General features: G+C 47.7%; 1 protein-coding gene across 1 annotated transcript in view; it reads left to right on the forward strand.

Annotated features, from left to right (window-relative positions):
* The window catches only part of LOC125555997 (18 kDa seed maturation protein-like), a 741-nt gene extending 60 nt beyond the window's left edge, over positions 1-681 (forward strand). The window contains exon 1 of the mRNA XM_048718801.2: positions 1-681. This exon is cut by the window's left edge and continues 60 nt beyond it. Within this exon, the coding sequence (XP_048574758.1) occupies positions 48-488 (441 nt within the window). The 5' untranslated portion in view covers positions 1-47 and the 3' untranslated portion in view covers positions 489-681.
* Positions 682-72,089: the final 71,408 nt, after the last annotated feature.

Here is a 72,089-nt window from a genome sequence, read left to right on the forward strand (position 1 = left end):
GAGACAGATCGTGTTGGTTTCATTTTGCGAGGTAGATAGAGAAAGGGATGCAGGGCGGGAAGAGCTCGAGCGCGGTGGGCGCGGCCAAGGAGGCGGTGGCGAACGTGGGCGCGTCGGCGTGGGCGGGCAAGGAGAAGACCATGGCCGTGGTGCAGGAGACGGTGAACAAGGCCAAGGCGCACGACCCGGCGGCCAAGGCCGAGGCGGAGGCCAGGAAGCAGGAGCGGATCCACGAGGCGGAGGCCGCCAAGCGGGACGCCATGCGCCACAACGCCGCCGCCAAGGAGCACGCCACCGCCGCGTCCTACCACCCCACCACCGGCGCCGGAGTGGACGCCCGCGACGTCGAGGTGGAGGGCGCGGCCGCCCCGCGCGCGGGGAGCAGCGACGACGGCTACCTGCCGGTGTCGGGGGCGGGGCACTGGGTGGGCGAGGGCGGCGGTCACCAGCTGCCCGCGCGCGGCACGCCCGGCGGCCACTCTGCGTGATGACGAATTGACGAGACTCCATCCGATGTGATTTGCGTGTGAACTGGCTGGTTTGGCAAATAGCTGGTATACCTTGTGTGCTTGTTCGAGTGTGACCCCTCCTGTGGTTTTGAGCTCTGAAGAGCTGTGCTTATTTACGTTGTGATCTGTGAAATGAGTTTTATATAATGGAGATGAGGGTGTGATTTCACAAGTTTGTATACGAGCTGTGCGATCCTTCTGGTTCTGAATTCTGATGGACATGCTGTAACTCAGTACTCGTTCACCGGAGTTTCACGGGAGGCCATCTCCAACGGGGAACACGCAAATTTTTTCACGAACACGGACGTGGGAGAACGACATGCAACGCTAGCTGCATACATTCAGACCAACCTCACGAAATTCAATCGAACCAGACGGATTTCATTCAAGTTTAAATATAATTTACATAAAAAGGTTTAACTAAAAACCTAGAAAAAAACTAAATGGCCAACATTCAAACAAACCTCACGAAATTCAAACAAATTGGACAGATTTTATTCAAGTTTAGATATAATCTATATCTATACCTACTATTAAAGAGAATTACTATTAAAGAGAATAGATATTCTTGGTTTGGTACTTGTTGATTTTTGTCTTAGGTACTTGTACGTTGATGACCTTCTATAGGCTAATTAAATGAGGAATTTGAGGTAAAAAAAATAGGATAATTAAAAAAAGGATCTGTATGCTTCAATGATGGAGCTACTAAATTAGAAAAAAAAGAAGAATTTGATTCTCGACAAAAATGGATGAGAACGTCATGGTAATTAATGAAAGAATTATACTTAAATGGAATTAGTGAGAGATTATGCCCAGCAAAGAAAATATGAGCATGGCTGAATTGCATCCTATTTTTTATGTTCATTTTGTAGAAGAATGTTGCGTTGCAGCATGTTCTTCGTAGTGAATCAGGTGATATGGCACATTATGGTTACACAAAATAACAAATTTTTCCGTTGCAACGCACCGACATATGTGCTAGTTTACATTAAAAGGTCAATATTTCAACCGTTTAATTAAAAACCTAGAAAAAAACCTAAACCCTATACCGGGCGACCACCCCGTACGTGGGGCCGCCTCGCCCTGCCGCACCGCTGTCTTCGTCGGTGCCGTCGTCGTCGTGGTCCCTCCAGCGGCGGTACGGCGCCGGAGGGCCGCGACAGCCTTGTCCGACGACTGCTTGCCACTCACGCAGGAGGTGCCGAGCCTCCTGTTGTGCTGTGCGGAATGTCACTGCTGCCATTGTCGACGTGGCCTTCGAAGCCCTTGCGGCAGCCTTGCCGCAACTGCCCTTGGTGGAGCAGTCGCTAAGCGACCCCTCCTCGCCGATCTTGGTGAGCTCGCTGTCAAGGCGGTGGCGACGACGCCTGGCGGTTGTCTCGGCGGTGGTCATGGAGTGGTCGAGCGCCCACGCGGCGGCGAGGTCTGGACCCAGTTCGGCGCCACGTCACTCTTGGCGAATGCAGAGCGACGACTGGCATTGTGCCGGTCATACCGCACCTGCTGCTGAGCCGCGCGCTCCGCCTCAGACACGGCGGCCCTCGAGCCCGAGGGACCGCTAAGGTAGTGAAGGAGACGGCCCCATGCCTTCTTGACCACGGCCGGCAGCTCCTCCTTAACGGCAAGGCGGTGGCAGCGAGAACGACGCGTCAATGCGGCCCTACCGGCTGCATGGCGGGGACACATGCTCCTTCATGCGGCGTCCGATCCGCAGGCCGCGCTGGTGCGGGCCCTAGGCTGGCTCCTCCTTCACCGGTAGGAGCGTGGATGCCAGTTCGGGCTTGACGAGGTGGCGCGGCAGGGACCGTAGCTCCTCCTTCACGTGTGCCGCGATGGCAGCGACAACTGAGGGAGTCCTGGATTACGGGGTCCTCAGGTGTCCGGGTTATGTGATGTGGGCCGGACTGATGGGCCGTGAAGATACAAGACGAAAGACTTTTCCCAGTGTCCGGTTGGGACTCCTTGACGTGGAAGTCGAGCTTGGCGTGTGGATATGAAGATTCCTTTCTCTGTAAACCGACTCTGTACAACCCTAGCCCCCTCTGGTGTCTATATAAACCGAAGGGATTAGTCCGTAGAGGCAATCATAATCAGATAGGCTAGACATCTAGGGTTTAGCCATTACGATCTTGAGGTAGATCAACTCTTGTAACCCCTATACTCATCAAAGTCAATCAAGACGGAAATAGGGTATCACCTCCATTAAGAGGGCCCGAACATGGGTAAACATTGTGTCCCCTGCCTCCTGTTACCCTCAATCCTTAGACGCACAGTTCGGGACCCCTATCCGAGATCTGTCGGTTTTGACACCGACACTGGTGCTTTCATTGAGAGTTCCACTGTGCCATCGTCGAAAGGCTCGATTGCTCCATCAATCATCTACAACAATTCTGCCGTGAAGGAGAATTTTCTCCCCGGCCAGATCTTTGTATTTGGCGGCTTCGCACTGCGTGCCAACTCGGTTGGCCACCTAGAGCAGATCGACAACTACGCCCCTGGTCACCAGATCAGCTTTGAAAATCTGAACTATGTCGCTGATATCCGAGGAGACTTGATTTTCCAAGGGTTCGCGGCCCCAACCACCACTTCGGCCTTAGAACCGGAGCGCATCACCAGGTCCGAAGATGGGAGTCTAGAGCCCGCCGGACTCTCCGCGGCTATAGAGCTCAACACTGGAGAACTGGAGAGAATAGCGTCTCCGGCAGTCATCACAAAGCCAAACTTTTCTTCGGACACTAGCTCCGAACCCTCGAAGTCCGCATCATGCGGGCTCAGCCAGGAAACTTCGGTCCCCGTCCAAACCTCGCTCTTAAACGAGGCTCTGGACTTAAATTGCGCCCAGACCGAACTAGGGGCTGAAAATAGGGAATTTTACTTCCCATCCACCACCCACTTCATAGCCACTATCGAGGATCTAACTGACATGCTCGATTATGCCTCCGAAGACATCGACGGTATTGACGATGATGCCGGAGAGGAGCAGGCCCAAAACCTGCCGTTCATCGGACGCTGGACGACCACTTCCTCATACGACGTGTATATGGTGGACACACCTAAAGAAGGCGACAACAATGATGAGAAGAACCCAGTCGAGGATGAACCTCCTGAGATACCACCGAAGCATTGACGTCAGTGCCGCCGCTCTAAATCGCGTCGCGCAAAGGACAGCAATACCGGCACCGGAGATAATGATACTCCGAAAAACACCGAAGACCAAGAAGACCCCATCGAACCAACATCCGTACAGGATGATCGGGAGGACGGGCAAGTTGACCCTGACGAGCAAGCAGGGAACGAAGACTCGGAGGACATCAACTATTTGCCACTCTCTGAGGATGACGTGAGCCTCGGCGATGAAGATTTTATCGTGCTAGAGGAACCCCTAGAACAAGAGCGCTTTAAGAACCGGTAATAGCCACGGCAAGAAGCCTAAAAAAGAAGCAACAACAGCTTCAAGCTAACCAAGATCTGTTCAATGACAGATGGACTAATGTCCTGGCGGCCGAAGAATACGGGCTCGAACGCCCAACAAAGAGTTACCCGAAGCGTAAGCTACTACCCCAATTCGACGATGAGGCGCTGGAGCCTATACCACCCACTCTTAACGCGGCTGGCAGACCCGACCGACCACCATGTGGCCGGGACAAAACGACAACTCAAGCCGAACACCAGCCCGCACCACCTTGCTGTAAAAGCAGAGAAACAACAACTCGAGGAAACACATATGACCTACGACAGGACCTGGAAAATAGAACATGTCAGACCAGATCAATCTACGGATCACGGGGGCATGCCCCGACGAGAGAGGACGGCTATCAAGCCTGGCGCGACAAGCATAACCACGCTCGGGCCGAAAGCCGCATACGCACGTCATCTGAACTGCGTCCTGGCATGGCCCGATACAGAGGCGTTGCACACCCCCTGTGCTTCACCGATGAGGTAATGGAGCACCAGTTCCCAGAAGGGTTTAAACCCGTAAATATTGAATCATACGACGGCACAACAGATCCCGCAGTATGGATTGAAGATTTTCTTCTCCACATTCACATGGCTCGCGGTGATGATCTACACGCCATCAAATACCTTCCCCTAAAAATTAAGGGGCCAGCTCGGCACTGGCTAAACAACCTACCAGAAAACTCTATTGGTAGCAGGGAAGACTTGGAGGACGCTTTTAGAGATAACTTCCAAGGTACCTATGTTCGCCCCCTAGACACCGACGACCTTAGTCACATAATCCAGCAACCCGGGGAATCAGCCCGGCAGCTCTGGACCAGGTTCTTAATCAAGAAGAACCAGATTGTGGATTGTCCGGACGCCAAAGCCCTTGCGGCCTTCAAGCATAGCGTCCGAGACGAGTGGCTCGCCCGACACCTCGGCCAAGAAAAGCCGAAGTCCATGGCAGCCCTTACCACACTTATGACCCGCTTCTGCGTGGGAGAGGATAGCTGGCTCGCTCATAGAAGCAACAACACCAGTGACCCCGGAACGTCCGAAGCCAGGGACGGCAACGGCAAGCCACGATGCAACAAACACAAGCATCAAAGCACTAACGAAGGATCCCAAGACATGACGGTCAACGCCAGATTCAGCGGCCCCAAACCCGGTCAACGGAAGAAGCCATTCAAGGCAAACAGAGATGGCCCATCTAGTCTAGATAGAATACTGGATCGGCCTTTCTAGATTCATGGCACCCCCGATAAACCTGCCAATCATACCAACAGAAATTGTTGGGTCTTTAAGCAGGCCGACAAACTTAACACTGAACACAAGGGAAAAGGATCACCAAGCGACGACGATGACTAAGAGCCTCGTCAACCGAACACAGGGGGACAGAAGCAATTTCCCCCGAGGTAAAAACAGTGAATATGATATATGTTACACACATCCCTAAGAGAGAGCGCAAACGCGCACTACGGGATGTCTACGCCATAGAGCCGGTCGCCCCAAAATTCAACCCATGGTTGGCTTGTCCGATCACCTTCGATCGAAAGGACCACCCAACCAGTATCCATCACGGAGGTTCGGCAGCTCTGGTCCTCAATCCAATCATCGGCGGATTCCACCTTATGCAAGTCCTCATGGATAGCGGCAGCAGTCTCAGTCTACTTTATCAAGACACTATCCGCAAAATGGGCGTTGATCCGTCAAGAATCAAGCCCACTAGAACTACCTTCAAAGGAGTAGTACCTAGCGTAGAGGCCCGCTATACGGGCTCAATCATGCTGTAAGTCGTCTTCGGCTCGCCGGATAGCTTCCGAAGCGAAGACTTGATCTTCGACATCGTCCCCTTCCGAAGCGGCTATCACACACTGCTCGGACAAACCGCTTTTGCCCGCTTCAATGCGATCCCACACTACACCTATTTGAAGCTCAAGATGCCCGGTCCATGTGGCGTCATTACAATCAATGGAAACATGGAGCGCTCCCTCCATACCGAGGAGCATACCATGGCCATTGCGGCCGAATTACAAAGCGTCCCTATCAAGCCGCACACCTCCTCGACTATTAAGCCACCAGACTTCACCGCGCAAGGCCGGTCAGTTCTGCATGCCGGCAGTCCGGCAACTTCAGGGCTGGATTAGCAGCTTCACCTCCGTTGACCGCCACGTACATCAGCGAAATTCGTGTCGTGCGTGCACAATTTTGCACTCAAAATACCTTGGGCATCGGCGGAGGCAATATACAGACAGGCCTATAACACGGTTCGACCTTATATGACCTTCCCCTTTATTTAATCATCTTTTCTTTTTTACCACAGGTGAATCAAAACCTACTCATTCTTTGGACCCATGAGGACTCTTTCCGAGCCCGGTTTCGTATACATGGCCGAAGACCATTCCTCTAAAGGAATCTTTCTTATTTGGGCGAAAGCGGCACAAACGTGCGGCAGGAAGGTGCAAAGCATTTTGCAGACCACAACTTTACTCAAGAACCTGTATAGAGCATTTCCCTTAGCCCTAGACCCCTGGCATGTAAAATGGCCTTGGTGATTATGGTACCTTCTGTAAGATTACGTTTTGACGTATCAATCAGATTTCAGTGAACCAAAATTCTTATTCGGTATCGTCTTTACTTATAGACCTTATTCCGCCTGTTAAGTTGTCTCATACACACACCTCGGCATAAAATTGCCAGGGGCTCTATAAGGCAACATATGTGTTGCCAAACAAAAGTCCGAACAAATTTACAGCACAATTCAGCGTCCCGAGCTCGGCATTATATGCATCGGCTCCGAATCATGTCTTTGGTCAATAGTTGGGTTGCCCGGCTCCTGTGCTTGCTACCTCACATTCCGTCTGATCGGCTAGGGTAGTAAAGGGAGAACTACTGCGATTGTGTTTCTGGTTCGTCCGGTTAAGCACCTCAGTAGAGAAAGTCGGAAACTGATTGTCATGATGCGATTAGAGCTGGTCAGCCACTCGGCGATTCATTACAATCCTTAGCGATTTTTCCGTATTACACGAAGGACCGTTTCGCGGTCACATATGTAACACATCCGCATCAGGGTAGCCGCATACATACCAGGGGCTACCTAAATAGACCCATTGTCAAACTCCTATAGCTAAGTGAGAGCAATAAAACCAAATAGTCTGATTGCCTAATTCGCCGCACTGAAACCTCCTTTAAGGACCAAGACATTGGGTTAAGTGTAGTCATGTGCAATTCCGAACAATCCAGTAGCATCTACATGGGGGTTGAAGCCGACGACTGGGAACTCTCAGATATAATAAATGGCCGCACATGAGGGTAAAAACTTTTCATCAAGGAATGAATATATTACAAAACACTTAGTTCATAATACAAAACCCTGGACAGTTCGGACTCCTTTATTCGAACACTACGTCCTTAGAGCATTGGCCCTCTATAAGGCGAGCACCTTTTAGCACATCATCAAAATAGCGCTCCGGTGTGCAGTGGGCCTTGCTTTCGGGAGGACCCTTAACTGCCACCTTTTCGGCATTCATTTTCACACAGTGCATCTTCACACGGGCGAAAGCCATACGTGCTCCTTCTATACATGACCACCTCTTGACAGCGTCAATCCGGGGCAGCGCATCGAGGAGATGCCGCACGAGGCCGAAGTAGCTATCCGGAATGACTTCGGCAGGCCACAACCGGACTATGACGTCCTTCATGGCTGTGCTGGACATCTTATGCAGCTCCGCCCATTGTGCCATTTGGTCATTTAGCAGTACGGCATGCTCCTGCCCCACAAACTGCGACCAGAAGAGCTTCTCCATCGCATACCCCTCCCAGGCTTGGAAGAATTGGACGGCGTCTAAGGGAGTCCTGGATTAGGGGGTGTTCGGATAGCCGGACTATACCTTTAGACGGACTCCTGGACTATGAAGATACAAGATTGAAGACTTCGTCCCGTGTCCGGAAGGGACTTTCCTTGGTGTGGAAGGCAAGCTTGGCGATACGGATGTGCAGATCTCCTACCATTGTAACCGACTTTGTGTAACCCTAACCCTCTCCGGTGTCTATATAAACCGGAGGGTTTTAGTCCGTAGGACAACATACACAACAACAATCATACCATAGGCTAGCTTCCAGGGTTTAGCCTCTCCGATCTCGTGGTAGATCTACTCTTGTACTACCCATATCATCAATATTAATCAAGCAGGACGTAGGGTTTTACCTCCATCGAGAGGGCCCGAACCTGGGTAAAACTTCGTGTCCCTTGCCTCCTGTTACCATCCGGCCTAGACGCACAGTTCGGGACCCCCTACCCGAGATCCGCCGGTTTTGACACCGACATTGGTGCTTTCATTGAGAGTTCCTTTGTGTCGTCGCCGTCAGGCTTGATGGCTCCTACGATCATCGATAGTGATGCGGTCCAGGGTGAAACTTGTCTCCTCGGACAGATCTCTGTCTTCGGCGGCTTTGAACTGCGGGCCAATTCACTTGGCCATCTGGAGCAGATCGAAAGCTATGCCCCTGGCCGTCAGCTCAGATTTGGAAGTTTAAACTACACGGCTGAAATCCGCGGGGACTTGATCTTCGATGGATCCGAGCCACTACCGAGCGCGCCGCACTGCAACGACGAGCATGATCTAGCTCTGCCGCCTAACAGTGCCCTAAAGGCCGGACCCGCATCGGCTTCGACCCTTAATTCGGAGCCAATCGCGCCGATCGAGGATGGGTGGTTGGATGCCGCCTCGAGGGCTGCGATCCTAACGGCGATCGAGCCGAACACCAGCCCAGCACTCCACGAGACTCATGATTCCAAGGAGCCGGACTCCTCTCCGTACTCCGAACCATTCACGCCTCTGCCGGTCGAATCCGATCGGGCGCCGATCATGGAGTTTACTGCCGCGGCCATCTTTCAGCACTCGCCCTTTGGCGATATTATAAAATCACTAAAGTCTCTCTCTTTATTAGGAGAGCCCTGGCCGGACTACGGTCAGCGAGATTGGGATGCGGACGATGAAGAAATTCAAAGCCCACCCACCACCCACTTTGTAGCCACTGTCGACGATTTAACCGACATGCTCGACTTCGACTCCGAAGACATTGACGGTATGGACGCCGATGAAGGAGACGATGAAGAACCAGCGCCTATTGGGCCCTGGAACGCCACCTCATCATATGACGTATACATGGTGGACGCACCAAAAGATGACGACGAGGAGCGGAAGGACGCACCGAAGGCTTGTTCCCTCGAAAACCAGTCAAAGTGGCGACGCAAGCACCGCCCCAAATCCCGCCTCGACAGAAATAGCGATCACACAGACCCAGCGCTGGAGCAGGGCGAACCGCTGCCGGACAACGGCGATCCAGATAATCAAACCGAACAAACAAATCCTATCAAGGATAATGGTCTGGACGACATAACGCCGGACAGACACCCGGAGCTGCAGCCTGCCCGTAAAAGGCTTGTTGCCATCGCGAGGAGTCTGAAAAAGCAGAAGAAAAGGCTCAAGGCCGCGCAAGACACACTCCAAATCAGATGGAGTAAAATACTCAACACTGCAGCAAGGTACGGCGACAATCGCCCCTCCAAAAGCTACCACAAGCGGAAGCTGCTACCCGAATTCGATGAGGAGTCCTCAGAACCCCCACAACCAAATATTAAAGTAGCCACCTGGTCAGATAGACGACCCCTCTACCAACACAGAGCGGCATACAACGCCGCTCACAATACAATACGCGACCCATGTGAGGTCTCGCACCCAAAGGATGGCACAACAAGATCCATCTATGGACCACGCAAGCGCGCCCCAGCATACAATGCAACACAACAAACATCCGAACAACGCGGCACACCCAGCTACAGGGGTGCCGCACACCCCCTATGTTTCCCCGATGAGGTGCTGGACCATGAAGTTCCAGAGGGATTCAAGCCCGTAAACATAGAGGCATACGACGGAACAACAGACCCTGGGGTCTGGATTGAGGACTACATCCTTCATATCCATATGGCTCACGGAGACGATCTCCACGCCATCAAGTACTTACCCCTCAAGCTCAAAGGGCCAGCTCGTCACTGGCTCAAAGGCCTCGCCGAAAGCTCCATTGGAAGTTGGGAGGAGCTCGAAGACGCCTTTCGGGCAAATTTTCAAGGGACTTATGTCCGACCTCCGGATGCGGACGATTTGAGTCATATAACTCAACAGCCCGGAGAGTCAGCCCAAAAACTTTGGAACAGGTTTCTTACTAAAAAGAACCAGATTGTCGACTGTCCGGACGCTGAAGCCTTGGCAGCTTTCAAGCATAGCGTCCGTGACGAATGGCTCGCCAGACACCTCGGCCAAAATAAGCCGAGAACGATGGCCGCATTAACAAACCTCATGACCCGCTTTTGCGCGGGTGAGGACAGCTAGCTAGCCAGATGCAGCACCAGCGACCCCAGTACATCTGAAGTTAGAGATGGAAACGGGAAATCACGGCGCAACAGCAATAACAAACGCCGGAATAAAGAAGAGCGCACGAAGGGCACGACAGTAAATGCCGGATTCAAAAGCTCTCGGCCAGGTCAAAAGCTGCCCCCTAAAGGCACCAGGGATGAATTGTCCAGCCTCAACAAAATTCTGGACCAAGTATGTCAGATTCATAGTACCCCTGGTAAACCTGCTAATCATACCCACCGAGAATGTTGGGTCTTCAAGTAGTCCGGCAAGCTCAACGCCGTACACAAGGGGGAGGATACACCAAGTGAAGACGAGGACGAGCCCCCCAAGCAAGACACGGGGGAACAAAAGAAATTTCCACCAGAAGTCAAAACAGTAAACGTGTTACACGTAATCAAGGGAAAAAACAACGCGGCACTCCCAGGAAAATATACCCAAGTGCCTGTCACCACGAAGTCCTGCCACTGGTCATCTCAACCAATCACTTTCGACCATCGCAATTACTCAGCAAGTATCCGACACGCAGGATGGGCTGCCCTGGTATTAGACCTAGTAATTGGCGGATATCACTTCAAAGAGTCTTGATGGACGGCGGCAGTAGCCTAAACCTAATATATCAGGATGCAATCCGCGGGATGGGGTTAGACCCAACACAAATTCGCCATAGCAATACTACCTTTAAAGGAGTAACGCCAGGCCCAGGGGCTCGTTGTACGGGCTCCCTCCTACTACAAGTTATATTCGGCTCCCCCGATAACTTCCGTCGCGAGCATTTAACTTTCCACATCGCTCCGTTTCAAAGTGGCTATCAAGCACTGCTCGGACGCGAAGCTTTCGCTCACTTTAATGCAATACCACACTATCCCTCCCTCACACTCAAGATACCTGGTCCACGTGGCATCATCACAGTGCACGGAAATATCAAGCGATCTCTGCGTGCCGAAGAGAGTGAGGCTGCCTTGGCAGCCGCATACTAAAGGGGCCCGGACCAGCGATCAAGTCCGGCGCCGCTACTTATACCGAATAAATGGTCACACCCCTATTTGTCAATACAAGGGGCTCAACGCGCGCAGACAAGTGGCAGTTTCTTCTCATCTTGAATTATACATGGTTTCTTTAAAAAACTATCTTTTTGCACGACAACTTTTTCACCTAATTTCCTCTCTTTTACAGACGATCATCGTGCTACACCCGTCCAGGATACGGCACAACGGAGACACAGGCGCAGACGTGCAGCAGGGACCCGCTCCAAGAATTCTTTTTAGATTAAGACCCTGCGTAAACCTTTTTTACTGTCTCTTGTTGATACATATCCACCGTTGAGAAGGATGCTGACGTCTTGGCATGTGGCCACGCCAGAACAATGCACGTACCTGGACACAAGGGGCTTCTTACAAAGGTCATTATTTAGGCCCGGTTTATACCACTAAGACCGAATACCTTAGGGAGTGTTCGGCGTCGCGAGTTTGGCCTTATATGCATCAGCTCCGAATCATTGTCTTAGGTCAAATGTTGGGTTTGCCCGGCTCCTGTGTTTTGGTGCCTTACGTTCCGCTTTACCGGCTAAGGTAGCACCAGGAGAACTACTGTGATTGTGCCCTGGTTCATCCGGACGAGCACCTCGGTAGAGAAAGCCGAAAACTGACTGTCATGATATAGCGTGAGACTGGTCAACCACTCGATGACCTGTTGGAATGTTAGAATTCCTCCGCCTTAACGAAGGGCCGTTTTCCGGCCAGGCATGTATGCACCCCGGGATCGGGAAAGTGCGGAGCCACCTGGGGCTATTTAGTAGCCCCACTGTCAAACTCCTATGGCTAAGTGAAAGTGCTAAAGCATTATAGTCCGGTTGCCTCGCTCGCTCCGCTATCACCTCCTTAATAGGACCAAGACGCTGGGTTAAGTGTGAACGCGTGTTTTTGCGAGCACCTCCGCATTATATGCGTGAGGGTTGAAGCCGACGGCTGCAATATTTCAGGTTATACACATGTATACATAAACAGCCGCCCAGGAGGCATCATATTACTTTCAGGAAAAAGTATAAAAATAGTCTTATAAAAATTTATAAAAGCATTTCGCTTACAATGAGATTACATATCACTCAAACATAATATTTTTTGAGCACTGGGTCTCTATCAAACGAGCACCCTCAAGAACTTCTTCAAAGTAGTGCTCAGCAGCCCTTCGACCTATGGCCGAATCCCGCGCTGCAACAGTGGTAGCATCCATCTCCGCCCAGTATGCTTTAACACGGGCAAAGGCCATCCGTGCGCCTTCTATGCACGCCGACCTCTTCATTGCATTAATGCGTGGCACCACGTCAAGGAACTGCTGCACCAAGCTGAAATAGCTGTTCGGTTTTGACCTTTCCGGCCATAGCTGATCCACAATAGACCTCATGGAGAGTCCGGACAACCTATTTAGTTCGGCCCATTCGGCTAATTGGTCAGTCAATGAAAGCGGACGCTCGGGAGAATGGAATTGTCTCCAAAACAGCCGGTCTACTTCACGGTCCGTTTGACCCTGGAAATACTTGGCCGCATCGGCAGCGCTCGCCGCCAAATCCATATATACATCCTCCGAACTCCACAGCCGATCCAGAGGGGCATACCGTGGATCTCCGAACTTCCTCCGCAACATAAAGGATTTCCCAGCTACAATATCCCCGGCTTCCCGCAGCTCCTCCTTCTTTGTCCTCATAGCAGAGCGGAGGTCCTTTCTCGTCGCAGCAGCCTTCTCAAGGTCCGATGCCTTCGCTTGGTTTTCCTTTTCGAGAACCCGGCAACGGTCGACGGCGGCTTTTAATTCTATGGCCATCTTGGCCATCTTGTCTCGGCTCTCGCCATGCGCGGCCTTCTTGGCTTGCAACTCTTCGGCCGCCTTCAAAGCAGCCGCATTACTCAACCTCGCTTGTTCCTTGGCTCGGGCAAGTTCTGCCCGCAAGGCTTCAACAGTGGCAGCTCCATCTGCAGTCACAACATGTTAAAGATACTGGCATCATGCTGCTCTTCCCATGTGGCATTTACCAGATAATGACACTTACCCTGTGCCTCATCAAGCCTTTTGTTAACAAGCTCGATGTCGGCGTCTGTCGCATCCAACTACTGTTCTAAATGGGCAAACTCGCTAGTCCGGCTAGCCACCGGAGCTTCCATCACCTGCACATAGAGGCAGTATGGTTATTACCTGGGAATATGATCCTCTGTTCGTCGTCGTTTCCGACGACAACCAGAGTCTCAGGGGCTACTATCTACACAGGGCACACCTAACATGTGCATGACTATCATACATTCTTTTACATACCTCAAAGCCTGTCAGTAGACTCATAAAAGCTTCATGCAATCCGCTTTCGGCGAACGATATCCTCTCCATCACCGTATTCATCAGCACACGGTGTTCATCTGAGATGGCCGCTCGCCCCACCAACTCCCTCAGAACATCCGGTCGCACACTAGACGGTGCCGGACTCTTTTGTCTGCTCCCTTCGGGAGCCAGACACTAGGAGCTTCGGGGGTCAATGGGATTATCTTCTGGCCTCACCGGACTCGGAGAGGCCCTCCGCGACGACACTTCAGGGTCGCCCGCTTCCGGAGCGGAGGAGTCTGGAGGAGGCGTTTCAGTCTCCATCATCTCTGGAAGAAGATCCCCCGAAGACGAGCTCATTTGAGAGGGGCTAAGGCCCGAACTGCAAAGATATATGCAGTGGTTATTTTCTCAGAAGAAAAAGATGGCATATCTGTACTATTAAAGTATTTCGGGTCACTTACGACTCGCGGGAGAATTGATCCCCCCGCAGACTTTGTGCGGCAACAGCGCCCCCTAAGGTAGGACCCTCTGTGGGAGATTTCTTCTCCCGTTTGGAAGCTTTGGCTTCCGAATCCCCGAGCGCAGTCCTTTTCCTCTTCTAGTCGTATTCTTTCATGGAGACGCTCGCTCCCTCGGTTAGAATGGGCAGCGTTGGGGACCCATGTCCCCCCGTATTATGCTCCACAGTATCTTCCTTCAAGGGCTCCGGGCAAGGTGCGGTCTGGAGCATCTTTTCCAATACCAGATTTTCCAAACCCTTAGGGAGGGGGGCCAAACACCGAATCAACTTCGCCTTTGTTAGCCAGTCCTGCTCAAAAAGCGAACTCTCAAAAATAACTTCGTAACAAAGGAGAGATAGTATGTTCGGCCGGAAGATGCCTTACCTGTTCGGCAGCGCGGTTACTACTCAGGCCCACGTCCTCGGTGATTTCCGGACACTCCACCTGAGGTCCGAAGAACGACTTGTACATCTCCTCGTGCGTCAGGCCGAGAAAATTTTGAATGACACGCGGTCCCTCGGGATTGAACTCCCACAGGCGAAGAGGCGGCGTTTGCAAGGCTGGACTTGACGAACCAACATAACTTGTATTACCGCAACCAAACTGAAATCTCCATTAAAGAGATCTCGAATGCAGCTTTGCAGTATAGGCACGTCCTTGGCTGGACCCCAGCTCAGTCCTCTGCTAATCCATGACATCAGTTGTGGTGGAGGGCCCGATCGGAACACGGGGGCGGCCGCCCACTTGGCACTTCTAGGAGCCGTGATGTAGAACCACTCTTGTTGCCACAATTCAGACACCTCTGGAATGGAACCTTTGGGCCATGAAGCTCCCGACATCTTGCGTATTGAGGCACCTCCACACGCCGCATGTTGCCCCTCGATCATCTTCGGCTTTACTTCAAAGGTCTTGAGGCGTAGGCCAAAGTGAGGGGTAACCCGGAGGAAGGCCTCACACACAACAATAAATGTCGTGATATGAAGAAAGGAGTCCGGAGCTAGATCATGGAAATCTAGCCCGTAATAAAACATCAAGCCCCTGACGAAAGGATCCAGAGCAAGGCCTAGACCTCGGAGGAAGTGGGAGACGAACACGACGCTCTCGTTGGGTTCAGGGGAGGGGACGGCCTGCCCCTGGGGAGGCAGCCGATGCAAAATCTCGGCGGTCAGATATCTGGCCTCCCTCAACTTTTTGATGTCTTCTTCCGTGACGGAGGAAGGCACCCATCGGCCTTGAAGGCTAGATCCGGACATGACTGAAGGTTCGGAGCACCTGACCTGAACTTTGGGCGTTTGAGCTTAAGGCGGGGGAAGGATTCGATTGAGCATGGGAGGGAAAAATAAAAGCCTTGTCCCTTTATAAAGAGGGTGAATATCAAGCGTCCTCTCCGTGTCCGTTTGGACTTGCCTATAATCTAGGAGTCCTAGAAGCGGTTGGGTTACCCACGCCCGTATTGATGAGAATCCCGGAATAAGGGGACACGATCTCTGCTTTAACAAGACGTGCCAAGGAAACCGTCTCGCATGACGCGCTGAGGTGGGATAATGAAACGACTCGGATAAAGGCTTGGCCGTGGTGTGTCACACTACAGAATACGTCAGCAGATTAGATTTGTGTAAATATTATTCTCTCTATGGCAATATGTGGAAACTTATTTTGCAGAGCCGGACACTATCTTTGTGTTCAAACTCTTCTATGAAGTACTTGGAGGAGGAACCCGCCTTGCAATGCCGAAGACAATCTATGCGCCGGACTCGTCGTCATTGAAGCCTGGTTCAGGGGCTACTGAGGGAGTCCTGGATTAGGGGGTGTTCAGATAGCCGAACTATACCTTCAGCCGAACTCCTGGACTATGAAGATACAAGATTGAAGACTTCGTCCCGTGTTTGGAAGGGACTTTCCTTGGCATGGAAGGCAAGCTTGGCGATACGGATGTGCAGATCTCCTACCATTGTAACCGACTTTGTGTAACCCTAACCCTCTCCGGTGTCTATATAAACCGGAGGGTTTTAGTCTGTAGGACAACATACACAACAACAATCATACCATAGGCTAGCTTCTAGGGTTTAGCCTCTCCGATCTCATGGTAGATCTACTCTTGTACTACCCATATCATCAATATTAATCAAGCAGGACGTAGGGTTTTACCTCCATCGAGAGGGCCCGAACCTGGGTAAAACTTCGTGTCCCTTGCCTCCTGTTACCATCCGGCCTAGACGCACAGTTCGGGACCCCCTACCTGAGATCTGCCGGTTTTGACACCAACAGCGTCCACGACACTCTTCGACAGATCCTCGTATGCGTCTGGAGAACTCCACAGTCGATTAAGCAAGGCATAATTCCGTTCCCCAAATTTAGCTTGTAAAATAAAAGGCTTACCAGCCGCTATCTGACCGGCTTGACGGATTTCCTCGCGCGCTGCGCGGGATTCGGACCGCGCCTCCGAAGCATCTTGAAGGGTCTTGGCGAGTTTGGTTCCCTTCGCCTTATTTTCTGTTTCCAAGGACTCGCACTTGGCGGTGGTGTCCTTGATTTTTTGATCCATCTCGGTCACCCGTTCCTCAAAATGGTGCCGAGCGGCCCGTTCGGCCGTCAAGTCCGCAACCTCCTTATCGGCGGCTGCCTTGCTTACCCTTACTTGCTCCTTGGCTTGAGCAAGCTCTCCCCTGAGGGTTTCCACTGTGGCAGCACCATCTATACAAACACGCACATTACAGCTCTTGAATTTTCAGAGAGAACGGACATAAACAGGCACAAACGCAAGATGTATCGTATACCTTGCGCCTGGTCGAGCCGCGTGTTATCAAGTACTAGATCCTCATCGGCTTGCTCCAGTTTCCGTTTGAGTTCGGAAATTTCCGCTGACTGGGCAGTCGCCGCTGACGGAGAGGCCTCTTTTAAATCCAGATAAAATGTAATGTTACCACCTGACAACTGATTATTGATCCTCTTCTCACTTTTCTTTCAAAACACTGAACTGAGTCTCAGGGTCTACTATCTATGTACATGCATATTTCTCATAAAGTGACCAAAAACATTACATTGCGTACCTCAAAGCCTGCTAGCAGGCTGTAGAAGCCTTCATTCAGCCCGCTCTTGGCAGACTGAATCTTCTCAGACACCGTGCCCATCAGGATGCGGTGCTCGTCTAGGACGGATGCACTTTGAAGTGCATCTGCCATTGTATTCGGCGCCTCCGGATTAGCAGAGGTCGCCGCTCCCTCTTCGCCTGCAGGGGGCTGTTCATTAGACCTCGGGGCCGTGTGGGTCTCCGGAGTAGTCTGCTGCTGGGGGCCGGATTGACCGGGCCCCCCATCACCGGTCTTCATGGGGACCTCCCTCCGGCCCTCCGGCAGCCGAGGTATTACCCTATAGCGCCGTTAAATCGCCTCCCATGTCTCTTCAAGGCTCGAGGAGGGCCTATGAGATGGCACCTCGTCGTCATCCGCCCTAGACGGCAGGGGAGCTAATGGAGGCGACCCACTCTCCATCATCTCCGGTGGCAGATCCCCCGAGGACGAAGATAGTGGGGGAAGATTGCGGGCCGGACTAAAAGATAGAACTTAGAGTTATCATCACAGTTCATTGATTGAAAGTGTGAAAAATCCCGGACCACTTACGAGTCGGCTTGGGGCTTAGTCCGGCGCCAGTGCTTCGGGACAACCCCGGCGTCTAACTCTGAGTCATTGGGGAGGGTAATTTTGTCCCTCTTGTATGCTTCGACTTCCAGGTCTTCGGAGGCCGCCCTCTTTTTGCCCTTGCGGGGAGGATCTTCTTCTTCCTCCTCCTCCTCATCGTCGTCATTGCCCTCGTGAGAGGACTGGGCATCAGCGTCTCCGGACACTGCGTCCGAAGTGCCCTTCTCTTTTTTCTTCTTATTCTTGTCCTTCTTTGCCGGCGCGTGGTATGGCGCCGGGACCAGTGATAACCCACAAGTATAGGGGATCGCAACAGTTTTCGAGGGTAGAGTATTCAACCCAAATTTATTGATTCGACACAAGGGGAGCCAAAGAATATTGTCAACTATTAACAGTTGAGTTGTCAATTCAACCACACCTGAAAGACTTAATATCTGCAACAAAGTATTTAGTAGCAAAGTAATATGGAAGTAACGGTAACGGTGGAAAAAGTAATAGTAATAGTTTTGTAGTGATTGTAATAGTGGCAATGGAAAAGTAACTAAACAAAGACCAATATGTGAAAAGCTCATAGGCAATGGATCAGTGATGGATAATTATGTCGGATGCGATTCCTAATGCAACAATTATAACATAGGGTGACACAGAACTAGCTCCAGTTCATCAATGTAATGTAGGCATGTATTCCAAATATAGTCATACATGCTTATGGAAAAGAACTTGCATGCCATCTTTTGTCCTACCCTCCCGTGGTAGCGGGGTCCTATTGGAAACTAAGGGATATTAAGGCCTCCTTTTAACAGAGTACCGGACCAAAGCATTACCACTTAGTGAATACATGAACTCCTCAAACTACGGTCATCGCCAGGAGTGGTCTCGATTATTGTCACTTCGGGGTTACCAGATCATAACGCATAGGATCAAGAACTCACATATATTCATGAAAACATAATAGGTTTAGATCTGAAATCATGGCACTCGGGCCCTAGTGACAAGCATTAAGCATAGCAAAGTCATAGCAACATCAATCTCAGAACATAATGGATACTAGGGATCAAACCCTAACAAAACTAACTCGATTACATGATAAATCTCATCCAACCCATCACCGTCCAGCAAACCTACGATGGAATTACTCACGCACGGCGGTGAGAATCATGAAATTGGTCATGGAGGAAGGTTGATGATGACGATGGCGACGGATTCCCCCCTCCGGAGCCCTGAACGGACTCCAGATCAGCCCTCCCGAGAGAGATTAGGGCTTGGCGGCGGCTCCGTATTGTAAAATGTGATGAATCTTTCTCCTTGATTTTTTATCCTCGAACATGAATATATAGAGTTGGAGTTGAGGTCGGTGGAGCCTCAGGGCGTGCCCCCACCCTCATGGACAGGGTGTGGGCCCCCTGGTGTTGATTCTTTCACCAGTATTTTTTTATAAATTCCAAAAATATTATCCGTGAAGTTTCAGGTCATTCCGAGAACTTTTATTTCTGCACAAAAATAACACCATGGCAATTCTGCTGAAAACAACGTTAGTCCGGGTTAGTTCCATTCAAATCATGCAAGTTAGAGTCCAAAACAAGGTCAAAAGTTTTTGGAAAAGTAGATACGATGGAGACGTATCAACCAACATCCTCATTAGAAGGGGACTGGCTGGGTCTTCGGGGAGCAGAGCCGGACACCGGATCTGCTCTGCCTTCTTAATCCAGACCTATTTGGGGATGGATTACTTAGTACTTCTCCTTTGGGTTGACAAGCCTATTGGTGTTCGGAGTTTTTAGAATTTACCTCGGAGGCCGGATGGTTGCAGTCGAGGTTGGTGTCGTCTGAGGACCTTGGCCACGATTTCTGCTTCTTAAAAAGCAGCTTCCAGACCCCCTTATGCGTTGTGCCGTAGAACCGTTGTAGGGTCCGCGGCCCTTCCGGATTGAACTCCCACATCTTGATGGACCGCCTCTTGCAGGGAAGTGCTCGGCGGTCAGCATCACTTGGATTACATCAGCGAGGGTAATGTCCTTCGCTATCATGCTCTTGACGCGTTTCTGCAGCAGCACCTCAGGGACTGACCCCCGGTCCGGACCCTTGTCGGTCCAGGATGTGAGCCTCAGCGGGGGTCCGAATCTAAAGGTTGGTGCGGCTGCCCACTTGGAGCCGCGGGGTTCTGTAATATAGAAACATTCCTATTGCCATATTTTGACGGTGTCCACAAAGACTCCCTTTGGCCAATTGACTTTGGGGAGCTTGCTCACCATGGAGCCACCACAGTCCGCGTGTTGCCCATTGACTACCTTCGGCTTCACATTAAAAATCTTGAGCCATAAGCCGAAGTGTGGAGGGACACAGAGGAAGGCCTGATACGTCTCCAACGTATCTATAATTTTTTATTGTTCCATGCTATTATATTATCCGTCTAGGATGTTTTATATGCATTTATATGCTATTTTATATGATTTTTGGGACTAACCTATTAACCTAGAGCCCAGTGCCAGTTTCTGTTTTTTTCCTTGTTTTTGAGTTTTACAGAAAAGGAATACCAAACGGAGTCCAATTGACGTGCCAATTTTTGATGATTTTTTATGGACCAAAAGAAGCCCCCGAAGTAAAAGAGTTGGGCCAGAAGAGTCCCGAGCCATCCACGAGGGTGGAGGGCATGCCCCCTGCCTCGTGGATGACTCGGAGACCCCCCTGACTTGTTCCCGACGCCAAAAATTCCTATAAATACATAAACCCTCGAAAAGAAACCTAGATCAGGTGTTCCGCCGCCGCAAGCCTCTGTAGCCACCAAAAACCAATCAGGACCCTGTTCCGGCACCCTGCCGAAGAGGGGAATCATCACCGGTGGCCATCTTCATCATCCCGGCGCTCTCCATGACGAGGAGGGAGTAGTTCACCCTCGGGGCCGAGGGTATGTACCAGTAGCTCTGTGTTTGATCTCTCTCTCTCTCTCTCTCGTGTTCTTGATACAACACGATCTTGATGTATCGCGAGCTTTGCTATTATAGTTGGATCTTATGATGTTTCTCCCCCTCTATCTCCTTGTGATGAATTGAGTTTTCCCTTTGAAGTTAGCTTATCGGATTGAGTCTTTAAGGATTTGAGAACACTTGATGTATGTCTTGCATGTGCTTATCTATGGTGACAATGGGATATTCACGTGATCCACTTGATGTATGTTTTGGTGATCAACTTGCGAGTTCTGTGACCTTGTGAACTTATGCATAGGGGTTGGCACACATTTTCGTCTTGACTCTCTGGTAGAAACTTTGGGGCACTCTTTGAAGTTCTTTGTGTTGGTTTGAATAGATGAATCTGAGATTGTGTGATGCATGTTGTATAATCAAACCCACGGATACTTGAGGTGACATTGGAGTATCTAGGTGACATTAGGGTTTTCGTTGATTTGTGTCTTAAGGTGTTATTTTACTACGAACTCTAGGGCTGTTTGTGACACTTATAGGAATAGCCCAATGGATTGATCGGAAAGAATAACTTTGAGGTGGTTTCATACCCTACAATAATCTCTTTGTTTGTTCTCCGCTATTAGTGACTTTGGAGTGACTCTTTGTTGCATGTTGAGGGATTGTTATATGATCTAATTATGTTATCCTTGTTGAGAGAACTTGCACTAGTGAAAGTATGAACCCTAGGCCTTGTTTCGAAGCATTGCAATACCGTTTGTGCTCACTTTTATCATTAATTACCTTGCTGTTTTTATATTTTTAGATTACAAAAACCTATATCTACCATCCATATTGCACTTCTATCACCATCTCTTCGCCAAACTAGTGCACCTATACAATTTACCATTGTATTGGGTGTGTTGGTGACACAAGAGACTCTTTGCTATTTGGTTGCAGTGTTGTTTGAGAGAGACCATCTTCATCCTACGCCTCCCATGGATTGGTAAACCTTAGGTCATCCACTTGAGGGAAATTTTCTATTGTCCTACAAACCTCTGCACTTGGAGGCCCAACAACGTCTACAAGAAGAAGGCTGTGTAGTATACATCAAGGCCTCACACACGACGATAAACGCCGAGATGTGAAGGAACGGATTTGGGGTCTTGCCGAGCTCCGGAGTGGGGATGACCTGCGTCGGATCGGGAAGCCTGTGCTTGATTTCCGCATTTAGATACCGCACTTCCCGCAGCTCCTTGATGTTCTCCTCCGTGATGGAGGAGGGCACCCACTTGCCTTGAGACCCGGCCATGGTCGGAGGAGTTGCAGAGGGGAGAAAAGCTTGGAACTTGGGAGCTAGAGCTCGGGGATGGAGAGGCAGAGAGAATGAGGCGTGGGGCAGAAAAGTTGGGTTCTATCCACTTATATGGACTGCGAATATCAAGCGTCGCCTCCCTCGAGCCTTAAAACTCGCCTGTTCCCTAGGGGTCATGTGAACCACATAGTTAGGTTGCCAAAATTTGTATTAATGAGAATCTCGCAATAAGGGGACATGATCTCTGCTTTGACAAGACGTGTCAATGGGAGTTGCGTATTGAAACACAGGGCGGGAGGCCCAAAAACGGATCGAAATGATAGTAGAACCAAACGTGACGTTTCGCCGTAGAAAGCTATCGATGGATATATTTCAAGTATTATGCTTTTATGGTTGAGAGGTTAACTTGTACAGAGCCAGTTGTAGATGTCTTGTTCGGAGAACTACTTTGGAGTATTCGGAGGAGGAACCCGCCTTGCGATGCCGAAAACAACTTGTGTGCCGCACTCATCGTCATCGAAAGACTGGTTCAGGGGCTAGTGAGGGAGTCCTGAATTATGGGGTCCTCGGGTGTCCGGGTTATGTGATGTGGGCCGGACTGATGGGCCGTGAAGATACAAGACGGAAGACTTTCCCCCGTGTCTGGATGGGACTCTCCTTGGCATGGAAGGCAAGCTTGGCGTGCGGATATGAAGATTCCTTTCTTTGTAAACCAACTCTGTACAACCCTTGCGCCCTCCGATGTCTATATAAACCGAAGGGTTTAGTCCGTAGAGGCAATCATAATCAGACGGGCTAGACATCTAGGGTTTAGCCATTATGATCTCGAGGTAGATCAACTCTTGTAACACCTATACTCATCAAAGTCAATCAAGCAGGAAGTAGGGTATTACCTCCATTAAGAGGGCCCAAACCTGGGTAAACATTGTGTCCCCTGCCTCCTGTTACCCTCGATCCTTAGACGCACAGTTCGGGACCCCCTACCCGAGATCTCCCGGTTTTGACACCGATAACGACCCCATGTAACGGGTCAACCGCTCTATCATTATCTCGATCCGACGGATGAAATCTTTGTCCGTTAGAGCGGCCTCCTTGAGGAGTCGGGGCGGCTCCTGCGGTGGCTCCTGTGGTTGTGGCACCGGCGCCTGGTCCTCCTCGTCACTGGAGGAGATGACGATATCCTCCTTGGCGGAGGATCCGACCGTCGCGGACATTGACGGGCCCGGAGAGCGTCTCTGACGATGCCAAGAACCGCCGGGGGAGGAACTTTTCACCTATTTCGTGTGCCAGTATGGAGCACCACGACTTTGCATCGCTGGAGCCTGGGTCGAAGAGGGGGATGGAGGGGCTTGGGCACAGAGACAGGGGAGGGAGAAGGCCGATGCTCGAGGAGGGGGTGGTGCATCTTTGTGCATCTCTGGTGCACGGTTTAAATAGCCCCGACGAGGCCCACACAAAGGGGCAGTCTGCTTCAATGCGGCACAACAGCCAGAGTTGGTTCCTCGGGAACCGGCATCCGCATTGAAGCGGCGGCTGTCGAGAGGCCGCATCGGTTAGCATCGCCCTCCCTCCCTCCTGTGACATCACGACATCAATGTTGGTCGATGCGTGGTCTGGGCCAGTATGAATGCGGCACGGTAAGCGACTCGTGCATCGAAAGGAAAGTGCGAGAAGGACGAGTGGGTGGGTTTTTGGTGGGCTGGGTGGTCAGAAACGGGCTTGGGAGCGGTCCGGACTCCCACAAAGCCCCCACGTTTGTCTCCGATTTGTGGGAGAAATCACGTCCAGACCGCTCTGCGGACCGATATATGACTTCTTTGGATGGCATCCATAGTCCGGACAACGCGGTCCAACCGGTTGCTGGAGGTTTGCGGGTTCGCCTTGGAGATGCCCTGAGTTTCTACTTCTTTGTGTCTATTATGAGTCATGCTCTTCAAATGCTCTGTAAGAGGAATAAGGGGGACATTGATGGAATCGATAATTATTGCCGAGCCTCGTGAGCTTAGAATAAATTTTAAGCTATCCTATATTTCCTAAATAACCATGTTACCCCCCTCGCGGTCACAACTGTAGTGATGCAGACGGTGAGACCACAGAAGAATTTGAAGGCTGTAAGCCGTCAAACATCCCTCACAGTCATAATAGTAGCTCCTCGTTGGGTTCGACACTCTTACTTATCGAAAGAGGCTACAGTTGATCCCCTATACTTGTGGGTTATCAAATGACCAGGCGGATGAAGCTTTTCTCCACTTGAAAAAGATGTTGACCACGCCGCCTGTCCTGGCGGCCCCGGCTAATAAGGAACCTATGTACCTCTACATCGCCGCCGCCAGCCGAGTCATCATGGATGTTATGGCTAGAGTGAAAACAGATGAGGTTGCGCAAGCAAGGCGCTATCTCTTTATGCCGATGTCGAGGTAGCCGAGAGCATATGATGGTGTGGACATGGTCGAGATAGCCGTGCGAGGGCCGTGCGAGGGATGCCGTGGTCGAGGTCGAGTCTGGGGTGCCCGGTGTCGAGGTAATCGCAGTGGTGCGCCAAGAAGAATACGATGTTCACGGGGTGCCACATCGGATTTGCGAAACCCAGGGACACGTCATGGACGAAGGCACACATTGGTGTTGCCAACACCGAGCATGCACAGACAGGACCAACACAAAGTGTACGTCGTGTCGGAGGGACCAATAGAGGAGCACACGATGATGGTTGCGACAAATCAGCATGGGGTAGAAAGTGCCGATGTTGCCCACGGTTTCCTGGGAAAAACAAGTGGTCGGGGAAGATGGCGGCGATGCTGGCAATGAACTGGTGCTGGACGAAGACAAAGGTGTGGAGTTGATGGAGGAGACTAAGAAGAAGTTCAAGCTCGAGGAGAAGAAGACCATGTTCGAAGAGAAGAGGGCCATGCTCGAAAATAACAGGTGAAGATTGCAGCCGATGCGGAGGATGCCAAGATGTTGACCTTGAATTTGGATGCTTTGGATGTCGACGCAAGAATGATCGTCCAAGCTTTCCACTACAAGATGTTGCAACGGCAAAAAGATGAGTCAGAGGCGGCGGACATGGAGGAGATGGAGAGCGAAGAACGAGGCGGAGGCGGACTACGCGGCGGCGATGACACCTTGAGCGTGGAAGCTCGGATGCCGGTTAGGCACGACAAAAAATCTGATTTTTTTGCACGGAGTACCAGACTGATATTCTTTTGTGACCGGGCATGTAAAAACTATGCATGCTTGCCTGTTTTTGGTTGTGATCGGTGATGTGATCCAGTGCTAATGGTGACTCAGCGAGCAAAATGGATCGGACTTTATTTGAATTTTAAATTTCCATTTACTAGCGGACATATACGGGACTCCATTGGATTGCTGGCACCCACATCATTGTCCGTGGACTGGTCCCCCATGTCTGTAGATGAATGACGAAGCCAATTTGTGGGTCAGCGTTGGATATGCCCTAAGGGCATCTCCAAGGCGGACTCGTAAACCTCCCGCAAGCCATCCAACGCCGACCTGTATCGGTCCGCGAAGCGGTCCAGATGCGATTTCTCCCACAAGTCGAAGACAAAAGTGGGGGAGGTTTGTGGGAGTCTGGACTGCTCCCAAGTCCTCTTCTGACCATCCTGGCCCACCAAACCCCCTCCCCCCCAAGCGCTCCCGCCCCGCGCCACCTGCCTGCATTCATGCCGCTGTAGAGCTGTAGGATCGAAAGTATGTCTAGAGGGGGGGTGATTAGACTATTTGACCAAATAAAAGTCTAGCCTTTTCCGAATTTTAAGTCTTGGCAGATTTCAGCGACTTATCCCTAGTCAAGCAATCAACCTACACATGCAAGTCTAAGAGTATAGCAGCGGAATGTAAAACATTGCACATGAAGGTAAAGGGAGGAGCTTGGAGGGAGCAAACGCAATGTAGACACAGAGATTTTTGGCATGGTTCTGATAGGTGTTGCTATCGTACATCCACGTTGGTGGAGACTTCAACCCATGAAGGGTAAGGTTGCGCGAGTCCACAAAGGGCTCCACCCATGAAGGGTCCACGAAGAAGCAACCTTGTCTATCCCACCATGGCCATTGCCCATGAAGGACTTGCCTCACTAGGGTAGATCTTCGTGAAGTAGGCGATCTCCTTGCCTGTACAAACTCCTTGGTTCAACTCCACAATCTTGTCGGAGGCTCCCAAGTGACACCTAACCAATCTAGGAGACACCACTCTCCAAAAGGTAATAGACGGTGTGTTGATGATGAACTCCTTGCTTTTTGTGCTTCAAATGATAGTCTCCCCAACACTCAACTCTCTCTCACTGATTTGGATTTGGTGGAAAGAAGATTTGAGTGGAAAGCAACTTGGAGAAGGCTAGAGATTAAGATTCATATGGTTGGAATGGAATATCTTGGTCTCAACACATGAGTAGGTGGTTCTCTCTTAGAAAATGAATGTTGGAAGTGTAGGCATGTACTGATAGCTCTCTCCACAAGTGAAGAGTGGGTGGAGGGGTATATATAGCCTCCACACAAAATCTAACCGTTACACACAAATCACCAAACTCGGTGGGACCGAATAATGAAACTCAGTCAGACCGATTTAGTTCAAAATGTGAACGTTAGGCTTTTCGGTAGGACCGACATGTCAACTCGGCGTGAATGGTTTCATTAGGGTTAGGGCATAATTTAATCTCTGTGAGACCGATTACACAAACTCAGTGGGACCGATTTTGGTAATAAGCTAACGAGAGAGTTGGTCAGGCAAACTCAGTGGGACCGATTTGCTCATCTCGATGAGACCGGAATGTTACGAATGGGAAACAGAGAGTTTGCATTGCGAACTCGGTGGGACCGATCTCTCATCTCGGTTGTACCAAAATGTTATGAAGGGAAACAGAGAGTTTGCAATCCCATCTCGGTGAGACCGAGATCCCTATCGGTAAGACCAAAGTGACTAGGGTTTGTGGCAGTGGCTATGTCAAATGAACTCGGTGGCGCCGGATAGAAAGTTTTGGTGGGGCCGAGTTTGACTTTTGGTTTGGGACATATGTGGATATGAGAAAGTGGTTGAGGGTTTTTGGAGCATATCACTAAGCATTTTGAGCAAGTAAGCCATTAAGCAACACCTCATCCCCTTTTAATAGTATTGGCTTTTCCTATGGACTCAATGTGATCTTGGATCACTAAAAGTAAAATGTAGAGTCTTGAGCTTTAGAGCTTGAGCCAATCTTTTGTCCTTAGCATTTTGAGGGGTCCACATTTCTAATCCATGCCATGCCAATCACTGAGCTTTCCTGAAATATTTATCTTGAGATATCATTAGCTCAATGAGCTATATGTTGTTAGGAATTACCAAAACCACCCAGGGATAGTTGCACTTTCAGTCTCCCCCTTTTTGGTAATTGATGACAACATATAGATCAAAGCTTCGACAAATGATCATAAGATTGAAATGCATCACCGCTTTGAGAAGTATGTGATAAGCAAGAGCTTCCCCTAAATTTGTGCATTATTTAAAACATTCTTTTGAATGTAAATGCACAATCGATTAGGGTCACGGGTTACTCTTCCATGTCACATACATCTTGGTGGAGCTCTCAAAATGATATGAAATAAAACATGCACTCATCACCAAGCAAAGTGAATGATCATATATGGGATATAAGAGATAATATCATCCAGACAAGCATTAAAGTAGCATATGATCAAACAAGTATCTCACACAGACACAGAGTATCAACCAAGCACACAGTAAAGTTCAACCAAAAGCAAGAGAGACAAAGAAGCAAAAACACTCTCTCTCGAAACCTATGATCTATACATTTCTCCCCCTTTGGCAACAAGTTACCAAAAAGTTCGAAAATGCATAGTGCTATGCGTCTCTCAGGCTCAGTCTTCGAGAGGGGGTGTAGAGAGAACTCAAAGAAAGAAGGCATCTGTTGATGTAGTTGGAGCTGGTGGAGTGGGTGCTCGAGGTGGTACTGAAGTTGTAGCTGCTGGTGCTGATGATATAGCTCTAGAATCTGGTACTGGCACTGCAACAGACCTCTGACCTCGTGGCACTCACTGATAAGCATCCATATTTTCCTTCCCTCTCCTCTCCCCAGCTTCCTCCTGGAGCCGCTCAACTACAATCTGTATCTCAGTCACCTTGAGTTCAAGATCATAGAATTTTGTCTCAACAATCCTTTCCAAGATCTCTTGATTCTGAGTCAGGGTGGCCAATCGCTTCTCAATCCTCAATGTTGCTTTTTTAGATAACCTAATTGATCTTGTTTGCTTTTCAGGAACACCTGAGATGCTTCCTCAGCAGTTGGCATCCTTACATCTTTCTCTGCCCTTAGCCTTAGCTCTCTTCTCTTGTGCTTGTGTTGATGAAGGTTCATTCTCATTCATCACAACTGTGTTATCCTCAAGTTCTGGGTGCAAAGGTAAGTGCTCCTTGTCCAACAGGTAGGTGCATGTGCCCACCTTTGAGTTGATGAGCTCCTGAATGTGTGGAGCATACCCACAAGATCTTTTCTGGTTAGCAGCTGTCCTCTTGATTGTCTGTACAATCAGACTCATGACCTTGAATTTTTGAGGTACATCAAAGATTTGTAGCAAGTTGATGGAATGTCCTCTAATCATCTTGTGATCTCCAAACTTGGGTAGCAAAGTATGCCTTAAGATGGTGTTGATAGTGGGTAGACCAGACAACAAATAGTGTACAGATCCAAGCTTATGTGTCTCCAAAGCTTTATCAGGGATCTCTTTGTACATGTTTGCCATAGAGTTGTGGTCTTTCTTCTTCTTGGCATACACATCCAAATCATCATCATGTTCCTCTAGGGCATTGATTAACTTGGCCCATTCTTCAACAGTTGATTGGTACCTCGTACCTTCAGACATCCATACTATCCTTCCATCTGGATAGAAATGAGCAGTGGAGTAAAATTGCATAACTAGCTCATCATTCCATTTGGTCAACTTTTGACCCACAAACTCATCAACTCCACAGGCTCTGAAGCTTTCATGTACACCTGGGAAGAAGTCTTCATTCTCATCAATGAATTCCCAATCGACCCATTTCATATCACAGACAATTGGCTTCTTGTCAAGAAGAATAGTCTCATAGAAATCCTGTTGTTCCTTGGTGTAGAACCTATAGTCAACAACAGTCCTCCTCCTCACAGCATAAGGATCAAACAGTCTCCACAATCTCAGTCCTACATCCTTTCTGATATTCATGTCCTCAGCTACTGGATGAGCATCATTGTGGTCTGAAATCTTAGGTTTCAGTTTTCTTAGCACTAGGGCTTCATCATCCTCTTCTTCAACTTCAGCCACCGGGGCCTTGTTCTTCTCTTTAGCTGGGATGTTTCTGGTGCTTCTCTTGGGCTTAGAAGGCTTCTGAGACTTGGTGGTTTGAGCAGCAACTTTGGGAGTAGTTTTGGGCTTTAAAGAAGTAGCCCCTGATTTGATAGCATCTCCCATAAGCTTTTGTGACTTGTGTGCTGGTGCAGCATCCTCTTCCTCTTCCTCTCCTTATGGATCTTTCATTATGGAGGATCTACCAAGAACTCTGGCAGTGGTATTCTTGACCCTCTCCTTCATCTTCTTGCCATCTCCAGCCTCTTTGGGTTTAAGAGTGAACTCCATAGTTTCTTGAGTGGAGGCTCTCACCTTAGACATAGGAATCCTTTTTGCTGGTGCCTTCTTATGTAACCCTGGCTTGGTTGTTGTAGCTGTGCCATACTCTTTGTTCATCACCTTCTTCTTGGAGCTGACTTCCTCCTCAATGGACAGATAGTCCTCATCTTTAGAATATGAGGTTTTCTTCTTCCTTGACCTGGTGGCTGCCTTTGGCAAATTACTGGGAGTGCTGCTGCCATCATCTGAGGTACTTGAGGGACTAGTGCCCTCACTCAATTGCACTGGCTCTTCTGACCTATTCTGGCTGTCGCTCTGGTCAGACATCTTGGCAAACACACTGACAGCAAACCCTGTGAATAGATAATGATGAGGTAGAAAATATGGGCATCACAAAATGCAGAGTTTTTGCAAAACAGATGACTAAAAAACTTAGTATTAGTTCTCCAGAGAAAGCATTTAAGAGCTACCGATTTGTTAAACTCGGTGATATCGAAGCAATTTTTGGAACCTAAACTAGTGAACTCGGCCAGACCGAGTCACAGTTCGGTGGCACCGAGACTGCTAGGGTTTCATAGAGAATCGAACTCGGTCACACCGATTCGCAATTTTTGGTCAGACCGAAAACGCATGTGCAATGGCCTAAGCCAAATCAGTGAGACCGATTTCTACAACTCGGTCGGTCCGAGATGAGTTCGGCGGAAACCTAACCCTAAATTTTCGAATCAAACCTAACCTAAAGGATGTTTTCTGTGGATAGATTGTTTTCATACGTGGTAAAGATCATGGCAAAGCAATGTGCTATGAATCAGAGTAAGGAAATAGCACAAAGAGTCGAACCCATAACCTAGTTCGGCAGGAGTTTGCTACGGCGACAACGGCAAAGCAGAATTCCATTGACGACGACTGAAACCAGCGGCGGGAGGTCGCTGGCGATGAGGATACGATCCGGAGACTCGAGGAGTCAGAGCAGGACACACGCGCGGGCTGAGGAGTTAGAAGAAATTTCCAAATTCTCACCCGTGGGTATACATATCCCGACCCTGTCGGTGTGACCGAGTGGAACAACTCAGTGGCACCGAGATGCAGAATCGCAAGCGGTTACTTCAACTCGGTGTGACTGAAAAGTTCAAATCGGTTGCACCGAGATGGAAAACCTAGATCAACTTAGTGAACTCGGTGTGACCGAAGTGGATGACTCGATCATACCGAAATGCACAAAGAGGTTTTGGAAATTTAAGTCTATGACGAATCGGGGACTCCGAGTGCTCCTCACACAGAGTGGTTCGAATCTGACTTGATGAAACTTTGTGATGTAGCATGAATAGATTTTGAGACGAGAAAAGCATAGATAGCTAGAGGAGGTTCTTAGGCATTCTTTTCCATCCACTTGACAAAAGAGAAAACGCCAAACAATCAAAACAACAAGTGGGTGTCCTCGAATGAGTAAAATATGCAATCAACATGTTCACACAATAAAATGGAAAATGAAATATATGACATAGCATGCACAAACACTCTAGCATCTATCAGGCAATTGGCGATGACTAGGTCATCTATATATGAGTATATTAACTGAGGAGTCAAATGAGAACATTTGATCGTAGGTCATACTCATCGTTTAAGCACAAGTGGGGTTACCACTTTTACATAAAGCATTGTTGTGCTCACACCATTGGAGTTGCTTTAGCTCAATTGATCAGAGTAAAGCTCCCCCTAGATGTGATATCCCCCCTTAGAGGAATGAACTAACCTTGGGTTTTGTCGATGATGACTTCATGTAGGTGTTGAAGATGTAGATGCTCAATGTTGATGTAGATCATTTGGAGCAATCCATTGGAGTGAGTTGCACTTTCAATACCTACACGGGTTAGTCCCACAAGGAACAAACAAGGATATCCATAGACATAGAGTGATGTTCACATAAGATGATGTCCATGAAATCATTAGGTTACCTTGTCCCTTATCTTACCAACAAGAGGGTTTGTGACTCCTAAAACTAGTGCAAGATGTGGAAGTTGTTTGCACCTGCCTTGCCAAAAGATATGAGTGAAGTATGTTGGCGGATGTTGGGGAACGTAGTAATTTCAAAATTTTCCTACGCACACACAAGATCATGGTGATGCATAGCAACGAGAGGGGAGAGTGTGATCTACGTACCCTCATAGAATGACAGCGGAAGCGTTATGACAACGCGGTTGATGTAGTCGTACGTCTTCACGGCCCGACCGATCAAGCACCGAAACTACGGCACCTCCGAGTTCTAGCACACGTTCAGCTCGATGACGATCCCCGGACTCCGATCTAGCAAAGTGTCGGGGAAGAGTTCCGTCAGCATGACGGTGTGGTGACGATCTTGATGTTCTACTGTCGCAGGGCTTCGCCTAAGCACTGCTACAATATTATCGAGGACTATGGTGGAAGGGGGCACCGCACACGGCTAAGAGAACGATCTTAGAGATCAACTTGTGTATCTAGGGGTGCCCCCTGCCCCCGTATATAAAGGAGCCAAGGGGGGGGGGGGGTGCGGCCGGCCCTAGGAGGAGGCGCGTAGGAGGAGTCCTACTCCTACCGGGAGTAGGACTCCCCTCCCTTTCCCTAGTTGTATTAGGACTTGGGGGAAGGAGGAGAGGGAAGAAAGGAAAAGGGGGGGGGCGCCGCCCCCCTCCTTGTCCAATTCGGACTTGGGGGGGGGAGGGGCGCGCGGCAGCCCCTAGGCCTCCTCTCCTCTTCTTCCACTAGGCCCATTAAGGCCCATTAGGTTACCGGGGGGTTCCGGTAACCTCCCGGTACTCAGGTAAAATGCCGATTTCACCCGGAACACTTTTGATGTCCAAACATAAGCTTCCAATATATCAATCTTTATGTCTCGACCATTTCGAGACTCCTCGTCATGTCTGTGATCACATTCGGGACTCCGAACTAACTTTTGTACATCAAAACTCATAAACTCATAATATAACTGTCATCGAAACCTTAAGCGTGCGGACCCTACGGGTTCGAGAACAATGTAGACATGACCGAGACACGTCTCCGGTCAATAACAAATAGCAGAACCTGGATGCTCATATTGGCTCCCACATATTCTACGAAGATCTTTATCGGTCAGACCGCATAACAACATACGTTGTTCCCCTTGTCATCGGTATGTTACTTGCCTGAGATTCGATCGTCGGTATCTCAATACCTAGTTCAATCTCGTTATTGGCAAGTCTCTTTACTCGTTTCGTAATACATCATCTCGCAACTAACTCATTAGTTGCAATGCTTGCAAGGCTTATGTGATGTGCATTACCGAGAGGGCCCAGAGATACCTCTCCGACAATCGGAGTGACAAATCCTAATCTCGAAATACGCCAACCCAACAATTACTTTTGGAGACACCTGTTGAGCTCCTTTATAATCACCAAGTTACATTGTGACGTTTGGTAGCACACAAAGTGTTCCTCCGGCAAATGGGAGTTGCATAATCTCATAGTCATAGGAACATGTATAGGTCATGAAGAAAGCAATAGCAACATACTAAACGATCGGGTGCTAAGCTAATGGAATGGGTCATGTCAATCACATCATTCTCCTAATAATGTGATCCCGTTAATCAAATGACAACACATGTCTATGGTTAGGAAACATAACCATCTTTGATTGACGAGCTAGTCAAGTAGAGGCATACTAGTGACGTTTAGTTTGTCTATGTATTCACACAAGTATTATGTTTCCGGATAATACAATTCTAGCATGAACAATAAACATTTATCATGATATAAGGAAATAAAATAATAACTTTATTATTGCCTCTAGGGTATATTTCCTTCAGTCTCCCACTTGCACTAGAGTCAATAATCTAGATTACACAGTAATGATTCTAACACCCATGGAGCATTGGTGCTGATCATGTTTTGCTCGTGGAAGAGGCTTAGTCAATGGGTCTGCTACATTCAGATCCGTATGTATCTTGCAAATCTCTATGTCTCCCACTTGGACTAGATCCCGGATGGAATTGAAGCGTCTCTTGATCTGCTTGGTTCTCTTGTGAAATCTGGATTCCTTTGCCAAGGCAATTGCACCAGTATTGTCACAAAAGATTTTCATTGGACCCGATGCACTAGGTATGACACCTAGATCAGATATGAACTCCTTCATCTAGACTCCTTCGTTTGCTGCTTCTGAAGCAGCTATGTACTCTGCTTCAGATGTAGATCCCTCCACAACACTCTGTTTAGAACTGAACCAACTGACAGCTCCACCGCTTAATGTAAACACGTATCCGGTTTGCGATTTAGAATCGTCCGGATCAGTGTCAAAGCTTGCATCAACGTAACCATTTACGATGAGCTCTTTGTCACCTCCATATATGAGAAACATATCCTTAGTCCTTTTCAGGTATTTCAGGATGTTCTTGACCGCTGTCCAGTGATCCACTCCTGGATTACTTTGGTACCTCCCTGCTAGACTTATAGCAAGACACACATCAGGTCTGGTACACAACATTGCATACATGATAGAGCCTATGGCTGAAGCATAGGGAACATCTTTCATTTTCTCTCTATCTTCTGCATTGGTCGGGCATTGAGTCTTACTCAATTTCACACCTTGTAACATAGGCAAGAATCCTTTCTTTGCTTGATCCATTTTGAACTTCTTCAAAACTTTGTCGAGGTATGTGCTTTGTGAAAGTCCAATTAAGCGTCTTGATCTATCTCTATAGATCTTAATGCCTAATATGTAAGCAGCTTCACCGAGGTCTTTCATTGAAAAACTCTTATTCAAGTATCCCTTTATGCTATCCAGAAATTCCATATCATTTCCAATTAGTAATATGTCATCCACATATAATATCAGAAATGCTATAGAGCTCCCACTCACTTTCTTGTAAATACAGGCTTCTCCAAAAGTCTGTATAAAACCAAATGCTTTGATCACACTATCAAAGCGTTTATTCCAACTCCGAGAGGCTTGCACCAGTCCATAAATGGATCGCTGGAGCTTGCACACTTTGTTAGCTCCTTTTGGATCGACAAAACCTTCTGGTTGCATCATATACAACTCTTCTTCCAGAAATCCATTCAGGAATGCAGTTTTGACATCCATCTGCCAAATTTCATAATCATAAAATGCAGCAATTGCTAACATGATTCGGACAGACTTAAGCATCGCTACGGGTGAGAAGGTCTCATCGTAGTCAATCCCTTGAACTTGTCGAAAACCTTTTGCGACAAGTCGAGCTTTGTAGACAGTAATATTACCGTCAGCGTCAGTCTTCTTCTTGAAGATCCATTTATTCTCAATTTCTTGCCGATCTTTTGGCAAGTCAACCAAAGTCCACACTTTGTTTTCATACATGGATCCCATCTCAGATTTCATGGCTTCAAGCCATCTTGCGGAATCTGGGCTCACCATCGCTTCTCCATAGTTCGTAGGTTCATCATGATCTAGCAACATAACTTCCAGAACAGGATTACCGTACCACTCTGGTGCGGATCTTACTCTGGTTGATCTACGAGGTTCAGTAGTATCTTGTTCTGAAGTTTCATGATCATCATCATTAGCTTCCTCACTAATTGGTGTAGGTGTCACAGAAACCAGTTTCTGTGATGAACTATTTTCCAATAAGGGAGAAGGTATTGTTACCTCATCAAGTTCTACTTTCCTCCCACTCACTTCTTTTGAGAGAAACTCCTTCTCTAGAAAGGATCCATTCTTAGCAACGAATGTCTTGCCCTCGGATCTGTGATAGAAGGTGTACCCAACAGTTTCCTTTGGGTATCCTATGAAGACACATTTCTACGATTTGGGTTCGAGCTTATCAGGTTGAAGCTTTTTCACATAAGCATCGCAGGCCCAAACTTTAAGAAACGACAACTTTGGTTTCTTGCCAAACCATAGTTCATAAGGTGTCGTCTCAACGGATTTTGATGGTGCCCTATTTAACGTGAATGCGGCCGTCTCTAAAGCATAACCCCAAAATGATAGCGGTAAATCAGTAAGAGACATCATAGATCGCACCATATCTAGTAAAGTACGATTACAACATTCGGACACACCATTACGCTGTGGTGTTCCGGGTGGCGTGAGTTGCGAAACTATTCCGCATTGTTTCAAATGTACACCAAACTCGTAACTCAAATATTCTCCTCCACGATCAGATCGTAGGAATTTTATTTTCTTGTTACGATGATTTTCAACTTCACTCTGAAATTCTTTGAACTTTTCAAATGTTTTAGACTTATGTTTCATTAAGTATATATACCCATATCTGCTTAAGTCATCTGTGAAGGTGAGAAAATAATGATATCCGCCACGAGCCTCAACATTCATCGGACCACATACATCTGTATGTATGATTTCCAACAAATCTGTTTCTCTCTCCATAGTACCGGAGAACGGTGTTTTTGTCATCTTACCCATAAGGCACGGTTCACAAGTACCAAGTGATTCATAATCAAGTGGTTCCAATAGTCCATCAGTATGGAGTTTCTTCATGCGCTTTACACCGATATGACCTAAATGGCAGTGCCACAAATAAGTTGCACTATCATTATCAACTCTGCATCTTTTGGCTTCAACATTATGAATGTGTGTGTCACTACTATCGAGATTTAATAAGAATAGACCATTCTTCATGGGTGCATGACCATAGATTTTACTCATATAAATAGAACAACCATTATTCTCTGATTTAAATGAATAACTGTCTCGCATCAAACAAGATCCAGATATAATGTTCATGCTCAACGCTGGCACCAAATAATTATTATTTAGGTCTAATACTAATCCCGAAGGTAGATGTAGAGGTAGTGTGCCGACCGCGATCACATCGACTTTGGAACCATTTCCCACGCGCATCGTCACCTCGTCCTTAGCCAATCTTCGCTTAATCCGTAGTCCCTGTTTCGAGTTGCAAATGTTAGCAACAGAACCATTATCAAATACCCAGGTGCTACTACGAGCATTAGTAAGGTACACATCAATAACATGTATATCGCATATACCTTTGTTCACCTTGCCATCCTTCTTATCCGCCAAATACTTGGGGCAGTTCCGCTTCCAGTGACCAGTCTGCTTGCAGTAGAAGCACTCAGTTTCAGGCTTAGGTCCAGATTTGGGTTTCTTCTCTTGAGCAGCAACTTGCTTGCTGTTCTTTTTGAAGTTCCCCTTCTTTTTCCCTTTTCCCTTTTTCTTGAAACTAGTGGTCTTGTTGACCATCAACACTTGATGCTCCTTCTTGATTTCTACCTCCGCAGCTTTCAGCATTGCGAAGAGCTCGGGAATAGTCTTATTCATCCCTTGCATATTATAGTTCATCACGAAGCTCTTGTAGCTAGGTGGCAGTGATTGGAGAATTCTGTCAATGACGCAATCATCTGGAAGATTAAGTCCCAATTGAATCAAGTGATTATTATACCCAGACATTTTGAGTATATACTCACTGACAGAACTGTTCTCCTCCATCTTGCAGCTATAGAACTTATTGGAGACTTCATATCTCTCAATCAAGGCATTTGCTTGAAATATTAACTTCAACTCCTGGAACATCTCATATGCTCCATGACGTTCAAAATGTCATTGAAGTCCCGATTCTAAGCCGTAAAGCATGGCACACTGAACTATTGAGTAATCATCAGCTTTGCTCTGCTAGACGTTTATAACATCTGGTGTTGCTCCAGCAGCAGGCCTGGCACCCAGCGGTGCTTCCAGGACGTAATTCTTCTGTGCAACAATGAGGATAATACTCAAGTTATGGACCCAGTCCGCGTAATTGCTACCATCATCTTTCAACTTTGCTTTCTCAAGGAACACATTAAAATTCAACGGAACAATAGCACGGGCCATCTATCTACAATCAAACATAAACAAGCAAGATACTATCAGGTACTAACTTCATGATAAATTTAAGTTCAATTAATCATATTACTAAAGAACTCCCACTTAGATAGACATCCCTCTAATCCTCTAAGTGATCACGTGATCCAAATCAACTAAACCATGTCCGATCATCATCGTAGCATCGTTGTCGTCTTGCCAATCTTATGCTTCCACGACTATCACTACCGCTTAGTGGTAAAGTAAAGCATTACAGCGCAATTGCATTGCATACAATAAAGCGACAACCATATGGCTCCTGCCAGTTGCCGATAACTCAGTTACAAAACATGATCATCTCATACAATAAAATTTAGCATCATGTCTTGACCATATCACATCACAACATGCCCTGCAAAAACAAGTTAGACGTCCTCTACTTTGTTGTTCCAAGTTTTACGTGGCTGCTACGGGCTTAGCAAGAACCGTTCTTACCTACGCATCAAAACCACAAGGATAGTTTGTCAAGTTGGTGTTGTTTTAACCTTCGCAAGGACCGGGCTTAGCCACACTTGGTTCAACTAAAGTTGGAGAAACTGACACCCGCTAGCCACCTTTGTGCAAAGCACGTCGGGAGAACCGGTCTCGCGTAAGCGTACGCGTAATGTCGGTCCGGGCCGCTTCATCCAACAATACCGCCGAACCAAAGTATGACATGCTGGTAAGCAGTATGACTTATATCGCCCACAACTCACTTGTGTTCTACTCGTGCATATAACATCAACGCATAAAACCTAGGCTGGGATGCCAATGTTGGGGAACATAGTAATTTCAAAATTTTCCTACGCACACACAAGATCATGGTGATGCATAGCAACGAGAGGGGAGAGTGTGATCTACGTACCCTTGTCGACCGATAGCGGAAGCGTTATGACAACGCGGTTGATGTAGTCGTACGTCTTCACGGCCCGACTGATCAAGCACCGAAACTACGGCACCTCCGAGTTCTAGCAGACGTTCAACTCGATGATGATCCCCGGACTCCGATCCAGCAAAGTGTCGGGGAAGAGTTCCGTCAGCACGACGGCATGGTGACGATCTTGATGTTCTACTGTCGCAGGGCTTCGCCTAAGCACCACTACAATATTATCGAGGACTATGGTGGAAGGGGGCACCGCACACGGCTAAGAGAACGATCTTAGAGATCAACTTGTGTCTCTAGGGGTGCCCCCTGGCCCCGTATATAAAGGACCCAAGGGGGGGGGGGTGCGGCCGACCCTAGGAGGAGGCGCGCAAGAGGAGTCCTACTCCTACCGGGAGTAGGACTCCCCTCCCTTTCCCTAGTTGGATTAGGACTTGGGGGGAAGGAGGAGAGGGAAGAAAGGAAAGGGGGAGCGCCGCCCCCCTCCTTGTCCAATTCGGACTTGGGGGGAGGGGCGCGCGGCAGCCCCTAGGCCTCCTCTCCTCTTCCTCCACTAGGCCCATTAAGGCCCATTAGGTTACCGGGGGGTTCCGGTAACCTCCCGGTACTCCAGTAAAATGCCAATTTCACCCGGAACACTTCCGATGTCCAAACATAGGCTTCCAATATATCAATCTTTATGTCTCGACCATTTCGAGACTCCTCCTCATGTCTGTGATCACATCCGAGACTCTGAACTAACTTCGGTACATCAAAACTCATAAACTCATAATATAACTGTCATCGAAACCTTAAGCGTGCGGACCCTACGGGTTCGAGAACAATGTAGACATGACCGAGACACGTCTCCGGTCAATAACCTATAGCGGAACCTGGATGCTCATATTGGCTCCCACATATTCTACGAAGATCTTTATCGGTCAGACCGCATAACAACATACGTTGTTCCCTTTGTCATCGGTATGTTACTTGCCCGAGATTCGATCGTCGGTATCTCAATACCTAGTTCAATCTCGTTACCGGAAAGTCTATTTACTCGTTTCGTAATACATCATCTCGCAACTAAATCATTAGTTGCAATGCTTGCAAGGCTTATGTGATGTGCATTACCGAGAGGGCCTAGAGATACCTCTCCGACAATCGGAGTGACAAATCCTAATCTCGAAATACGCCAACCCAACATTTACTTTTGGAGACACCTGTTGAGCTCCTTTATAATCACCCAGTTACGTTGTGAAGTTTGGTAGCACACAAAGTGTTCCTCCGGCAAATGGGAGTTGCATAATCTCATAGTCATAGGAACATGTATAAGTCATGAAGAAAGCAATAGCAACATACTAAACGATCGGGTGCTAAGCTAATGGAATGGGTCATGTCAATCACATCATTCTCCTAATAATGTGATCCCGTTAATCAAATGACAACACATGTCTATGGTTAGGAAACATAACCATCTTTGATTGACGAGCTAGTCAAGTAGAGGCATACTAGTGACGTTTAGTTTGTCTATGTATTCACACAAGTATTATGTTTCTGGATAATACAATTCTAGCATGAACAATAAACATTTATCATGATATAATGAAATAAAATAATAACTTTATTATTTCCTCTAGGGCATATTTCCTTCAGCGGAGTCACCCTCAAGAACTCTCTAGTTCTTCTTATTCGGGATCCACATCATCTTGATGGGAATCCTTGGAGTTGTAGTCGTACTTGATATAGTAGAACTTGCTGTAGTCTTGGGAACCCACTTGACCAAGGACTTAGGAGCTTCTTCAAATGCATCAATCTCCTCTTGAAGCTTGCCCTTCCCTTTTAGCTTGTGGTCTTGTGGTGGAAGATCATCTTGAGCTTGTGTCCCTTGGAAAGAAGTAGGATCATACTTCTCTTGCTGAGGAACAAACTTTGTCTTGGGGCATTGATCTTCTTCCCACTCAACTCCATTGGCATTGAACTTCCGTTCAAAACCAACACCTTGACTCTTCCGGTGTCTTCCTTGCTTGCATACAATTTCCTCAAATTGCTTACTCCCGGCAAGGCTCTTGTAAACACATTTCTCTATAATTCCCTTCAATAAGATATTTTCTTGCTCAAGTGTAACTTGGCTAAGAGAATCATTAGTGGAATCAAGAGAACTACTAGAAGCAACAATATTGGATTTAACATGATTGTTGTTACTACTAGAAGAAGAATCTTTCTTACTATTGTTGCTAGATTTAACTTGTGGCATGTAAGTAGATAAGAGTAAACACTTGGCAATGTAAGAAGAATTTTTCTTGCGAAGATCATCATTGATTGCCTTTAAGAACTCATGCTCTTGCTCAAGGTTGAGCTTTTCAAAGCATAACTTTTCATGAGTCTTTAAAAGTTCTCGATGATCTTCCAAGCTAGTTTCATGAGCTAACTTAAGAATGTTTATGTCGGTGTCAAAACCGGCGGATCTCGGGTAGGGGGTCCCAAACTATGCGTCTAGGCCGGATGGTAACAGGAGGCAGGGGACACGATGTTTTACCCAGGTTCGGGCCCTCTTGATGGAGGTAAAACCCTATGTCCTGCTTGATTAATATTGATGATATGGGTAGTACAAGAGTAGATCTACCACGAGATCAGAGATGCTAAACCCTAGAAGCTAGCCTATGGTATGATTGTATGTTGTGGTTGTTGTCCTACGGACTAAAACCCTCCGGTTTATATAGACACCGGAGAGGGTTAGGGTTACACAAGGTCGGTTACAAAGGAGAAAATATCCATATCCGTATTGCCTAGCTTGCCTTCCACGCCAAGTAGAGTCCCATCCGGACACGAGACGAAGTCTTCAATCTTGTATCTTCATAGTCTAACAGTCCGGCCAATGGAGATAGTCCGGCTATCCAGAGACCCCCTAATCCAGGACTCCCTCAATAGCCCCTGAACCAGGCTTCAATGACGATGAGTCCGGTGCGCAGTATTGTCTTCGGCATTGCAAGGCGGGTTCCTTCTCCGAATACATCATAGAAGAATTTGAATACGAGGATAGTGTCCGACCCTGCAAAATAAGTTCCACATTCCACCGCAGAGAGAATAATATTTTTGCAGATCTAATTTGCTGGCTTGTTTTGGCAGCACGACGTTATGTCATGGCCCGGTGATTATTCGAACCGTTTCTTTTAACCAGCTTCACACATAACGCGGGGCGGTTTCTTGACACGTCTTGTCGAAGCGGAGATCGTGTTCCCCCAATTACAGGATTCTCATTAATGCGGTCGTGGGTAACCCAACCGTGTCTAGGATTCCTAGATTATAGGCAAGTCCCAAACGGCTACAGAGAGGATGCTTGATATTCACCCTCTTTATAAGGGGACAAGGTTTTCGCTTTTTCCCTCTCATGCTTAATCGAACCCTTCCCCCGCTTCGAGTTCTAACACTCAAAGCCCAGGTTAGGTGCTCCGGATCTTCAATCATGTTCGGATCCAGCCTTCAAGGCCGATGGATGCCCTCCTCTATCACGGAAGAGGACATCAAGAAGTTGAGAGAGGCCAGATACCTGACCGCCGAGGTTTCGCATCGGCTGCCTGCTCGAGGGCAGATCGTCCCTACTCCCGAACCCAACGAGAACCTCGTGTTCGTCTCCCACTTCCTCCGAGGTCTAGGCCTCACTCTGGATCCCTTCGTCAGGGGTTTGATGTTCTATTACGGGCTAGATTTCCACGATCTAGCTCCGGACTCCTTTCTCCACATCTCGACATTTATTGTCGTGTGTGAGGCCTTCCTCCGCGTTACTCCTCACTTCGGCCTGTGGCTCAAGACCTTTGAAGTAAAGCCGAATATGGTCGAAGGGCAACATGCAGCGTGAGGAGGTGCATCAATAGGAAAGATGGCAGGGGCTCCATGGCCGAAAGGTTCCTTTCCAGAGGTGTCCGAATTATGGCAACGGGAGTGGTTTTACATCACGGCTCCCAGAAGTGCCAGGTGGGCGGCTGCCCCCGCTTTCCGCTCGGGCCCCCCACCAAAAATGATGTCATGGATTAGCAGAGGTCTGAGCTAGGGTCCAGCCAAGGACGTGCCTATACAGCAAAGCCGTATCCGAGATCTCTTCGAGGGAGATTTTAATTTGGTTGCGGTAATACAAGTTATGCTGGTTCGTCAAGTCCAGTCTTGCAAACGCCGGCCCCTTCGCTTGTGGGAGTTCAACCCTGAGGGACCACGTGCCATTCAAAGTTTCCTCAGCCTGACACACGAGGAGATGTACAAGTCATTCTTCGGACCTCAAGTAGAATGTGCGGATATTACCGAGGACGTGGGCCTGAGCAGTAACCGCGTCGCCGAACAAGTAAGAAATCCTCTAGCTGAACACACTGTCTTTTATTCGAAGTTATTTATGAGAGTTCGCTTTTTGACCAGGACTGGCTAACAAAGGCGAAGATGATTCGGTGTTTGGCCCTCCTCCCTGAGGGTTTGGAAAATCCGGTATTGGAAAAGATGCTCGAGGTCGCACCTTGACCAGAGCCCTTGAAGGAAGATACCGGGGGGGGGGGGGGATAATACGGGCGGACGCGGGCCCCCATCGCTGCCCGTTCCAACCGAGGGAACGAGCGTCTCCATGAAGGAGGACGACCGGGGAGCAAAAGGACTGCTTCCGAGGATCCGGAAGCCGAAGCCTCCAAACGGGAGAAGAAGTCTCCCACAGAGGGTCCTGCCTCGGGGGGGTGCTTTTGCCGCACAAAGTCCGCGGGGGGATCAGCCCTCCAACGAGTCGTAAGTGATCCAAAATACTTTAATAGTAAAGGTATTCTATCTTTTTTCTCTGAGAAAATAACCACCGCATATATCTTGCAGTTCGGGCCTTAGCCCCTCTCAGATGAGCTCGTCTTTAGGGGATCTTCTTCCAGAGATGATGGAGAGCGAAACGCCTCCCCCGGACTCCTCCGCTCCAGAAGCGGGCGACCCCGAAGTGTCGTCACGGAGGGCCTCTCCGGATCCGGTGAGGCCAGAAGATAATCCCATAGACCCCCGAAGTCCCCAGTGTCCGGCTCCCGAAGAGAGCAGACAAAAGAGTCCGGCACCGTCTGGCGTTCGGTCGGATGTTCTGAGGGAGTTGGTGGGGCGAGCGGCCATCTCAGAAGAACACCGTATGCTGATGGGTACGGTGATGGAGAGAATCTCGTCCACCGAAAGCGGATTACATGAAGCCTTTATGAGTCTACTGACAGGCTTTGAGGTACGTGACATAATATGTGATAGTATTGCACATGTTAGGTGTGCCCTGTGTAGATAGTAGCCCCTGAGACTCTGGTTGTCGTTGAGAACGGCGGCGAACAGAGGATCATATTCTCAGGCAATAACCAGACTGCCCCTATCTGCAGGTGGTGGAAGCTCCGGTGGCTAGCCGGACTAGTGAGTTTGCCAAATTAAAACGACAACTGGATGCGGCAGACGCCGACATCGAGCTTGTTAACAAGAGGCTTGACGAGGCATAGGGTAAGTGTGATTATCTGGTGAACGCCACATAGTAAGAGCAGCATGATGCCACTATCTTTAATATGTTGTGACTGCAGATGGAGCTGCCACCGTGGAAACCTTGCGGGCAGAACTTGCCCGAGCCAAGGAACAAGCGAGGATTAGTAATGCCGCTGCTTTGAAGGCGGCCGAAGAGTTGAAAGCCGAGAAGGCCGCACATTGCGAGAGCCAAGAGAAGATGGCCAAGATGGCCGTAGAATTAAAAGACACTGCCGACCGTTACCGGGTCCTTGAAAAAGAAAACCGAGCGAAGGCAACGGACCTTGAGAAGGCCACGACGGCGGACAAAGACACCCGTTCTGCTATGAGAGCAAAGAAGGAGGAGCTGCGGGAAGCCGGGGATATTGTGGCTGGGAAACCCTTTATGTTACAGAGGAAGTTCGGAGATCCACGGTATGCCCCTCTGGATCGGCTGTGGAGTTCGGCAGATGCATATATGGATTTAGCGGCGAGCGCTGCCGATGAGGCCAAGTACTTCCAAGGTCAGGCAGATCGTGAAGTGGACAAGCTGTTCTGGTCGCAATTCCACGTTCCAGAGCGTCCGCTTTCATTGACTGACCAGCTATCCGAATGGGCCGAACTGAATAGGTTGTCCGGACTTGCCATGAGGTCTGTTGCGGATCAGCTATGGCCAGAAAAGCCAAAGTCGACCAGCTATTTGAGCTTAGTGCAATAGTTCCTTGGTGCAGTGCCACGCATTAATGCGATGAAGAGGTCGGCGTGCATAGAAGGCTCGCGGATGGCCCTTGCCCGTGTTAAAGCATACTAGGCGGAGATGGACGCTACCACTGTTGCGGCGCAGGGTTCGGCCATAGGCCGGGTGGCTGCTGAGCACTATTTCGAGGAGGTTCTCGAGGGTGCTCGTTTGATAGAGGCCCAGTGCTCGAAGAATATTATGTTTGAGTGATATGTATTCTCATTGTAAGCACAATGCTTTTATGAAGTTTTTATAAGGCTATGTTTATACTTTTGCCTGAAATTAGTATGATGCCTCCTGTGCGGCCATTTATGTATACATGTGTATAACCTGAAAGATTGTAGCCGTCGGCTTCAACCCCCACGCATATAATGTGGAGGTGCTCGCAAAAAACGCGTGTTCACACTTAACCCAACGTCTTGGTCCTATTAAGGAGGTGGTAGTGTAGCGAGCGAGGCAACCGGACTATAATGCTTTAACACTTTCACTTAGCCATAGGAGTTTGACAGTGGGGCTACTAGATAGCCCCTGGTGGCTCCGCACTCTCCCGATCATGGGGTGCGTACATACCTGGCCGGAAAACGGCCCTTCGTTAAGGCGGAGGAATTCTAACATTCCGATAGGTCATCGAGTGGTTGACCAGTCTCACACTATATCATGACAGTCAGTTTTCGGCTTTCTCTACTGAGGTGCTCACTCGGATGAACCAGGGCACAATCGCAGTAGTTCTCCTGGTGCTACCTTAGCCGATAAAGCGGAACGTAAGGCACCAAAACACAGGAGCCGGGCAAACCCAACATTTGACCAAAGACAATGATTCGGAGTTGATGCATATAAGGCCAAACTCGCGACGCCGAACACTCCCTAAGGTATTCGGTCTTTATGGTATAAACCGGGCCTAAATAGTGCCCTTTGTAAGAAGCCCCTTTTGTCTAGGTACGTGCATTATTATGACGTGGCCACATGCCAAGACGTCAACATCCTTCTCAACTGTGCTGAGAATTCGGTGGATATGTGTCAACAAGAGACAGTAAAAAAGGTTTACGCAGGGTCTTAATCTAAAAAGAATCCTTGGAGCGGGTCCCTGCTGCACGTCTGCGCCTGTGTCTCCGTTGTGCCGTATCCTGGATGGGTGTAGCACGATGATCATCTGTAAAAGAGAGGAACTTAGGTGAAAAAGTTGTCGTGCAAAAAGATAGTTTTAAAGAAACTATGTATAATTCGAGATGAGTAAAAATTGCCACTTGTCTGCGCGCGTTGAACCCCTTGTATTTGTAATAGGGGTGCGACCATTGATCCGGTATGAATTATATATAGCTGCGCCGGACTCGTCTAACTGTGTCCGAGGTCTTGACGACCTGGTAAATGCTTTAGTTGGTCAGGTCGTTTTTAGTGTGCGGCTGCCAAGGTAGCTGCACTCTCTTCGGCGCGCAAAGATCACTTAATACTTCCGTTCACTGTAATGATGCCACGTGGACCGAGCATCTTGAGTGTGAGGGAAGCGTAGTGCGGTATTGCATTAAAGTGAACGAAAGCTTCACGTCCGAGTAGTGCTTGATAGCCACTTTGGAATGGAGCGATGTGGAAGGTTAAATGTTCGCTACAGAAGTTATCGAGGAAGCCGAATATAACCTTTAGTAGCAGGCAGCCCGTGCAATGAGCCCCTGGGCCAGGCGTTACTCCTTTAAAGGTAGTATTGCTTTGGCAAATTTTTGTTGGGTCTATCCCCATTTCGTGGATTGTATCCTGATATATCAGGTTTAGACTGCTGCCACCGTCCATCAGGACTCGTGTGAAGTGGTATCCGTCAATTATTGGGTCTAATACCAGGGCAGCCCATCCTGCACGCCGGATACTTGCCGAGTAATCACGATGGTCGAAAGTGATCGGTTGAGACGACCAGTGGCAGGACTCCGTGGTGATAGGCCCTTGGGCATATTTTTCTGGGAGTGTCGTTTTGTTTCTTCCCTTGATCACGTGTAACACGTTTACTGTTTTGACTTCCGGGGGAAATTTCTTTTGTTCCGCAGTGTCTTGCTTGAGAGGCTCATCCTCATCTTCGCTTGGTGTATCCTCCCCCTTGTGTACGGCGTTGAGCTTGCCGGACTGCTTGAAGACCCAACATTCTCTGTGGGTATGATTAGCAGGTTTACCAGGGGTGCTATGGATCTGACATATTTGGTCCAGAATTTTGTTTAGGCTGGACAGTTCGTCTCTGGCGCCTTTAGAGGGCGGCTTTTGCTGACCTGGCCGAGAGCTTTTGAATCCGGCATTTACTGCCGCGCTCTTTGTGCTGTCTTCTTTATTCCGGCGTTTGTTATTGCTGTTGCACCGTGATTTCCCGTTTCCATCTCTAACTTCAGATGTACTGGGGTCGCTGGTGCTGCATCTGGCTAGCCCGCTGTCCTCACCCGCACAAAAGCGGGTCATGAGGCTTGTTAATGCTGCCATTGTTCTTGGCTTTTCTTGGCCGAGGTGTCTGGCAAGCCATTCGTCACGGACGGTATGCTTAAAAGCTGCCAAGGCTTCGGTGTCCGGACAGTCGACAATTTGGTTCTTTTTAGTAAGAAACCCGTTCCAAAGTTTTCGGGCTGACTCTCCGGGCTGTTGAGTTATATGACTCAAATCGTCCGCGTCCGGAGGTCGGACATAAGTCCCTTGAAAATTTGCCCGAAAAGCGTCTTCGAGCTCTTCCTAGCTTCCAATGGATTTTTCGGGGAGGCTTTTAAGCCAGTGACGAGCTAGCCCTTTGAGTTTGAGGGGTAAGTACTTGATGGCGTGGAGATCATCTCCTCGAGCCATATGGATATGGAGGATATAGTCCTCAATCCAGACCCCTGGGTCTGTTGTTCCGTCGTATGCCTCTATGTTTATGGGTTTGAATCCCTCTGGAAATTCATGGTCCAGCACCTCATCGGTGAAACATAGGGGGTGTGCGGCACCCCTGTATCTGGGTGTACCGCGTTGTTCGGATGTTTGTTGTGTTACATCGTATGCTGGGGCGCGCTTGTGTGGTCCATAGATGGATCTTGTTGCGCCGTCCTTTTGGTGCGAGCCCTCGCGTGGATCACGTATTGTCTTGTGAGTGGCATTGTTTGCCGCTCTATGATGGCCGCGAGGTCGTTTATCCGGCCAGGTGGCTGTTTTGATTTTTGGTTGTGGGGGGTCTGAGGCCTCCTCATCAAATTCAGGTAGCAACTTCCGCTTTGGGTAGCTCTTGGTGGGGCGATTGTCGCCGTACTTCGCTGCTGTGTTGAGTACTTTACTCCATCTGATATGGAGTGTGTCATGCGCAGCCTTGAGCCTTTGCTTCTGCTTTTTCAGACTCCTCGCGGTGGCAACAAGCCTTTGACGGGCATTCTGCTGCTCCGGGTGCCTGTCCGGCGTTATGTCTTCCAGACTATTATCTTTGACAGAATTGGTTTGTTCGGTTTGATTCCCCGTATTGCCGTGGTCCAGCAGTGGTTCGCCCTGCTCCAACGCCGGGTCTGTATGATCATTATTTCTGCCGAGGCGGGATTTGGGGCGGCGCTTGCGCTGCCGCTTTGACTGCTTCTCGAGGGAACAAGCCTTCGGTGCGTCCTTCCGTTCCTTGTCGTCGTCTTCTTTTGGTGTGTCCACCATGTATACATCATATGATGAAGTGGACGTCCAGCGCCCTGTGGGCGGTGGTTCCTCTTCACCTCCCGCATCGCCGTCCATACCATCGATGTCTTCAGAGTCAAAGTCGAGCATGTCGGTTGAGTCATCGACAGTGGCTATTAAGTGGGTGGTGGGTGGGCGTCGAATTTCTTCGTCGTCCGCATCCCAATCCTGTTGGCCATAATCCGGCCAGGGCTCTCCTGACAAAGAGAGAGACCTTAGTGAATTCAGAATGTCACCGAAGGGCGAGTGCTGAAAGATATCCGCGGTGGAGAATTCCATGATCGGCGCCCAATTGGATTGGATTGGCAGGGGCGCGGGCGGTTCGGAGTCCGGAAAAGAGTCCGGCACCTTGGAGTCACGGGCTGCGCAGACTGTTAGGCTGGTGTTCGGCTCGATTGCCGTTGAGACTGCAGCCCCTGAGGCGGTGTCTAACCACCCGTCCTCGACTGACACAGTTGGCTCCGAGCTAAGGGCCGGAGCTGATGCGGGCGTGGCCTCTGGGGTACTGTTCGGTGGCAGAGCTAGCTCATACCCATCGCGACAGTGCGGCACGCCCGGCTGTGGCTCGAATCCGTCGAAGATCGAGTCTCCGCAGATGTTGGTCATGTAATTCAAACTTCCAAATCTGACCTGATGGCCAGGGGCGTAGCTTTCAATCTGCTCCAGATGGCCAAGCGAATTAGCCCGCAGTGCAAAGCCGCCGAATACGAAGATCTGTCCGAGGAGAAAAGTCTCACCCTGGACCGCATCACTATCGATGATAGTAGGGGCCATCAAGCCTAACGGCGACGACACAGAGGAACTCTCAATGAAAGCACCAATGTCGGTGTCAAAACCGGCGGATCTCGGGTAGGGGGTCCCGAACTGTGCGTCTAGGCCGGATGGTAACAGGAGGTAGGGGACACGATGTTTTACCCAAGTTCGGGCCCTCTTAATGGAGGTAAAACACTACGTCCTGCTTGATTAATATTGATGATATGGGTAGTACAAGAGTAGATCTACCTCGAGATCAGAGAGGCTAAACCCTAGAAGCTAGCCTATGGTATGATTGTATGTTGTGGTTGTTGTCCTACAGACTAAAACCCTCCGGTTTATATAGACACCGGAGAGGGTTAGGGTTACACAAGGTCGGTTACAAAGGAGGAAATATCCATATCCGTATTGCCTAGCTTGCCTTCCACGCCAAGTAGAGTCCCATCCGGACACGAGACGAAGTCTTCAATCTTGTATCTTCATAGTCTAACAGTCCGGCCAATGGAGATAGTCCAGCTGTCTGGAGACCCCCTAATCCATGACTCCCTCAGTTTAGTTCTTTAGTCAGACACTCAATCTCCTTATTATCATCTTCATTCGTTTTATCCTGATTAGCATGATTAATAGCAAGTTCATCATAGTTTTCATAACTAGAGTTGTCAACAAGTAAATCATCATCTCCTAGCAAATCATCTTCATCACTATTGAAATCAACATACTCGGGGTGTGATACCTTTGGGCCTTTAGCCATGAATCATCTTCCAATTCCTTCATTTGGTGAGTCAAATATGTCGCAGGAGTTGGTTGACACAAGTGCTAGACCGGCAACACCTTCATCTTGAGTATATTCGGAGTCGGAGTGGTAACTTCTCTCAGAGTGATTGTCGGAGTCGGAGATGGATACCCATTCACCAACATGAGCTTGATGTCTTCGTTTTGTGTAGCTCCTTGATGATTTATCTTTCCTTTCTGAATCCTTGCTTCTCCATGGTGTTCTTCGTTCATAACGGTCATCTCTACTCCTTCTCTCTCTAGGTGGTGATTCTTCTCTTCTACTTCTCCTTTTGGGTGAATCTTCTCTTCTTTTGTAGGGAGCCATACACTCATTGGAGTAGTGTCTGGGTCTTCCACAATTGTAGCAATTACGTTCACGACTCGAAGATATTTTGTCATTGTAGGACCTTGACTTGGAACTTCTTTCCTTGCTTCTACTCTTGTAGAACTTGTTGAAGTTCTTCACCATTAGGCTCAATTCTTCATTGAAGGCTTGTTTCTCACTTGATGACGTAGGAGCATCACATGAGGCTTTATAAGCACCAGTTGACTTGTTGTGAAGCTCTTCCTTATCCTTGAGTGACATCTCATGAGCAACAATTCTTCCAATGACTTCCGTTGGCTTGAGATCTTTGTAATTGGGCATCATTTGATTCAATGTACACACGATATCATATTTTCCATCCAAGGCTCTTAGGATCTTCTTGATGATGAATCTATCGGTCATCTCTTCACTTCCTAAGCCGGCAATCTCATTTGTGATGAGAGCAAGCCTAGAGTACATTTCAGCCACACCTTCACCATCCTTCATTTTCAACTTGTCAAGTTGACTTTGAAGCACATCCAATTTGGATTCCTTGATGGAGTCGGTACCTTCGTGCATATCAATCAAGGTATCCCAAATTTCCTTTGCATTCTCAAGACGGCTAATTTTGTTGAATTCTTCGGGGCACAATCCGTTGAAGAGGATACCGCAAGCTTGAGCATTGTATTGCAGCATCTTCAACTCTTCTGCGGTAGCTTCACTATTTGGTTCTCTCCCATCAAAGAATTCACCTTGCAAGCCAATACACACAATAGCCCAAACGGCGGGGTTATGTCCAAGAATATGCATTTTCATCTTATGCTTCCAACTAGCAAAATTAGTACCATCAAAGTAAGGACCTCTAGGGTGGTACTTTCCCTCACTAGACGCCATACTCTCCAAGGTTGTGAAACCAAGGCTGTGATCACCAAACGCTATGGAAATCAAGGCAAATGGAGACCAAAGCTCTGATACCACTTGTAGGATCGAACGTATGTCTAGAGGGGGGGGGTGATTAGACTACTTGACCAAATAAAAGTCTAGCCTTTTCCCAATTTTAAGTCTTGGCAGATTTTAGCAACTTAGCCCTAGTCAAGCAATCAACCTACACATGCAAGTCTAAGAGTATAGCAGCGGAATGTAAAACATTGCACATGAAGATAAAGGGAGGAGTTTGGAGGGAGCAAACACAATGTAGACACAGAGATTTTTGGCGTAGTTCCGATAGGTGGTGCTATCGTACATCCACGTTGGTGGAGACTTCAACCCACAAAGGGTAACTATTGCGCGAGTCCATAGAGGGCTCCACCCACGAAGGGTCCATGAAGAAGCAACCTTGTCTATCCCACCATGGCCATCGCCCATGAAGGACTTGCCTCACTAGGGTAGATCTTCACTAAGTAGGCGATCTCCTTGCCCGTACAAACTCCTTTGTTCAACTCCACAATCTTGTCGGAGGCTCCCAAGTGACACCTAACCAATCTAGGAGACACCACTCTCCAAAAGGTAATACACGGTGTGTTGATGATGAACTCCTTGCTCTTGTGCTTCAAATGGTAGTCTCCCCAACACTCAACTCTCTCTCATTGATTTGGATTTGGTGGAAAGAAGATTTGAGTGGAAAGCAACTTGGAGAAGGCTAGAGATCAAGATTCATATGGTTGGAATGGAATATCTTGGTCTCAACACATGAGTAGGTGGTTCTCTCTCAAAAAATGAATGTTGGAAGTGTAGGCATGTTCTGATAGCTCTCTCCATGAGTGAAGAGTGGGTGGAGGGGTATATATAGTCTCCACCCAAAATCTAACCGTTACACACAAATCACCAAACTCGGTGGGACCAAATAATGAAACTCGGTCAGACCGATTTAGTTCAAAATGTGAACGTTAGGCTTTTCGGTGGGACCGACATGTCAACTCGGTGTGACCTATTTCATTAGGGTTAGGGCATAATGTAATCTCGGTGAGACCTATTACACAAACTCGATGGAACCGATTTAGGTAATAAGCTAACCAAAGAGTTGGTCAGGAAAACTCAGTGGGACCGATTCGCTCATCTCGTTGAGACCGAAACGTTACGAAGGGGAAACAGAGAGTTTGCATTGCGAACTCGGTGGGACCGATCGCTCATCTCAGTTGGACCGAAACGTTACGAAGGGAAATAGAGAGTTTGCAATCCCATCTCGGTGAGACCGAGATCCCTATTGGTAAGACCGAAGTGACTAGGGTTTGTGGCAGTGGCTATGTCAAATGAACTCGATGGCGCCGGATAGAAAGTTTCGGTGGGGCTGAGTTTGAATTTTGGTTTGGGACATATGTGGATATGAGAAAGTGGTTGAGGGTTTTTGGAGCATATCACTAAGCATTTTGAGCAAGTAAGCCATTAAGCAACACCTCATCCCCTTTTAATAGTATTGGCTTTTCCTATGGACTCAATGTGATCTTGGATCACTAAAAGTAAAATGTAGAGTCTTGAGCTTTAGAGCTTGAGACAATCTTTTGTCCTTAGCATTTTAAGGGGTCCACATTTCTAATCCATGCCATGCCAATCATTAAGCTTTCCTGAAATATTTATCTTGAGATATCATTAGCTCAATGAGCTATATGTTGTTAGGAATTACCAAGACCACCTAGGGATAGTTGCACTTTCAAGAGCATGCCGCTCCACATTGAAGATGGCTCAAGGAGGACTGACCTCTGACTACCACCGCCATTGAAGCGGCGCGCCGACGGAGGGTGCTGCCCGTTGCATGCCCAAATGAACATGCCTCCTCACCGCATTCATACACCCCCATTAACCCCGTGTGGAAGCCGAGAAACATACTCCGGCCACACGTCCGTTCATGAGCGGGCCGACATTAAACACAATGTCGACTGAGCTCCTACCGTCTGCCCTCTATTTAAATGGGGGTAGATGCGAGGCAAGAACCACGCCCCCTCCGCCGCTCCCCCAATCTCCTCCTCTACCACTCTTCCAATGGATTTTGAAGAGCGGTTCTCCGACATACAAGCCGGCTGGGTGGCCCGCTGAGCCGGCTAGATACGAGCAAGGCAGCTCGCTACTCCACCTCTCACACCTCACCCGATGGAGCAAGTTGCCGCCCCAAGCCACCGCGTGGTTCAGCAACTCGCCACTCCAGACCCACTTGATGAGGAGAGGCCATGTGCTCGATGCCGACACGACGGGGAGCACGACGGCACGAGCGTCATTGCTATCGTGGACGACCGCGCCTCTAGCGTCTGCGACCATGCCTCCCGTGCCTGTGGTGGTGCCTCTCGTGCCTGCGACCATACCATGCTGGTAGAAGCAGAAGCCAGGTGCGCAGTGAGCGATGAGTCGATGGTCGACGCCTCCACGTTCGCCGCCATCACCGGGGAGAAGTAGAACACAGGAGTCCACTACCGTGTGGGTCCCATGAAAACCACTGCCTAGGCGACACCGACATACACAGCCGATGTCTTGCCTGCTACTTGTGAGCTGCGTTGGGATTTTCTCGAAGAGTAGAGGATGATGCAGTACAATAGAGATAAGTATTTCCCTCAGTTAAGAACCAAGGTTATCAATCTAGTAGGAGAACCACGCAACACCTCATGAACATCGCCTACACACAAAATAACAAATACTTGCACCCAACACAAACAAGGGTTTGTCAATCCCTTGGCGGTTAATTGCAAGGATCAAATCTCGTAGTGATATATAGATAAATAAGAACACAAAATAAAATAAAATAAAATGCAGCAAAATATTTTTGGATTTTAATATATGATAAAAATAGACCCGAGGACCATAGTTTCCACTAGAGGCTTCTCTCTTGAACATAGCATACAGTGGGTAAACAAATTACTCTTGGGCAGTTGATAGAAAAGTGCATAATTATGACGATATCCAAGGCAATGATCATGTATATAGGCATCACGACCGAGACAAGTAGACCAACTCCAGCATGCAACTACTACTATATTACACCACAGATCGACCCCTATCCAGCATGCATCTAGAGTATTAAGTTCATAAAGAACTGAGTAATGCCTTAAGCAAGATGACATGATGTAGACAAAGTAAGCCCAATTAATATGAATAAACCCCATATTTTTATCCTTAATGGCAACGATACAAGTACATCTCATGTCCCTTTCTGTCACTGGGATTCAACAACACAAGATCGAACCCATCACAAAGCACCTCTCCCATTGCAAGATAAATCAATCTGGTTGGCCAAACCAAATGGATAGATCGGAGAGAAATACAAAGCTATAACAATCATGCATAAAAGATTTCAGAGAAGACTCAAATAATATTCATGGATAATCTGATCATAAACCCACAATTCATCGGATCCCAACAAGCACACCGCAAAAAAGGATTACATCGAATAGATCTTCAAGAACATCGAGGATAACATTGTATTGAAGATCAAAGAGAGAGAAGAAGCCATCTAGATACTAGCTATGGACCCGTAGGTCTGTGGTAAACTACTCACACATCATCAGAAGGGCAGCAAGGTTGATGTCACTACAAAAAAATACACTTCCGTGATGATACGTGTTTGTTACAGTAGGTCACGTTTTCTGTCATGCATGTACATCCATAAAAAATTTATGACAGAATCAAGATAGTCATACATGTGCTGTCGTAGAAGTGTTCCATGACATTACTAAAATTATCATCACGGAAGTGTCCACTTCCATGAGAAGTGCTTTCGTGAAGGGTGACCGACACGTGGCATCCACCATAACGGAACGCCGTTAAGCTATCGGGTCCGGTTTTGGATCCGATAACCCATTAACAGCCCGGACCAATGGGAATTTTCCACGTGTAAAATTCTGATTGGCTGACGGAAACACGTGTCAGCTCCGCGTTGGCACAGGTATCACTCATCTAATGGGCGAGATGCACCTATGATATGTTGACACGTGGACCGGCTCAAAAGTGCCCCATAAAGTTTAAATGGGCCGGCCCAACTAAAGGCCCACAAGATTTTGCGGTCCATAATGGCCTGCCCCAGCAAAAGGCCCAAGAGATTTTGCATATCATAATGGGTTGGCCCAGCTATAGGCCCACGAGATTTTGCAGACCATAATGGGCCGGCCCAGCTAAAGGCCCAACATTCTCAGTTAAGGACCATACGGCTAGTGTCAAATCGGCCCGTAACGGCCTGTCCTAAACTTGTCATCATCGCGGCCCATGGTCACTTCTGGCCTGTTAACAGTCCTCTAAGTATATGGGCCGAATTACGGCCCGGTGTATTTCCGGCCTGTTAAAGGTCCTGCTTCATTTGGGCCCATTTATAGGCCATTGAAACTTTTGGCCCATAAACGACTGTGAAGGATTTGGGTCATATTCGGCCAGATCTGACATTCGGCCTGTTAGAGGCCCACTATAGATTTGGGCCACTTTCGGCCTATTGTGATTTTCGGCCTGTTAACGTCGGACGAAATCCATGGGCCATATGTGGCCCAATGTCACATCGGGCCCATTAACGACCCATATAAAAATGACGATAATCTAGCCCGACCGAACTTCCGACCTGTTAAAGGCCCGTGTATTAGGTCGGCACATTTACGGCCCGTCCAAATTTCGGCCTGTGAAAGATCCACGTCGTAAATGGGCCACCATTTCGGCCTGCTAAGACCAGTGGGTTATTTGGCACAATCAGGGCCCAATCTCACTTTTGGCCTTTTAAAGGCCCATGTTTTTTATGGGCTCGAGATATTTACACCTGTAAACGACCTATTGTTACTAAGGGCCCAAATTATGTTTAGGCCTGTTAAAGGCCCACTATGGGCACAGGCCTACCAGAAAAATATGAAATCTTATGCTGATTTAGGCCCAGATATTTTTAGTGGGCTACAAGCAAATTTCAGCCCATAATCGTTTTTAGCCCAATTGGAATGGGCCCGATGAATGTTGGCATGTTGGGCTCCTACAAAGCTTTCGGCCGAATACATTACTAAGATAAACCTACACTATACAAAAATAGCATCGTAATTGTTGCAGCCTTTGGCAGCATCAGAAATGTTGTATCACAACAAAATAAATTCCAACCATACAACAAAAGGCCTGTTGGCATAAAGTTTACAGTCCTTGCAGATAAAAGCACCATCAGATGTATAGAAGGACAGATCATTTGACCTGAGTGCTAATGTTTCAGGCTGTAGAATCTGATGGAGCAGCACGATCTTCACCTTTTTTCCGCCATTGCTCTTGAACAACGAAGCAAATGTCTGATAGTCTGGTTTCAAAACCATTCATATCTTCACGACATTTGTAAACCACTATTCTTGTTTCCAAAACGACGTCCATTAGGGATTGGATTGTGTCTGGAGCATAGATGTATCACTCTGTCTAGCAGGAAGATTTTGTTCAGTAGGCGATTTGGACGAGGTTACCTTGACAACCAACCCAGAATTACGCAAGAAGGTGCTTTTTGCACTGTTAGTGGAGAGATACTAACGCACTGCTGCAAGAAGTGACATTGTGCCTGCGGTAGCCTTGTCACCTACAGGTGGTTGTGGCTGTTCACTCATTTTTTCATAGCTTCCTGAAAGTTTGAACTTGTAGATTAGTGTACCAGATAAGTTACTAATGAGACAAAAACAAACAAAGTAGGTTACATGTTTATACATAACTTATTTTTGTGAACCACTGTAATACATTAGCATGTATTGTAGTGCCAACTACATAATAAAATCACTTTCGGAACATATGTCCATGTAGCATGCCTGTTGTATTGTCTATTTCCTCACATTCATTGACATCTAAGGATAAAGAGACATGGTTTAAAGTAGGATGAACATAGTATGAAATCATTCATATCATGGGCAAACAGATATAAAACAAACAGTCTATTTTATCATTGTGTGCGCACGTGAACATAACAACTAGAATACAGATCAAGACCAAAAGAATATCCTTCATCTCTTTTAAACCATGTAAGGTGAAATAATATGTTAAGACAACTGTGTATAAAAGTGAACAAAGTAACTGACATTGGCTGCAAACCAAGTAGTTAAATGAACACATCACAATACCAATCAGTTCAAAGGTAGGAGGAGTAAGGACTTACAACAGTGACTTGAACTGGTGTGCTCATGCCCTTCATCTTGCTGGTGTGGCAATCCTTGAAGATTTGCACTGCATTCGGTTCAGGTTCTTTTTGGTTCACACAGGCTTTCCTCTGTATTTGGAACAAATCAATATAGATACGATAATATGGCACAGAAAAAAGAAGTAGCAGCTATTTACAAGAGCCTCACAGTGTGCAATACAGCTACGAGATCCTGTTGTCTGTTGGAATTTCACTTTAGAACGGTTGGTCTTGTTCTTCAAACAGTTAGCCTAGAAGAAGATACACTTGCAAGGCACGTACATAAATACAAGTTCAATATGTGGTCTGATCAAATATATATAGCCTACCTGATACTTTGGATCAGACCAGTGTTTAACGAGGGCTGTCCAGTCTTCATCTGTAATATATTCCACTGGAGATGTTTGGGTGATTTTATTGTTAGCCTTGCCTTCAAAGTGAGATTTTCTAAGGTGGTACCGATACTGTCGCAGAGCAGACTGAAAAACATGAGTGCATGCTTGTTTAGTTGCATCATCTTTCGGATCCAACTTGAACCTTATCTGTTGAAAAATGAATGTGAGTCTTATTAGGAGGAAGCTAGAAAGTATGGGACAGAGCAAGACAATATTACTATTGCGATGAATAACATTACTTACAGATAAATGGTCAAGGAATGTGTTAAACTGGGTATTCTCTTTCTCATTCCTGTACTGGATCCACGTTGGGAGGATACGTGCATGACACCTAATGGCAACGGCTGCCTCTGATACTAACTTGGCTGACTCTGTAGTATCACGTGGCCTTTTTAAACCTGCCTCAAAATGGATCTTCATTCTTCCTCCTTTAGATTTTGTTAATATGTCAAGCATTATCCTGATGTCTGTTTCCGCTTGCATCATGGTGCTATTCAACAACGAATATTGTCGGAGATATACCCCGCGGTATGACCCGGCCAGAAGTATGACCTGGCTGGACTTGGCGTTTCATTGGTAACCCGCCAAAGGATTGGTGATTTACGAGTTCGGTGGCTCACTGGTCTGACGACTCATAAGCCTGGCGGCTCACTAATGGCCCCGATGGCGGGTCAGATAGAAGACTAGGCCTAAGGCCCAAAAGGCCGGCTTATGTTATGATGGGCCGGCTTAAGAGGAAAGGCGTAAGGAATATTCTTCTACAAAGGAAGCAAGACTAGGACTCCACTTGTAATAGAGTAATCCTAATCCTACTAGGACTGGTCATGTAACCCGCCCCTTCCACATATATAAGGAGGGGCGGGGCTCCCCAAAGAGGGACAAGCAACAAGCAATAATCTCTAGCGCTAGACACAATTAGAGGAGAGCCGGCTTAACGGCGACTCCCTCGTGATGATAATGAGACCTAGCCACAAACAGCATGTAGGGTTGTTACCGGATGATGTTTCCCGGGGCCCGAAGCTGTCTAAATCTTCGTCTTGCATGTTGCGTCTCTCAATTCCGATCAACCCCAAGCTACCGCATAGATGCGTTGGCCTCACGACTAAGTCCTCACACTAGGACATCTGTCGTGACAATTCTGAAGGAAATATGCCCTAGAGGCAATAATAAAGTTATTATTTATTTCCTTATATCATGATAAATGTTTATTATTCATGCTAGAATTGTATTAACCGGAAACATAATACTTGTGTGAATACATAGACAAACAAAGTGTCACTAGTATGCCTCTACTTGACTAGCTCGTTAATCGAAGATGGTTATGTTTCCTAACCATAAACAAAAGAGTTGTTATTTGATTAACGGGATCACATCATTAGGAGAATGATGTGATTGACATGACCCATTTCATTAGCTTAGCACCCGATCGTTTAGTATGTTGCTATTGCTTTCTTCATGACTTATACATGTTCCTATGACTATGAGATTATGCAACTCCCGTTTGCCGGAGGAACACTTTGTGTGCTACCAAACGTCACAATGTAAATGGGTGATTATAAAGGTGCTCTACAGGTGTCTCCAAAGGTACATGTTGGGTTGGCGTATTTCGAGATTAGGATTTGTCACTCCGATTGTCGGAGAGGTATCTCTGGGCCCTCTCAGTAATGCACATCACATAAGCCTGCAAGCATTGAACCTAATGAGTTAGTTGTGAGATGATGTATTACTGAACGAGTAAAGAGACTTTCCGGTAACGAGATTGAACTAGGTATTGAGATACCGACGATCGAATCTCATGCAAGTAACATACCGATGGCAAAGGGAACAACGCATGTTGTTATGCGGTCTGACCGATAAAGATCTTCGTAGAATATGTAGGAGCCAATATGAGCATCCAGGTTCCGCTATTGGTTATTGACCGGAGACGTGTCTCGGTCATGTCTACATTGTTCTCGAACCCGTAGGGTCCGCATGCTTAAGGTTTCGATGACAGTTATATTATGAGTTTATGACTTTTGATGTACCGAAGTTAGTTCGGAGTCCCGGATGTGATCACAGACATGACGAGGAGTCTCGAAATGCTCGAGACATAAAGATTGATATATTGGACGGCTATATTCGGACACCGGAAGTGTTCCGGGTGATTTCGGAGAAAACCGGAGAGCCGGAGGGTTACCGGAACCCCCCGGGAGAAGTAATGGGCCATATGGGCTTTAGTGGAGAGAGAGAGGGGCTGCCAGAGGTGGGCCGCGTGCCTCCTCCCCCCTGGTCCGAATTGGACTAGGAGAGGGGGAGCGGCGCCCCCCTTTCCCTCTCCCTCCCCACTTCTTTCCCCCTCCTAGTAGGAGTCCTACTCCTACTAGGAGGAGGACTCCTCCCGGCGCGCCTATAGGGGCCGGCCGGCCTCCTCTCCTTGCTCCTTTATATACGGGGGCAGGGGGCACCCCTAGACACAAGTTGATCCACGTGATCATATTCTTAGCCGTGTGCGGTGCCCCCTTCCACCATAGTCCTCGATAATATTGTAGCAGTGCTTAGGCGAAGCCCTGCGACGGTAGTACATCAAGATCGTCACCACGCCGTCGTGCTGACGGAACTCTTCCCCGACACTTTGCTGGATCGGAGTCCGGGGATCGTCATCGAGCTGAACGTGTGCTAAAACTCGGAGGTGCCGTAGTTTCGGTGCTTGATCGGTTGGGCCGTGAAGACGTACGACTACATCAACCAAACGCTTCCGTTGTCGATCTACAAGGATATGTAGATCACACTCTCCCCTCTCGTTGCTATGCATCACCATGATCTTGCGTGTGCGTAGGAACTTTTTTGAAATTACTACGTTCCCCAACAGTGGCATCCGAGCCTAGGTTTTATATGTTGATGTTATATGCACGAGTAGAACACAAGTGAGTTGTGGGCGATATAAGTCATACTGCTTACCAGCATGTCATACTTTGGTTCGGCGGTATTGTTGGACGAAGCGGCCCGGACCGACATTACGCGTACGCTTACGCGAGACCGGTTCTCCCGACGTGCTTTGCACAAAGGTGGCTAGCGGGTGACAGTTTCTCCAACTTTAGTTGAACCGAGTGTGGCTACGCCCGGTCCTTGCGAAGGTTAAAACAACACCAACTTAACAAACTATCGTTGTGGTTTTGATGCGTAGGTAAGATTGGTTCTTGCTTAAGCCCGTAGCAGCCATGTAAAACTTGCAACAACAAAGTAGAGGACGTCTGACTTGTTTTTGCAGGGCATAATGTGATGTGATATGGTCAAGACATGATGCTAAATTTTATTGTATGAGATGATCATGTTTTGTAACCAAGTTATCGGCAACTGGCAGGAGCCATATGGTTGTCGCTTTATTGTACGCAATGCAATCGCGCTGTAATGCTTTACTTTATCACTAAGCGGTAGCGGTAGTCATGGAAGCATAAGATTGGCGAGACGACAACGATGCTACGATGGAGATCAAGGTGTCGCGCCGGTGACGATGGTGATCATGACGGTGCTTCGAAGATGGAGATCACAAGCACAAGATGATGGTGGCCATATCATATCACTTATATTGATTGCATGTGATGTTTATCTTTTATGCATCTTATCTTGCTTTGATTGACGGTAGCATTATAAGATGATCTCTCACTAATTATCAAGAAGTGTTCTCCCTGAGTATGCACCGTTGCGAAAGTTCTTCGTGCTGAGACACCACGTGATGATCGGGTGTGATAGGCTCTACGTTCAAATACAACGGGTGCAAAACAGTTGCACACGCAGAATACTCAGGTTATACTTGACGAGCCAAGCATATACAGATATGGCCTCAGAACACGGAGACCGAAAGGTCGAGCATGAATCATATAGCAGATATGATCAACATAGCGATGTTCACCAATGAAACTACTCCATCTCACGTGATGATCGGACATGGTTTAGTTGATTTGGATCACGTAATCACTTAGAGGATTGGAGGGATGTCTATCTAAGTGGGAGTTCTTAAGTAATATGATTAATTGAACTTAAATTTATCATGAACTTAGTCCTGGTAGTATTTTGCAAATTATGTTGTAGATCAATAGCTCGCGTTGTTGCTTCCCTGTGTTTATTTTGATATGTTCCTAGAGAAAATTGTGTTGAAAGATGTTAGTAGCAATGATGCGGATTGGATCCGTGATCTGAGGTTTATCCTCATTGCTGCACAGAAGAATTATGTCCTTGATGCACCGCTAGGTGACGGACCTATTGCAGGAGCAGATGCAGACGTTATGAATGTTTGGCTAGCTCAATATGATGACTACTTGATAGTTTAGTGCACCATGCTTAATGGCTTAGAATCGGGACTTCAAAGACGTTTTGAACGTCATGGAGCATATGAGATGTTCCAGGAGTTGAAGTTAATATTTCAAGAAAATACCCGAGTTGAGAGATATGAAGTCTCCAACAAGTTCTATAGCTAAAAGATGGAGGAGAATCGCTCAACTAGTGAGCATGTGCTCAGATTGTCTGAGTACTACAATCGCTTGAATCAAGTGGGAGTTAATCTTCCAGATAAGATAGTGATTGACAGAATTCTCTAGTCACCATCACCAAGTTAGTAGAACTTCGTGATGAACTATGATATGCAAGGGATAACGGAAACGATTCCCAAGCTCTTCGTAATGCGGAAATTGACGAAGGTAGAAATCGAGAAAAACATCAAGTGTTGATGGTAGACAAGACCACTAGTTTCAAGAAAAGGGCAGAGGGAAGAAGGGGAACTTCAAGAAGAACAGCAAGCAAGTTGCTGCTCAAGTGAAGAAGCCCAAGTCTGGTCCTAAGCCTGAGACTAAGTGTTTCTACTGCAAAGGGACTGGTCACTGGAAGCGGAACTACCCCAAGTGATTGGCAGATAAGAAGGATGGCAAAGTGAACATAAGTATATTTGATATACATGTTATTGATGTGTACTTTACTAGTGTTTATAGCAACCCCTCAGTATTTGATACTAGTTCAGTTGCTAAGATTAGTAACTCGAAACGGGAGTTGCAGAATAAACAGAGACTAGTTAAGGATGAAGTGACGATGTGTGTTGGAAGTGGTTCCAAGATTGATATGATCATCATCGCACACTCCCTATACTTTCGGGATTAGTGTTGAACCTGAATAAGTGTTATTTGGTGTTTGCGTTGAGCATGAATATGATTTGATCATGTTTACTGTAATACGGTTATTCATTTAAGTAAGAGAATAAATTGTTGTTCTGTTTACATGAATAAAACCTTATATGGTTACACACCCAATGAAAATAGTTCGTTGGATCTCGATCGTAGTGATACACATAATCATAATATTGAAACCAAAAGATGCAAAGTTAATAATGATAGTGCAACTTATTTGTGGCACTGCCGTTTAGGTCATATTGGTGTAAAGCGCATGAAGAAACTCCATGCTAATGGGTTTTTGGAATCACTTGATTATGAATCAGTTGATGCTTGTGAACCATGCCTCATGGGCAAGATGACTAAAACGCCGTTCTCCGGAACTATGGAGCGAGCAACTGACTTATTGGAAATAATACATACTGATGTATGCGATCCGATTAGTGTTAAGGCTCGCAGCGGGTATCATTATTTTCTGACCTTCACAGATGATTTGAGCAGATATGGGTATATCTACTTAATGAAACACAAGTCTGAAATATTTGAAAAGTTCAAAGAATTTCAGAGTGAAGTGGAGAATCATCGTAACAAGAAAATAAAAGTTTCTACGATATGATCGTAGAGGTAAAATATTTGAGTTACGAGTTTGGCCTTCAGTTAAAACAATGTGAAGTAGTTTTACTACTCACGCCACCTGGAACACCACAACATAATGGTGTGTCCGAACATTATAACCGTACTTTATTAGATATGGTGCGATCTATGATGTCTCTTATCGATCTACCACTATCGTTTTGGGGCTATGTATTAGAGACAACTGCATTCACGTTTAAAAGGGCACCATCTAAGTCCGTTGAGATGACACAATCTGAACTGTGGTTTGGCAAGAAACCAAAGTTGTCGTTTCTTAAAGTTTGGGATTGTGATGCTTATATGAAAAAGTTTCATCCTGATAAGCTCAAACCCAAATCGGAGAAATATGTCTTCATAGGATACCCAAAGGAGACTGTTGGGTACACCTTCTATCACAAATCCGAAGGCAAGACTTTGTTGCTAAATTCGGAGTTTTTCTAGAGAAGGAGTTTCTCTCGAAAGAAATGAGTGGGAGGAAAGTAGAACTTGATGAGGTAACTGTACCTGCTCCCTTATTGGAAAGTAGTTCATCACAGAAATCTGTTCCTGTGACTACTACACCAATTAGTGAGGAAGCTAATGATGATGATCATGTAACTTCAGATCAAGTTACTACCGAATCTCGTAGGTAAACCAAAGTGAGATCCGCACCAGAGTGGTACAGTAATCCTGTTCTGGAAGTCATGTTACTAGACCAGACGAACTTGCGAACTATGAGGAAGCGATGATGAGCCTAGATTCCGCGAAATGGTTTGAGGCTATAAAATCTGAGATATGATCCATGTATGAGAACAAAGTATGGACTTTGATGGATTTGCCCGATGATCGGCAAGCCATAGAAAATAAATGGATCTTTAAGAGGAAGACGGACGCTGATAGTAGTGTTACTATCTACAAAGCTAGAATTGTCGCAAAAGGTTTTTCGACAAGTTCAAGGTGTTGACTACGATGAGATTTTCTCACTCGTATATATGCTTAAGTCTGTCCGAATCATGTTAGCAATTGCCGTATTTTATGAAATCTGGCAAATGGATAAACAAAACTGCATTCCTTAATGGATTTCTTAAAGAAGAGTTGTATATGATACAACCAGAAGGTTTTGTCAATCCTAAAGGTGTTAACAAAATATGCAAGCTCCAACGATCCATCTGTGGACTGGTGCAAGCATCTCGGAGTTGGAATATACGCTTTGATAAGTTGATCAAAGCATATAGTTTTATACAGACTTACGGTGAAGCCTGTATTTATAAGAAAGTGAGTGGGAGCACTACAACATTTCTGATAAGTATATGCGAACAACATATTGTTGATCGGAAATAATGTATAATTTTCTGAAAAGCATAAAGGAATATTTGAAAGGAGTTTTTCAAAGAAAGACCTCGGTAAAGCTGCTTACATATTGAGCATCAAGATCTATAGAGATAGATCAAGACGCTTGATAAGTTTTTTCAATGAGTACATACCTTGACAAGATGTTGAAGTAGTTCAAAATGGAACAGTCAAAGAAAGAGTTCTTGCCAGTGTTGCAAGGTGTGAAATTGAGTAAGACTCAAAGCCCGACCACGGCAGAAGATAGAAATAGAATGAAAGTCATTCCCTATGCCTCAGCCATAGGTTCTATAAAGTATGCCATGCTGTGTACCAGATCTATTGTATACCCTACACTATGTTAAGCAAGGGAGTACAATAGTGATCTAAAAGTAGATCACTGGACAGCGGTCAAAATTATCCTTAGTGGAATAAGGAAATATTTCTCAATTATGGAGGTGACAAAAAGGTTCGTCGTAAAAAGTTACGTCGATGCAAGTTTTGACACAGATCTTGATGACTCTAAGTCTCGATCTAGATACATATTGAAAGTGGGAGCAATAAGCTAGAGTAGCTCCGTGCAGAGCATTGTTGACATAGAAATTCGCAAAATACTTATGGATCTGAATGTGACAGACCCGTTGACTAAAATTATCTCACAAGCAAAACATGATCACACCTTAGTACTCTTTGGGTGTTAATCACATAGCGATGTGAACTATGGGTGTTAATCACATGGTGATGTGAACTATTGCTGTTAAATCACATGGCGATGTGAACTAGATTATTGACTCTAGTGCAAGTGGGAGACTGAAGGAAATATGCCCTAGAGGCAATAATAAATTTATTATTTATTTCCTTATATCATGATAAATGTTTATTATTCATGCTAGAATTGTATTAACCGGAAACATAATACTTGTGTGAATACATAGACAAACAAAGTGTCACTAGTATGCCTCTACTTGACTAGCTCGTTAATCGAAGATGGTTATGTTTCCTAACCATAAACAAAAGAGTTGTTATTTGATTAACGTGATCACATCATTAGGAGAATGATGTGATTGACATGACCCATTTCATTAGCTTAGCACCCGATCGTTTAGTATGTTGCTACTGCTTTCTTCATGACTTATACATGTTCCTATGACTATGAGATTATGCAACTCCCGTTTGCCGGAGGAACACTTTGTGTGCTACCAAACGTCACAACGTAAATGGGTGATTATAAAGGTGCTCTACAGGTGTCTCCAAAGGTACATGTTGGGTTGCCGTATTTCGAGATTAGGATTTGTCACTCCGATTGTCGGAGAGGTATCTCTGGGCCCTCTCGGTAATGCACATCACATAAGCCTTGCAAGCATTGCAACTAATGAGTTAGTTGTGAGATGATGTATTACGGAACGACTAAAGAGACTTGCCAGTAATGAGATTGAACTAGGTATTGAGATACCGACGATCGAATCTCGGGCAAGTAACATACCGATGACAAAGGGAACAACGTATGTTGTTATGCGGTCTGACCGATAAAGATCTTCGTAGAATATGTAGGAGCCAATATGAGCATCCAGGTTCCGCTATTGGTTATTGACCGGAGACGTGTCTCGGTCATGTCTACATTGTTCTCGAACCCGTAGGGTCCGCACGCTTAAGGTTTCGATGACAGTTATATTATGAGTTTATGAGTTTTGATGTACCAAAGTTAGTTCGGAGTCCTGGATGTGATCACAGACATGACGAGGAATCTCGAAATGGTCGAGATATAAAGATTGATATATTGGACGGCTATATTCGGACACCGGAAGTGTTCCGGGTGATTTCGGAGAAAACCGGAGAGCCGGAGGGTTACCGGAACCCCCCCGGGAGAAGTAATGGGCCATATGGGCTTTAGTGGAGAGAGAGAGGGGCTGCCAGAGGTGGGCCGCGTGCCTCCTCCCCCCTGGTCCGAATTGGACTAGGAGAGGGGGGGCGGCGCCCTCCTTTCCCTCTCCCTCCCCACTTCTTTCCCCCTCCTAGTAGGAGTCCTACTCCTACTAGGAGGAGGACTCCTCCTGGCGCGCCTATAGGGGCCGGCCGACCTCCTCTCCTTGCTCCTTTATATACGGGGGCAGGGGGCACCCCTAGACACAAGTTGATCCACGTGATCATATTCTTAGCCGTGTGCGGTGCCCCCTTCCACCATAGTCCTCGATAATATTGTAGCAGTGCTTAGGCGAAGCCCTGCGACGGTAGTACATCAAGATCGTCACCACGCCGTCGTGCTGACGGAACTCTTCCCCGACACTTTGCTGGATCGGAGTCCGGGGATCGTCATCGAGCTGAACGTGTGCTAAAACTCGGAGGTGCCGTAGTTTCGGTGCTTGATCGGTCGGGCCTTGAAGACGTACGACTACATCAACCAAACGCTTCCGTTGTTGAGCTACAAGGGTACGTAGATCACACTCTCCCCTCTCGTTGCTATGCATCACCATGATCTTGCGTGTGCGTAGGAAATTTTTTTAAAATTACTACGTTCCCCAACAAATTCCACGACAGTTGGCGCTCACCGTGGGGCCGTGCACGGTGGTGTTGAGTTCTTGAAGGGATCTTTCCTAGGGTCGAGAAGCTCGCGATTTGTTAGACGTGGAAGAACCAGCAAATTCATTGTTTGTGATCGGAATTAGCTTTGGAGCTTATAGTACAAGGATCAAGAGAAATTAAGGCGGCATTGAGGACAGCGCCGATCGAAGACGTGCACAAGATCAATCAACCGCAGGGATCAAAGACGTGTGCCTGGCAAGTGGTCAAGTCGCCAAGTCGAGGTTGCCAAAAAAAACGCCGCTAACTGCCACACGTGTGGCATATACGACATGCGCCCACACACCGTGTGTGGTGTGAGTAGGAGGCAGCCCACACGTGCTGTGTGTGGGCGGACATTGGAATTACCCACACGTGTGGGCGCGGCTACTTCGTGCCACACGCCCAACAAGTACTACTCATCTTCACCCCGTGCGTGTGGCACGAAGCAAAAATGCCCACACGTCCTGACGCAGCTACGTTAGGTACCCTGCGGGATGACTCTTTAGTTGCCATCCTGGTTGGCAGATGTAGTTATCCGAGATGGCAAGTGTAGTTGTAAAAGCATGGCAACTCTATCTGTTTTGGTTAACTATAGTTGCCATGTCTAATTTATGGTAGTTGCCGCGTGTAATCAAACCGTAGTTGCCGTGTGTGATTAACTACTTGCCACATATGGTCAAAACAGTAGTTGCCATGTGTGTTTACTTAGTTGCCACGTGTGGTCCAACCATAGTTGCCATGTATTGTTAATCACAGTTGCCATGTGTGTTTATCTGGTTGCCACATACGCGCAACTGCAGTTGCCGTGCAGCAAAGAATCACAATTGCCATGTGTGTGTACCGAGTTGCCACATTCGCGTAACTGCAGTTGCCGTGTAGCAGAGAATCACAGTTGCCTTGTGTGTGTATCGAGTTGCTACGTTCGCGTAACTGCAGTTGCCGTCCACAACATAGGAGTGTCGTGTGAGCGAAAATCAGTTCGCCCACACGCGCATGACCTAGGTGGTGGCTGTGTGGGCAGAAACTAGTTCGCCCACACAACGCAGCTGGCAAACAGCGTGGTGCAGGTGTGTGGGCAAACTTTCTAACGCCCACACCAGCCCCATCCTACGTGGCGCAAAAAATCAATCTTTTTATGCCAAGATTCGTGCAAAAGACACTGGACGACGATCCAGGCGTGTGGGCGAATTGGGAAACGACCACACGTGTGGGCGTTAGACTTTTCGAAAAAAAATCCGCTGCAGTATCAGCCTGTACGGCGTCCGTATTCGACTGCTACTACATCTCCTCTGGTCCAATAATCAAGTCCCGGGGCAGTAATTTTCCCGTGTGAACTAGCACGTTGCCTCAAGTGCTAATGGTGTGCATCGGCTCAGGTGCTAGTACGTACGCAAGTCAAATTCAAAAGTGCTTCCAAAAGGATCATCAATAAAACTACGAAAAAAGGCAACAACTGGATGGAAGATGTAGACGCGGACACGGACTTGCCTCCGTTACTGAGCCGCCGCGATCGCCCAGATGGTCTTCGCTGCTGCAAACTACCCGCGAGCCGGCCCTGCGCGTCTTCGTGTTACCGCGCTATCGCCCTGCTTCCGCCTGAGCCTTTTCTTCTGCCGCGCCACGAGTCGGCTGCGGCCTCGTTCAGCTGCCCCCGCTGCCGGGTTGGGACGGCCCTGTAGACATGAGCCGCCGCTGTTCTCAGGCCACCCTCCGCACTGCTTCGCCAAGCCGCCGACGTTCTTCACCAGCGAAACACCGGCCTACTCCCGGCTGAGAAACGCCCGCACCTGGACTCCGTTTCGCATCGACCGAGGCCCGTCGCCGTGGCTCCGTGTTACTGGCCTCAAGCCGCGTGATCACCTCCGAGCCGTGCGTCGTGTCCACCTCCTCCTAGTCGCCCCGCGCCCTCGCCTACAAGCTGGCAATGCGCCCGCCAGCCCGCAGCTCGGGCCGCCCGCGTGCTCTTTCCATGACCCGTGTGTCGCCTCGCGAGCACGCTGCCCTCGAGCCGCCAAAAGTGGACCCGGTTGTGACTTGTTCCGCCCTTAAGCCGCTAGCTTTCTGTTGTCGCCGCCGTCCCACAACGGTGTCGTCTCAAGCAGAGCCACCGCGGCCTCGACTCGCCGGCGCTTCTTGCGCCGCGGCGCTTTCGCCTTCCACTCCGAGCTGCCTCCCCCGCGCGCCCAAAGCTGCGCTCCCGCAGGCCTGCAGATGTCCGTGCTGGCTGGCCAAATCGCCGCTGCAGCAGTGACCCGCCACACCACGGGCCTCGACTCACCTCGCCGCTTCCAAGCAGGACCGGCCCCGCCTCCGCCTTAAACCGCCGTCAACTCCTCCTGCTTTACGCGCCCGCGCTGAAACCGGCCATGGTTGCGCCTCTCCAACCTGCCACTGCCGGCTGCATCCGCGCGACCCGGCCGTAGCCACGGCCTGCGAGTCGCCGCTGCCGTGGTCTCCGCCGTGATCCCCGTTCAAGCCGACTTGCCTCTACCGGCTGTGCCCGTCTCTGTCTTTTTTTACATAAAGCCATCTGCTGCTATATGAGATTTTGGTTCAGTCTCCCCTTGCTACATGCACACCAGGAAGTTACCAGGCAAACTATGATGATATCCTTCAAATTGATTCAGCAATTGAGGAACTGTCAAACATCAAAGACTTTCACATGGGATCCAAAGGAAAAATACGTACGAGCCCACACGACCTAGTAACGCAATTGGTGCTGCTAGTAAAAGTAAACAGTGGCAGAAACAGAAGTGTCCAATCGATTATGAGGAATCAAGTGAACGGATGGATGATTGAAAGAGGAGGCATGCAAATACCGCTAATCAGGATAATTTGTGTTGACCTCTGCGTTCAGCATTATCCAACATCAGTGCCTGCATTCATCTGATAAAAATACCAGGTGCTATCAGTTTCATTTGTTTTAGCACATATTGTTTTCGTCAAAGAATGACTACTCTGATCTGTAAATTTTTTATATGCAGGATAATTATTCACTATAAGACTTCTTTTGGTTTGGAGGAATTTCATAGGAATTCTAGAAGATAGGATTCTCATAGGATTTTTTCCTTTAGAGCCCTTTGGTTCATAGGAATGGATTCCTATTCCTACGTAGGATTGGTTCCTATCCTTCACATTTCATAGGAAAATAAAAATGAGCCGAGACTCAATGAAAAAAATTCCTTTGGTGTCAATCAAATGACATCTTGTTTCCTATTCTTACTCATAGGATTTGAGATACATGTCATCTCATTTCTTACAAGATTCCTATTCCTACGATAATCCTATCCTATGAACCAAAAGAGGCCTAAAAGTGATTTATACGGCGGGTATGGAGTGCACACTTGCAATATTCTGCACCAGCGCTCGTCCGTGTCGTGCTGCCAGACGGATATGTGAGCAAATCACTGCCCCCGCTACATCCGCACGCATGACTGACTCATCGTCCGCGTCCACGTTTGTCTCGCCCGGGTCCGGGCCGTTTCCAACATTGTGACCGTCTCTTGCGACCGCACCGCCTTACAACGCCACAGACGACTCGCCCGTCTGCCCTTGCGGCCGTTTCACGCGTCTGTGCCGGCTTAGAATGAGGAGGACAACTTGCTCGTCCGCACTGGCTTACAACGCCGCGGCCGGCTCATCTACCTGCTCCCGTGGCCGACTCACTCGTGGTTAATTTCAACTTCACCATAGAGATCATCAACTCCATGGCAGATAATCTCCGTCCTAACATATCAGGTGATATCCATCTAAAGTCTATTTTATTAGCATATTTGTTTGTGTCAGACAACAATTGCTTTGGTCTATATATTTTCATATGCAGGACAATTTGTCTACTGCAAAGGTGACCGTTATGTCACTGAGTTGTTGAATAACTCATACCGGGAGTATATTACAAGTATTGCGAGGTTATCAACTCGCCATGTTGCCTCTGGTATCAATACATTTCAGTGTTCACTATTGAACTATATACCGGTTTATATCATGATCAAGCATGGAGAGTCTCAAGCCAACTCCTCGAGTCGCCTTAAGACTCGGGGGCAACAAGGACATGACCCGTTCAAGAGCTCCGGATTATTGGAGGGAAGATAACCCGGTCCCGGAGGCTACCGCCATATTGGTGAAAACTTAAAAGGCCGCCAGAAAATTTCCGGCTCAAAATAAAGATTCTGGTTTAAAATCCGGTTCAAGAGACATCTCTCTCATGCAAAGCTTTGAATCTCTCAAATCCGGTTCAAACATCCGGTTCAAGGACAATCTGTCTCCCATAAAGTTTTGAAATCCGGTTTAAAGTTCCGGTTCAAGGAGAATTAATCTCTCGCAAGATTCGAATTCTCAGAAAAATTAAAGGTTGCCAAAGAGAACTTGCTGCCATGATGCGCGGTTCAAACATGGGTATCCTGCCTTATGGCTTACCTTATTATGGTCGCTTGGGGGCTTCCTGCTCATCGAGCATAGCTGTTGGTACCCTCTTGATCGGCGCGATGTCAAAATTTATATGGTCACTTCAGGGCTTCCTGTTCAAACATAGGTCGTATTCGAACCAAAGAGAACATAGCTGTTTGTACCCTCTTGATCGGCACACTGCCAAACTCACTAGGGGGCTTCTTGATCGTATTTGAATCATAGCTTAACCCCTTTTGGGTCCGACTTGGATCATATTCAAATCAGGGTCGTTAAAAACCTCTCAAGGTCATTTGGGGGCTTCCTGTTCAAACATAGGTCATATTCGAACCAAAGAGAACATAGCTGTCGGTACCCTCTTGATCGGCGCAACGCCAAAGCCACTGGGGGCTACATGATCGTATTTGAATCCTAGCTTAACCCCTTTGGAACATTTTACTGATCATATTCGAATCAGAAACCTCGATTTTTATTTGGTTTAAGTTTTTGCAAACAATCTTTGGTTTTTCTTGAGATTTTTTTGTTCAGATCTAAGT

This window comes from Triticum urartu, chromosome 5A, assembly GCF_056163025.1.
Source record: "Triticum urartu cultivar PI428250 chromosome 5A, HENAU_Tu73, whole genome shotgun sequence".
NCBI lineage: Eukaryota > Viridiplantae > Streptophyta > Magnoliopsida > Poales > Poaceae > Triticum > Triticum urartu.